Below are 70,511 nucleotides of genomic sequence, written 5' to 3'. Positions count from 1 at the left end.
AAGCCTGCTTGCATTCACTCTATCTATACCCATCAAAATCTTATACACCTCTATCAAATCTCCCCTCAATCTTCTACGCTCCAGGGAATAAAGTCCCAACCTATTCAATCTCTCTCTGTAACTCAGCTTCTCAAGTCCCGACAACATCCTTGTGAACCGTCTCTGCACTCTTTCAACCTTATTTACATCCTTCCTGTAACTAGGTGACCAAAACTGTTCACAATACTCCAAATTTGGCCTCACCAACGCCTTATATAACCTTACCATAACACTCCAACTTTTATACTCGATACTCCGATTTATAAAGGCCAATGTACCAAAGGCACTCTTTACGACCCTATCCACCTGTGACGTCACTTTTAGGGAATTCTGTACCTGTATTCCCAGATCCCTCTGTTCAACTGCACTCTTCAGAGTCCTACCATTTACCCTGTACGTTCTACTTTGGTTTGTCCTTCCAAAGTGCTATATCTCACACTTGTCTGCGTTAAATTCCATTTGCCATTTTACAGCCCATTTCCCTCTGCAAGCTTTGAAAACCTTCCTCACTGTCCACTACACCTCCAATCTTTGTATCATCAGCAAATTTGCTGATCCAATTTACCATATTATCATCCAGATCATTGATATAGATGACAAACAACAATGGACCCAACACCGATCCCTGCGGCACACCACTAGTCACAGGCCTCCACTCAGAGAAGCAATCCTCCACAACCACTCTCTGGCTTCTTCCATTGAGCCAGTGTCTAATCCAATTTACTACCTCCCCATGTATACCTAGCGACTGAACCTTCCTAACTAACCTCCCATGAGGGACCTTGTCAAAGGCCTTGCTGAAATCCAGGTAGACAACATCTACCGCCTTCCCTTCATCCACTTTCCTGGTAACCTCCTCGAAAAACTCTAATAGATTGGTCAAACATGACCTACCACGCACAAAGCCATGTTGACTCTCCCTAATAAGTCCCTGTCTATCCAAATATTTGTAGATCCTATCCCTTATCACACCTTCCAATAACTTGCCCACCACTGACGTCAAACATACTGGCCGATAATTTCCCGGATTTCTTTTGGAACCTTTTTTAAACAACGGAACAACACGAGCCACCCTCCAATCATCCGGCACCTCCCCCGTGAATACTGACATTTTAAATATGTCTGCCAGGGCCCCTGCAAGTTCAACACTAGCTTCCCTCAAGGTCCGTGAGAATACCCTGTCCGGTCCTGGGGATTTATGCACTCTGATTTTACCTTTGATATTATACTCCTTCATCCCATTTGACCTGCCAAAATGTACCACTACACATTTATCCGGGTTGAAGTCCATCTGCCACTTCTCCGCCCAGTCTTGCATCCTATCTATGTCACGCTGCAGCTTCTGACATCCCTCCAAACTATCCACAACACCACCAAATTTCGTGTCATCGGTAAACTTACCAACCCATCCCTCCACTTCCTCAAAGAACAAAGAACAAAGAACAGTACAGCACAGGAAACAGGCCCTTCGGCCCTCCAAGCCTGTGCCGCTCCTTGGTCCAACTAGACCAATCGTTTGTATCCCTCCATTCCTCATCCAGGTCATTTATGAAAATGACAAACAGCAAGGGTCCCAGAACAGATCCCTGGCGCACTCCACTGGTGACCGACCTCCATTCAGAAAAAGACCCATCTACAACCACTCTCTGCCTTCTGCAGGGAAGCCAGTTCTGGATCCACAAGGCAACAGCCCCTTGGATCACATGCCTTCTCACTTTCTCGAGAAGCCTTGCATGGGGGACCTTATCGAATGCCTTGCTGAAGTCCACGTAAACCACATCTACCGCTTTTCCTTCGTCAATGTGTTTAGTCACATTTTCAAAGAACTCCACCAGGCTCGTAAGGCATGATTTGCCGTTGACAAAGCCGTGCTGACTACTTTTGAGCATACTAAACTTCTCTAAATGTTCATAAATCCTGTCCCTCAGGATCTTCTCCATCAACTTACCAACCACTCTGGTATGTAAACTCCTTTATTGTTTCTCTATCCCCCCAGACTGACATTGCCTTTGACCTCCTGACTGGACTCGAACAGTTACTCTATCAAACCTCTTATCTCCATTTTCCTTCCTAAACATTTGGAGCCAGGGATATTAAATTCCCAACTCTCCCCGGGGATACAAGTCTTTATTACAATTTATCATAGTGCACTGAAGTGTGACAATTTGCTCACTAACCCTGTTCACTCTGCTCAGTGTATTTACAACATGCAATCCAATCCCATTTGCACTCTTGCATTTCCCCCAATTCTTGTGTGATCCCTCTTGTTTCAAACCATGTTTGTTTCTCATACTCCTCTGTGCACCTCTCTTCTCCAATGCTTCATAGTGCCTCCCCATCCCAAGTTAGTCCCATGGGATTAGTTAACCTCCATGTGAGCACCTGTCTCTCTCCAACAACATCCTCCTTCAGAAGCTGTCCCAATGCCTGCCCTCTCTCACTTTCTCTGCAACCACACATTTACCTCTTATTTTACCAACCCTAAGATCCTGAGAGGTTTGACATTCAAAATCTTCTATTTCCTGGTTGTTATTCAATAATTTCTCAACATCTCTCTGTGACGCCTAGCAACCAGATAATCAAGCTCATGAGTCACTGTTCATGTTGCAAAGGTCATCAGCAGTGCCTTGCTTTGCAAAACACTCTCAGACACACGCCCGTCAAAGAACAAAGGACAGTACAGCACAGGAAACAGGCCCTTCGGCCCTCCAAGCCTGCGCCAATCACATTTACCTATCTAAACCAACCGCTTATATCCCTCTATACCCCGCCTGTTCATATGCTTATCAAGATAAGTCTTAAATGTGGCTAACGTAACTGCCTCGACCACCTCACTCATTGTAAGCTTTTCCAGTAATTAGCTCCCAGTGGAGGGAGGTCACTTGTAACTAATAATCTCCTCGGACCTGATAGAAATACTGTAGGGAGTGAGATTATACAGCAGGATCCACCTAAAAGACATGGAATGAAGAACATTTTGCTCATCTGGTTTCACACTAGCCAGTCTGTCTTTATCACCAAAGCACTCAGTAACATCTTTTCTCAATGACATTTACAACCTGTGATTTAATGACAGGGTTTATGAGATATTATATTTTATGTAAAGAAATCAGTCCATTGAGATAAGATACAATTGTTTCAACACCTGCTAAAAAACAACTTTTGGAGCAAATTTTCCAATGGAGTGCCCTTGTCCAGGGAGTTCCTGTTCACTTTCACATGATCTCAGTATCTACCCTTCAAAGGTTCGCGTTCTTCTAACTTCCACAGAACTTAGATCCATTCTACTCAACCTCTCTCCATACGACAACATTCTTATCCAGGAATCGAGACTTATGACCTTCAATGCACTTCCTCAAAAGCAAATATATTCTTATTTCAGTCCAGAGATCAAAACAGAGCACAATGTACTAGCTGTGCTTCCACCAAATCCTGGTATAATTGTAACAAAACTTCCTTACTCTCGTATCCTATTACCTTGCAATAAAGACTGACCAAAGTGTCATTTGACTTGCTTTATCTACATATCCCTTCTGCATCTACATGCTAACAAACCGAGTGTTGTGTGTAAAGACATCCAGAGCCCTTTGCACACCAACATTTAATAGTTTCTCACCAATGAAAAACCATTCTCTTTTTCTATTCTCCGTATCAAAATGAATAACCTCACATTATCCTTCATCACTTCCTTGCCCATATCATTTTGCAGACTCTGCATCCTCCTCACTACTTACACAGGAACTCAAGAAATAAGAGCAGGACTGGGCCATTCGGCCCATCAAGCCTTCTCCGCCATTCAATGCAATCATTGGGTTTTATCTTCACTTACCCATCTCTTCTCAATATGCCTTTAATTTTTTAAGACCAAAAATCTTTCTCTTCCAGCTTTAAATATATTCAACGATGGAGCATCCACAACCCTCTGGGGTAAAGAATTTCAAAGATTCACAACCCATTGAGTGAAGTAATTTCATCTCAGTCCTAAATGATTGGCCCCTTATCCTGAGACTGTGCCCCCGCTTAATGTTGACCCTTCAGAATCTTAGGTTTCAATGAAGTTGCCTCTCATTCTTCGGATCTCCAGGGAACTTAGACCCAATTTGATCAGCTTTACTTTCTCACCTGACTGTATTGTCACCAAATTTAGGTACATTTCCCTTGGCCCTTTTATCTCAGTCACTGATATAAATTGTAAAGAGTTGAGGCCCTCAGACAGATTTTTGTGGAATGGCACAAAGTCTATCGGCCGTACAGTCTTAAAATGACCCCTTTATTCCTGTTTTTTTTTAACCTTTTACCAATCCCCTAACTGTAAAAACAAAATACTTCAGATATGGAAATCTGAAATAAAACAGAAAATGCTGGAGATACTCAGCAGGTCAGGCAGCATCAGTGGAGAGAGGAACTTACCTTTTGTAACAGGGTTTTGAGTGACCCCTTACCAAATGTCTTCTGAAAATCCTCAAACACATCGACGGAATTCCATTTATCTACAGTTAGTTACATTCTCAAAAACCACACATTTGTAAATACAATTTTCCTGTTATAAAACCATCCTGATTAATTAAGGGCGGCACGGTAGCACAGTGGTTAGCACTGCTGCTTCACAGCTCCAGGGGCCTGGGTTTGAATCCCGGCTCGGGTCACTGTCTGTGTGGAATTTGCACATTCTCCCTGTGTCTGCGTGGGTTTCCTCCGGGTGCTCCGGTTTCCTCCCACAGTCTAAAGATGTGCGGGCTAGGTTGATTGGCCATTCTAAATTGCCCCTTAGTGTCCCGGGATGCGTAGGTTAGAGGGGTTAGTGGGTAAATATGTAGGGATATGTGGATAGGGCGTGGGTGGGATTGTGGTTGGTGCAGACTCGATGGGCCGAATGGCTTCTTTCTGCACTGTAGGATTCTATGATTCTATGAATCATGTTTTGATTTTCTAACTGTCTTGTTACCACGTCCTTAATAATAAAATGCAGCATTATTGCAGTGACTGATGTCAGGTTTCCTCTCTTCTTCCTTTGGCACCAATCTTAAAGCTAGGGAATTTTAGGAGATTACATCCAGGGCAGTCACTACCAGTCACTCGTCCTGTTCTCTGGCTACAGGGAGGTGCCAGAAAACTGGAGAACAACTAATGTGATTCTGCTATTTAAGAAGGGTTGCAGAGATAAACCAGGGAACGACAGACCAGTGAGTCTCGCGTCAGTGATAGGGAAAATATTGGAGAAATTTCTGAAGGAGAGCATCTATCTCCACTTGAAGAGGCAAAGCTTGATCAGGGATAGTCAGCACGGCTTCATCAGAGGGAGGTCATACCTAACAAATTAGATTGAATTTTTTGAGGAGGTGACCAGGTGTGTAGATGAGGGTAGTGCAGTCGATGTAGTTTATATGGATTTCAGCAAAGCCTTTGACAAGGTTCCACATGGGAGACTTATAAAGAAGGTAAATTCACATGGGATACAGGGTAATTTGATAAAGTGGATTCAAAATTGGCTCAGTTGTAGGAGACAGAGGGTGATTGATGACAGAAGGCTGCTTTAGTGACTGGAAGCCAGTGTCCAGTGGTGCACCATAGGGATCTGTGCCTATTATTTGTCATTTATATAAATGACATAGATGACTATGTGGGCGATAGGATTAGTAAGTTTGCAGATGACACAAAGACTGGCCGGGTGGTTAACAGTGAGGCGGAGTGGCTTGGGCTACAAGAAGATATAGATGGAATGGTCAAATGGGCGGATAAGTGGCAGATAGAATTTAAACATGAAAAGTGTGAGGTGATACACTTTGGAAGGAGTAATTTGACAAGAAAGTGCTCAATGAATGATGGGACACTAGGAAGTTCTGTGGGACAAAGGGACCTTGGCCTGTTTGTCCACAGATCTCTGAAGGCGGAAGGGCATGTTAGTAGAATGGTGAAAAAGACATATGGGACACTTGCCTTTATCAATCAAGGCATAGATTACAAAAGCAGGGAAGTCATGATGGAGTTGTACAGAACTTTGGTGAGGCCACAGCTGGAGCACTGTGTGCAGTTCTGGTCATCACATTATAGGAAGGATGTGATTGCACTGGAGGGGGTGCAGAGGAGATTCACCAGGATGCTGCCTGGGATGGAGCATTTAAATTATGAAGACAGGTTGGATAGGCTTGGGTTGTTTTCTCTGGAGCAGAGGGGCGACCTGATCGAGGTGTACAAGATTATGAGGGGCATGGACAGCGTGGATAGGGAGCAGCTGTCCCCCTTAGTTGAAGAGTCAGTCACGAGGGGACACAAGTTGAAAGTGAGGGGCAGGAGGTTTAGGGGGGATTTGAGGAAAAACGTTTTTACCCAGAGGGTGGTGATGGTCTGGAATGCGCTGCCCGGGAGGGTGGTGGAGGCGGGATGCCTCACATCCTTTAAAAAGTACCTGGCACATCATAACATTCAGGGCTATGGGCCAAGTGCTGGCAGCTGGGACGAGGTGGGAGGTCAGGTGTTTCTCATGTCGGTGCAGACTCGATGGGCTGAATGGCCTCTTCTGCGCTATGTGATTCTATGAAAATATTTGATTATAATTTCTTTTCTCTCTCTTTTCCTATTCAGATTCTTGTAAAAACTCAATCTGGTTTTAGATTCATTTCCAGTTTGCTCACATTGTATTCTCTGCCTTTATTAAATTTTAAGAAATAAAATAACTTATAAAAAGCGAGAGAGACATCTCATAAACTAATGTTGCAATTTCCAGGAGCAGCGGAGCTTTTGCAGGAATGGGGGAACTGCAGCTCGAAAAATGAAACCATTGTTTGTGGTTTGAGATATTTTCTGGACTGATTTCCTCTTCTCAGAAATGCAGAGTTGGTGTGAGTCAGCAGAAACTCTCTGTTCACGTGACAATGAGGTGAACAGGAGTAAGACAGGAGAGAGAAATTCGCAGCTTCTGAATAAAGTCACCTCTTGTTAACGTGTAGATTTGGAGTGAGATTTGAATTAGTTCTTGTCTTAATCTGGCATCACAGTTTAACACAGTAAGAAGTTTAACAACACCAGGTTAAAGTCCAACAGGTTTATTTGGTAGCAAAAGCCACACAAGCTTTCGGAGCTGCAAGCCCCTTCTTCAGGTGAGTGGGAATTCTGTTCACAAACAGAGCATATAAAGACACAAACTCAATTTACATGAATAATGGTTGGAATGCGAATACTTACAACTAATCAAGTCTTTAAGAAACAAAACAACGTGAGTGGAGAGAGCTCTCTAAATTGAGTTTGTGTCTTTATATGCTCTGTTTGTGAACAGAATTCCCACTCACCTGAAGAAGGGGCTTGCAGCTCCGAAAGCTTGTGTGGCTTTTGCTACCAAATAAACCTGTTGGACTTTAACCTGGTGTTGTTAAACTTCTTACTGTGTTTACCCCAGTCCAACGCCGGCATCTCCACATCATCACAGTTTAAAACAAAGATACATTAAAACATTTTTTTATTCATTCCTGGGACATGGGTGTCACTGGCCGGCCAGCGTTTATTGCCCATCCCGAGAGGGATTGGCCATCCACCAGAGGATGGAGGGCAGCTGAGAGTCAACCACATTGCTGTGGCTCTGGAGTCACATGTAGGCCAGACCGGGTAAGGACGGCAGATTTCCTTCCCGAAAGGACATTAGTGAACCAGATGGGTTTTTCCAACAATCGACAATGGATTCATGGTCATCAGTAAATTCTTAATTCCAGATATTTTTATTGAATTCAAGTCCACCATCTGCTGTGGTGGGATTCGAACCCGGGTCCCTAGGACATTAGTTGAGTTTCTGGATTAATAATCTAGCGATAATACCACGAGGCTATTGCCTCCCAGTGAATGAAAATACATTCACTCAAAGTTATTGCTGAGTAACTTCATCCAAACTGAGTTTCTCGGGTAGTTCTACATAACTCAGCAATAAAGATTAACCCGTGGAACTACTTTGCATCTTGTCATAAACCATTGATTTGAGAGTAAATACTTTTGTAGATAAGCCAATTTGTACATAGCAAGATTCCACAAGCAGCAAATGAGAAAATCCGATTCATAGAAATCATAGAAACCCTACAGTACAGAAAGAGGCCATTCGGCCCATCGAGTCTGCACCGACCACAATCCCACCCAGGCCCTACCCCCATATCCCTACATATTTTACCCGCTAATCCACGCATCCCAGGACACTAAGGGGCAATTTTAGCACGGCCAGTCAACCTAACCCGCACATCTTTGGACTGTGGGAGGAAACGGGAGCACCCGGAGGAAACCCACACCGACATGAGGAGAATGTGCAAACTCCACACAGACAGTGACCCAAGCCGGGAATCGAACACAGGTCCCTGGAGCTGTGAAGCTGCAGTGCTAACCACTGTGCTACCGTGCCGATTGATCTGTTTGTGTGGGATTAGGTGTGCAAATGATAATAATTCGGCAAATTGGGGAGAACATCCCAGATCCCAAGAAATTTCTGTGGGATCATTAACATCCACCTGAGAGAGGGTTTCAGTTTAACGCCTCATCTAAAACACGGCAACTCCGACGGCACAGCACTCCCTCAGCACTGACCCTCTGACAGTGCGGCACTCCCTCAGCACTGACCCTCTGACAGTGCGGCACTCCCTCAGCACTGACCCTCTGACAGTGCGGCACTCCCTCAGCACTGACCCTCTGACAGTGCGGCACTCCCTCAGTACTGACCCTCTGACAGTGCGGCACTCCCTCAGCACTGACCCTCTGACAGTGCGGCACTCCCTCAGCACTGACCCTCTGACAGTGCGGCACTCCCTCAGTACTGACCCTCTGACAGTGCGGCACTCCCTCAGCACTGACCCTCTGACAGTGCGGCACTCCCTCAGTACTGACTCTCTGACAGAGCGGCACTCCCTCAGTACTGACCCTCTGACAGCGCGGCACTCCCTCAGTACTGACTCTCTGACAGAGCGGCACTCCCTCAGTACTGACCCTCTGACAGCGCGGCACTCCCTCAGTACTGACCCTCTGACAGTGCGGCACTCCCTCAGTACTGACTCTCTGACAGAGCGGCACTCCCTCAGTACTGACCCTCTGACAGCGCGGCACTCCCTCAGTACTGACCCTCTGACAGTGCGGCACTCCCTCAGTACTGACCCTCTGACAGTGCAGCACTCCCTCAGTACTGACCCTCTGGCAGTGCGGCACTCTGTGGGGGACAGTAAGAAGTCTCACAATACCAGGTTAAAGTCCAACAGGTTTATTTGGTAGCACGAGCTTTCGGAGCGCTGCCCCTTCATCAGGTGAGTGAAAAGTTGGGTTCACAAACAGGGCAAATATAGATACAGATTTAATTACAAGACAGTGGTTGGAATGCGAGTCTTTACAGGTCATCAAGTCTTTACAGGTACAGACAATATGAGCGGAGAGAGGGTTAAGCACAGGTTAAAGAGATGTGAATTGTCTCCAGCCAGGACAGTTAGTGAGATTTTGCAAGCCCAGGCAAGTCATGGGATTTACAGATAGTGTGACATGAACCCAAGATCCCGGTTGAGGCCATCCTCATGTGTGCAGAACTTGGCTATCAGTTTCTGCTCAGTGATTTGCGTTGTTGTGTGTTGTGAAGGACGCTTTGGAGAACGCTTACCCGAAGATTAGAGGCGGAATGCCCGTGAGTGCTGAAGTATTCCCCGTAAGAAGTCTCACAACACCAGGTTATAGTCCAACAGGTTTATTTGGTAGCACAAGCTTTCGGAGTCTCGCTCCTTCTTCAGGTGAGTGAAAAAGGAGTGACACTCCGAAAGCTATCAAATAAACCTGTTGGACTTTAACCCGGTGTTGTGAGACTTCTTACTGTGCTTACCCCAGTCCAACGCCGGCATCTCCACATCATGAAGTGTTCCCCGACAGGAAGGGAACACTCCTGCCTGGTGATTGTCGAGCGGTGTCTATTCATCCGTTGTCGTTGCGTCTGCGTGGTCTCGCCGATGTACCACCCCTCAGGACATCCTTTCCTGCAGCGTATCAGGTAGACAAGAGTCACAAGAGTATGTACCGTGTACCTGGTGGATGGTGTTCTCACGTGAGACGATGTGGGGAGATACAGACACAATGAGATTCTGGCCGGTTTATGGCTAGAAATCTGCAGCTCAGATCATTAACTGCATGAAATGTTCTGTAAAATACAAAATACTTTGTATCAAACAAATAACCCGCGGTTTATCGATGCAGTTTGCACAGGGGACTGAGCAAATGACACATTCCACACAATGTCCCAGAGGGGAATGAAAGCAAGGCAGCAAAAGATAAAAATAATTTCCAATCTGGAATAGAACTGTGATCTTAAAATCTAATTCGCACTTAATTACAAACTCTGATCCTTCACTTCTACATTGTTTATTTACAATAATGTGATTGGTTATATATTATACTTGTTCCTCTCCAACCCAGCAGAGATTCACCCTAGAGATTGAGGGAGAGAGACAGGAGGGGCAGTGAGTGATGGAGTCAGAGGGAGGGGCAGAGAGAGGGGGGGAGACAGAGGGAAGGGCAGTGACTGAGGGAGAGAGACAGAGAGAGGGGGTGAGTGACAGGGAGAGGCAGGAGGAGGGGGTGAGTGATGGGGAGAGACAGAGGGAGGGGCAGTGAGTGATGGAGACAGAGGGAGGGGCAGTCAGAGAGGGAGGGAGACAGAGGGAGGGGCAGTGACTGAGGGAGACAGAGGGAGAGGGTGAGTGAGGGAGAGAGACAGAGGGAGGGGCAGTGAGTGAGGGAGGAAGACAGAGGGAAGGGCAGTGACTGAGGGAGAGAGACAGAGAGAGGGGGTGAGTGAGGGGGAGAGGCAGGGGAGGGGTGAGTGAGGGGGAGAGGCAGGGGGAGGGGGTGAGTGAGGGAGAGAGGCAGGGGAGGAGGTGAGTGAGGGGGAGAGGCAGGGGAGGAGGTGAGTGAGGGGGAGAGGCAGGGGGAGGGGCAGTGAGTGAGGGGGAGTGGCAGGGTGAGGGGGTGAGTGATGGGGAGAGGCAGGGGGAGGGGGTGAGTGATGGGGAGAGGCAGGAGGGGGTGAGTGATGGGGAGAGACAGGGGGAGGGGCAGTGAGTGAGGGGGAGTGGCAGGGGGAGTGGCAGGGGGAGGGGTGAGTGAGGGGGAGAGGCAGGGGGAGGGGGTGAGTGAGGGAGAGAGGGAGGGGAGGAGGTGAGTGAGGGGGAGAGGCAGGGGGAGGGGCAGTGAGTGATGGAGAGAGACAGGGGAGGGGTGAGTGAGGGGGAGAGGCAGGGGAGGAGGTGAGTGAGGGGGAGAGGCAGGGGGAGGGGGTGAGTGAGGGGGAGAGGCAGGGGGAGGGGGTGAGTGAGGGAGAGAGGGAGGGGAGGAGGTGAGTGAGGGGGAGAGGCAGGGGGAGGGGCAGTGAGTGAGGGGGAGAGGCAGGGGGAGGGGGTGAGTGAGGGGGAGAGGCAGGGGGAGGGGGTGAGTGAGGGGGAGAGGCAGGGGGAGGGGGTGAGTGAGGGAGAGAGGGAGGGGAGGAGGTGAGTGAGGGGGAGAGGCAGGGGGAGGGGCAGTGAGTGAGGGGGAGAGGCAGGGGGAGGGGCAGTGAGTGAGGGGGAGAGGCAGGGGGAGGGGGTGAGTGATGGGGAGAGGCAGGAGGAGGGGGTGAGTGATGGAGAGAGACAGGGGAGGGATGAGTGAGGGGGAGAGGCAGGGGGAGGGGCAGTGAGTGAGGGGGAGAGGCAGGGGGAGGGGCAGTGAGTGAGGGGGAGAGGCAGGGGGAGGGGCAGTGAGTGAGGGGGAGAGGCAGGGGGAGGGGGTGAGTGAGGGGGAGAGGCAGGGGGAGGGGGTGAGTGAGGGGGAGAGGCAGGGGGAGGGGGTGAGTGAGGGGGAGAGGCAGGGGGAGGGGGTGAGTGAGGGGGAGAGGCAGGGGAGGAGGTGAGTGAGGGGGAGAGGCAGGGGGAGGGGCAGTGAGTGAGGGGGAGAGGCAGGGGAGGAGGTGAGTGAGGGGAGAGGCAGGGGGCGGGGGTGTTGGAACATTGACAATTTATGATGAAATCCTAAATCAGTATTTTCTCTGAAGGGTCCGGGCAGGATGTCTCTGGAACTAAACCAGTGAAATGCTCCGTGCGAATATCAGCAAAAATCCACTGCCTCATTTGGTGAATCGTTTCAGGAGCTGCAGTTCCTCCACTGGTTCCCATTTCTGGGTGACGGTCATTAACTGCAGGAAGGGACAGAGATAAGCAAAGGGTTTTAATTCCTGTAACTCTCAGGTATGTTTACAAAACAAATGACATCAGCTTTAGGAAGACTGACTATTCTCGATTGCCTCAAACAGCCTTTCATTCCATTTCTGATATGTTAATAAAAGAAACTGGAAAAATACAAAATTATTTTAATGTTCTGGTGAAGTTTTCCAGTGGAATTATTCTCAGGAAGGGTTAATAAACATTGAACTAAAGATGAAATATATTGTTAGTGCTGAGTGAGTGAAATGAGGAGACTCCGGGGGAGGTGGTTAAGGGGGAAAGAGTCTTTGTGACTCTCATTTACTCCCAGTCTGGTGGTCTGAGCCGAGTTTGATGCAGGAACGGAGAGGGGAGCGGGAGCCCTTCACAGAGACCGGAATCTGCAGCATCAGGTCTGCAGTCCTGACTCACCAGCTTTCCACAATTCATCATTGTGATTTGCAACTCTTTCGGGGCCAGTTTGTTACGGGACATTCTCCTTATTCGCTTATTGCCTAATGTTGGATTTTACCTCGAATCACAGACTTTGCTGTTGGACTGAGTCAGTCCCAGAAACAAGAACATAAAAATACCAAAAATTCATCAAGTACCTTCTGGGGTTTCTTGGGGTCTATATTCTCCCAGGGAGTCGGATTCCCCCTCCTGTTGACGCTACAACAGTGAAAACAAGAGAGAAATCGCTTAAAACCAGCTTCCCATTCATTCTAAAATCTCTGGCTGTCACGGTCAAATTTTAAACTCGATTTAATTTCTGATAACTCTCCGCACAGACACAGCCTCACCCAATCCTAGCAACGCATCAATTTGTCCAACCCCCCCCCCCCAACCAACACCGACACCCCCCACCCCACCCCCACCCACCGACACCCCCCACCCCACCCCTAGCCACCCCACCCCCCCCACCACACAGTGATTCACCCACCCTCTCACGCATCCATCCACAAACCCAACACACAAACACGCAATGTCTATTATAAACACTGACACATTCCCACACAAATACAGTGTAACCATTGCTCAGAACTCCAAGACTTTCCAGTTCACTATTTGCAACAAGCTCAGTCTAATTAGTTTTTAAAATTATATTTAAACATTTTCCCTCTTCTATAAAATTCAGGTACAAATTTTAAGGAAATCAGAGCTTTAAATGAACTAAGAAATAATAAATGGTTGAGGTCAGGGGGAGCCGGAGTAAAGGTAATGATGCCTCTTACATGACATCGCTTTTCGTTGTGAGGAAATACAGGGAGGTCGCAGTCGCTGCTGAAGCAGCAACAGCCATTAACCCGACAATAGGAATGAGCTGAGTAAAGAGTGAGAGAGAAAATTAGACAACAAGAAATAATATAAAATCACAGAATATATTCAACCAATTTGCGTCTGTTCATAGAATCCCTACAGTGCAGAAGGCCATTTGGCCCATCGAGTCAGACACTTTAGGAACATTTAAGCGGTTATTGGATAGGCACATGGAGCACACCAGGATGATAGGGAGTGGGATAGCTTGATCTTGGTTTCAGATAAAGCTCGGCACAACATCGTGGGCCGAAGGGCCTGTACTGTGCTGTACTGTTCTATGTTCTATGAGTCTGCACCGACCACAATCCCACCCAGGCCCTACCCCCACAACCCCATGCATTTACCTCTGCTCGTCCCCCTGACACTAAGGGGCAATTTAGCACGGCCAATCCACCTAACCCGCACATCTTCGGGTTGTGGGAGGAAACCAGAGCACCCGGAGGAAACCCACGCAGACACGGGGAGAACGTGCAGATTCCACACAGACCCGAGGCTGGAATTGAACCCGGGTCCCTGGCGCTGTGAGGCAGCAGCGTGAACCACTGAGCCGCTGTTCTGAGAAATTCAACAAAAATGAAAAATTGGGGTTTGGGTGATTGTGACTGGTGTCAGGGAATCATTAATGTATCACAGCACAGGAGGCCATTTGACCCACCGAGTCCATGCTAGCCCTCTGCAGAGTAACCCTGTCAATCCCATTCCCCCCGGACATTTATTATCCCCCAAAAACGGATCCAAGTTCCTTCTGAAATCACTCAGAGGGTGAGGAGATTATGAATAATTCACAATATCAACAGGAAGCTGTGAAGTAACAGGAGCTTTGGAAACAATGCCGCAATATCTCACTGGCTCAGTGTTCCCGGACTTTCCCGGTTTCATAATCGGGAAAGCTGGAAAAGAAATTCACCAGTTTGGAATTTTATTTCAAATTAACGAATCTAATTTTATTTCCCATTCAAATTAAATTCATTTCTAAAACTTTCAGCGTCTAAATTGAAATGAAATGAAAGAGATTAAGAATTAATCGAGGTTTTTGTAACGATGATAATTTGGAGAAAACTTTAGTTAAAGAAAGGGAAAGAATTGGAAAATCTCACCTCTTTCCGTTTTCGGAGGAGGCTGAAGAATCCGAACATTTTTATTGGGTAAAGTTTCCTGGTTACTAAAATATAAAACAGAAGAAAGTTTTTACATTTTCAATTTTCATCAATATTATCTTCAAATTATTGTCATCTTGACTTTAATTATTTTAAACAAGAGAAACGTTGCTCTAACTTACACTGTTCTCAGCTCTGCTGCAGTCGGTGCGAATCTGGGTTCAGTTCCTGCTTCTGACGGGTTTTGAGTTCAGGTGGAGACCCTCCCAATCCGGAGAGGGATGGAGTTACCGTCTCAGCGCCGCGATCTGCCGGCAACAACTGGAATAGCACAAAGCCAGTAACACCCAGAGACAGAGAGAGAACAGAGACAGGAGAGGGAGACAGAGGCAGAGAGACCAAAAGAGAAAATGCTGGAAAATCTCAGCAGGTCTAAAAAGCAGGAACACAGAGCGGTGACAGTTTAAAAAGCTGGAACACAGAGTGGTGACAGTTTAAAAAGCTGGAACACAGAGCGGTGACAGTTGGGAGTTTGGGTGGAGAGGAAGACAGTAAGGGCAGTTCAATGCTCCTCCTGCAGGATGTGGGAGATGAGGGTCACCATTAGTGACCCCGCTGACTTCACCTGTGGGAGGCGCACCCAGCTCCAGCTCCTCACAGACCGCCTTAGGGAATTGGAGCTGGAACTGGATGAACTTCAGATCATTCGGGAGACAGAGGGGGTGATAGGTAGCAGTTATCGGGAAGTGATAACACCTAAAAACGAAGCTAGCTGGGTGACAGTCAGGAGAGGGGAGGGGAGGAAGCAGTCAGTGCAGGGATCCCCTGTGGTTGTTCCCCAACAAAATAAGTATACCGTCTTGGATACTGTGGGGGGTGGGATGACCTTCCAGGGGTAAGCCACGGTGACCAGGTCTCTGGCACGGAGTCGGGCTCTGTGGCTCAGAAGGAAAAGGGGGAGAATAGGAGAGCAATAGTAGTGGGGGACTCAATAGTTAGAGGCACAGACAGGCAGTTCTGTGGGCGCAAACAAGACTCCAGGATGGTAGTCTGCCTCCCTGGTGCCGGGGTCCTGGATGTCTCTGAGCGGGTAGAAAGCATCCTAAAAGGGGAGGGTAATCAGACAGACGTCATTGTCCACATTGGTACAAATGACGTGGGCAGAAAGAGCAGGGAGGTCCTGAGAGAGCAATTTAGGGAGTTGGGTAGAAGGATAAAAAGCAGGACCTCTAGGGTAGCGATCTCTGGACTACTCCCAGTGCCACGTGCTCGTGAGGCTCGGAACAGGGAGATTGTGCAGCTGAACACGTGGTTAAAGAACTGGTGCAGGAGGGAGGGTTTTCAGATTCGTGGATCACTGGGAAGTCTTCAAGAGAGGATGGAACCTGTACAAGAAGGATGGGTTACATCTGAACTGGAGGGGCACCAATATCCTGACTGGGAGGTTTGCTAGTGTGGTTCGGGTGGGTTTAAACTAATGTGGCAGGGGGGTGGGGATCAGAACAATAGGTCAGCAAGCGTAGAGACTGGGGACGAGGTTGGGGCCAAGACAAGGCTATCTAAGAGGAAGAGCAAACTGGGGGAGGATGAACTCAGTGGGCCTGGAGGTCTGGAGTGCATCTGCTTCAATGCAAGGAGCGTAATGGGCAAGACAGATGAGCTTAGAGCCTTAATGCTTGCGCAGAACTTGGATGTGGTTGCAGTGACAGAGACTTGGTTAAAAGAAGGACAGGACTGGCAGCTGAATATTCTGGGGTATAAGTGTTTTAGGCGAGACAGAGGAGGGACTAGAAGAGGTGGGGGAGTAGCAATACTGATTAGGGAGCATTACAGTGGGTGGACAATTTGGAAGGATCATGTAAGGAGACACTGTGGGTAGAGCTCAGAAACAGGAAGGGTGCAGTCACTATGCTGGGGGTGTACTACAGGCCTCCCAACAACCCACAGGAAGTTGAGGAATGGAGATGCAAGGAGATTCTGGACAGGTGTAGAAAAAATAGGGTTGTTGTAGCGGGAGACTTTAATTTCCCTCATATAGACTGGAAACCCCTTACGGCTGGGGGTCCGGACGGGGAGGAATTTGTAAAATGTGTCCAGGAAGGTTCTTTGGAACAATATGTTGATCGTCCAACTAGAGAGGGGGCTATACTGGACCTAGCACTGGGAAATGAGTCTGGTCAGGTCTTCAAAGTTTCAGTGGGGGAACATGTGGCGAACAGTGACCACAATTCTGTAAACTATCGGATAGTCATGATGTGGAGATGCCGGCGTTGGACTGGGGTAAACACAATAAGAGTTTTAACAACACCAGATTAAAGTCCAACAGGTTTATTTGGTAGCAAATGCCATTCGCTTTCGGAGCGCTGCTCCTTTGTCAGATGGAGTGGATATCTGCTCACAAACAAGGCACAGAGACACAAAATCAAGTTACAGAATACTGATTAGAATGCGAATCTTTACAGCTAATCAAGTCTTAAAGATACAGACAATATGAGTGGAGGGAACATTAGGCACAGGTTAAAGAGATGTGTATTGTCTCCAGACAGGACAGCCAGTGAGATTCTGCAAGTCCAGGAGGCAAGCTGTGGGGGTTACTGATAGTGTGACATGAGCCCAAGATCCGGGTTGAGGCCGTCCTCATGTGTGCGGAACTTGGCTATCAGTTTCTGCTCAGCGACTCTGCGTTGTCGTGTGTCGTGAAGGCCGCCTTGGAGAACGCTTACATGAAGATCAGAGGCTGAATGCCCGTGACCGCTGAAGTGCGCCCCCACAGGAAGAGAACAGTCTTGCCTGGTGATTGTCGAGCGGTGTTCATTCATCCGTTGTCATAGCATCTGCATGGTTTCCCCAATGTACCATGCCTCGGGACATCCTTTCCTGCAGCGTATCAGGTAGACAACGTTGGCCGAGTTGCAAGAGTATGTACCGTGTACCTGGTGGATGGTGTTCTCACCTGAGATGATGGCATCCGTGTCGATGATCCGGCACGTCTTGCAGAGGTTGCTGTGGCAGGGTTGTGTGGTGTCATGGTCACTGTTCTCCTGAAGGCTGGGTAGTTTGCTGCGGACAATGGTCTGTTTGAGGTCGTGCGGTTGTTTGAAGGCAAGAAGTGGGGGTGTGGGGATGGCCTTGGCGAGATGTTCGTCTTCATCAATGACATGTTGAAGGCTCCGGAGGAGATGCCGTAGCTTCTCCGCTCCGGGGAAGTACTGGACGACGAAGGGTACTCTGTCCACCGTGTCCCGTGTTTGTCTTCTGAGGAGGTTGGTGCGGTTTTTTGCTGTGGCGCGTCGGAACTGTTGATCAATGAGTCGAGCGCCATATCCTGTTCTTATGAGGGCATCTTTCAGCGTCTGGAGGTGTCTGTTGCAATCCTCCTCATCCGAAAAGATCCTGTGTATTCGGAGGGCTTGTCCGTAGGGGATGGCTTCTTTAACGTGTTTAGGGTGGAAGCTGGAGAAGTGGAGCATCGTGAGGTTATCCGTGGGCTTGCGGTACAGTGAGGTGCTGAGGTGACCGTCCTTAATGGAGATGCGTGTGTCCAAGAATGCAACCGATTCCGGAGAGTAGTCCATGGTGAGTCTGATGGTGGGATGGAACTTGCTGATGTCATCATATAGTTGTTTGAGTGATTGCTCACCATGAGTCCAAAGGAAGAAAATGTCATCGATGTATCTAGTGTATAGCATCGGTTGAAGGTCCTGTGCGGTGAAGAAGTCTTGTTCGAACCTGTGCATGAAGATGTTGGCATATTGAGGTGCGAATTTGGTCCCCCATGGCTGTTCCGTGTGTCTGGATGAAGAACTGGTTGTTGAAGGTGAAGACATTGTGGTCCAGGATGAAGTGGATGAGTTGTAAAATTGCATCAGGAAACTGGCAGTTGTCGGTGTTGAGTACTGAGGCCGTCGCAGCAATGCCATCATCGTGGGGGATGCTGGTGTAGAGTGCCGAGACATCCATTGTGACGAGGAGTGCTCCTGGTTCAACTGTTCCATGTGTGCTGAGTTTCTGTAGGAAGTCCGTAGTGTCGCGACAAAAGCTGGGGGTTCTTTGTACAATGGGTTTCAGGATGCCCTCGACATAGCTGGAGAGGTTCTCGCACAGGGTCCCATTGCCCGATACGATGGGACGGCCGGGTGTGTTTGCCTTGTGTATCTTCGGGAGGCAGTAGAGATCTCCAACGCGGGGAGTACGTGGGATGAGAGCACGGAGGGTGCTCTGAAGGTCTGCATCAAAGGTCTTGATGTGGAGATGCCGGCGTTGGACTGGGGTAAACACAGTAAGAAGTTTAACAACACCAGGTTAAAGTCCAACAGGTTTATTTGGTAGCAAAAGCCACACAAGCTTTCGAGGCTCTGAGCCCCTTCTTCAGGTGAGTGGGAATTCTGTTCACAAACAGAACTTATAAGACACAGACTCAATTTACATGAATAATGGTTGGAATGCGAATACTTACAACTAATCCAGTCTTTAAGAAACAAAACAATGGGAGTGGAGAGAGCATCAAGACAGGCTAAAAAGATGTGTATTGTCTCCAGACAAGACAGCCAGTGAAACTCTGCAGGTCCACGCAACTGTGGGAGTTACAAATAGTGTGACATAAATTCTGATTCTAGGATCGCATGATAAAGACTCAGGAGGAAAAAAGCAGAAATATTTATGTGAAATAGTGTGACATAAACCCAATATCCCGGTTGAGGCCGTCCTTGTGTGTGCGGAACCTGGCTATCAGTTTCTGCTCCGCGACTCTGCGCTGTCGTGTGTCGCGAAGGCCGCCTTGGAGAACGCTTACCCGAATATCAGAGGCCGAATGCCCGTGACCGCTGAAGTGCTCCCCAACAGGAAGAGAACAGTCTTGCCTGGTGATTGTCGAGCGGTGTTCATTCATCCGTTGTCGCAGCGTCAGAATCAGAATTTATGTCACACTATTTGTCAGAATCAGAATTTATGTCACACTATTTGTAACTCCCACAGTTGCGTGGACCTGCAGAGTTTCACTGGCTGTCTTGTCTGGAGACAATACACATCTTTTTAGCCTGTCTTGATGCTCTCTCCACTCCCATTGTTTTGTTTCTTAAAGACTGGATTAGTTGTAAGTATTCGCATTCCAACCATTATTCATGTAAATTGAGTCTGTGTCTTATAAGTTCTGTTTGTGAACAGAATTCCCACTCACCTGAAGAAGGGGCTCAGAGCCTCGAAAGCTTGTGTGGCTTTTGCTACCAAATAAACCTGTTGGACTTTAACCTGGTGTTGTTAAACTTCAAAGGTCTTGATCAGAGTGTTGAGTTGACAGGTGTGTTCTTTAGTCGGTTCTGCGGGTAACTGTCTGTAGTGTTCCTCGTTGTTCAGTTGTCGGTACACTTCTTTGCAGTAATCTGTTCTGTTCAGTATGACGATGGCCCCTCCTTTGTCTGCTGGTTTGATGACAATGTTGATGATGGGCGGCACGGTAGCACAGTGGTTAGCACTGCTGCTTCACAGCTCCAGGGTCCCAGGTTCGATTCCCGGCTCGGGTCACTGTCTGTGTGGAGTTTGCACATTCTCCTCGTGTCTGCGTGCGTTTTCTCCGGGTGCTCCGGTTTCCTCCCACAGCCCAAAGATGTGCGGGTTATGTTGATTGGCCAGGTTAAAAATTGCCCCTTAGAGTCCTGGGATGCGTAGGTTAGAGGGATTAGTGGGTAAATATGTGGGGGTAGGGCCTCGGTTTAAAAGTCAGTTACCTGGGTGGTTCCCCCTCAGTAGTAGTTTTTTTTTTCTCTCGGGCCCCTAGCCCTATAAATTGGTGCAGAGGAGATACCCGATCCTCTACACTGGTAGAGGATCCCACCCTTCCATCCTCCTCTAACCTAATTATAAGTGTGGGGAAGTTTTTTGTTTTCTTTTTTTCTTGCTGGTAATGGCTTCAGGGATGGCAGTTCAGGCAGTATGCTGCATCTCCTGTGGGATGTATGTGGTGAGGAAATCCAGTAGTGTTTCAGGAGATTTTAGTTGTAAGAAGTGCATTAGATTGCAGCTTCTGGAGGAGCGTGTAAAGGAGCTGGAGGGGGAGGTAGAGGAACTCCGCATAATTCGGGAGGCGGAGGTGGAAGTTGATAGGAGTTATAGAGAAATAGTAACTCCTAGAAATGAGGCTTGGGTCAATGCCAGGAGGAGGGGTAAGAAGCAATCGGGAAGACAATCCCCTGGGGCGGTTCCCCTCCATAATAGGTTTTCGGTGCTGGAGGCTACAGTTGAGGAGGAATCAACTGAGCATAGAGAGCAGATCTCTGGGGGTGAGCCGAGTGAGAAAGCTCAGGTGGTTAGGGGCTGTAAAAGACTGGGCCTTGTGATTGGGGACTCCACAATTAAGGGGACAGATAGGAGGGTCGGAACTAAAGGTAGGGACTCAGGGTTGGTGTGTTGCCTACCAGGGGCTGGGGTCCGGGATGTGTCTGACAGGGTATTCAGGACTCTTAGGGGGGAGGGAGATAAACCACAAGTTATTGTACATGTGGGGACACACGACATAGGGAGGATAGGGGAAGGGGATATTAGGCAGGGATTTATGGAGTTGGGGTGGAAACTAAAGGCCAAGACTGACAGAGTGGTTATCTCTGGACTCTTGCCTGTACCACGGGATAGTTTAGAGAGGAATAGGGAGAGGGAAGGTTTGAATTCATGGCTGAGGGGATGGTGCAGGAGGGAGGGGTTCAGGTACTTAAGCAATTGGGGCTCGTACTGGGGAAGGTGTGACCTCTATGAGAAGGATGGTCTACACCTTAATCAGAAGGGGACCAATATCCTGGGGGGTAAATTTGCTAAGGCCATGCAGGGAGGTTTAAACTGATTCGGGGGGGGGGAGGGATCCTGAGTAGTGGGGCTGAAAGTGAGGGATGCATGGATGGGGACTGCAATGCACGGCATTGCAGAGGTGGGGTGGAGCAGGGTTTGAAATGTGTATACTTCAATGCCAGGAGTATTCGCAATAAAGTGGGTGAACTTGCAGCGTGGATCAGTACCTGGGACTTCGATGTTGTGGCTATTTCAGAGACATGGATAGAGCAGGGGCAGGAATGGATGCTGCAGGTCCCGGGGTTCAAATGTTTTAGTCGAAGTAGGGAAGGAGGTAGAAGAGGGGGAGGGGTAGCATTATTGGTCAGAGATTGTATCACAGTGTCAGAGAGGAGGTTTGATGAGGACTTATCTGTTGAGGTAGTATGGGCGGAGATTAGAAATAGGAGAGGAGAGGTCACCCTGTTGGGAGTCTTTTATAGACCTCCTAAAAGTTCTAGAGAGGTTGAGGAAAGGATTGCGGAGTCAATCCTGCTTAGGAGTGAAAGTAATAGGGCAATTGTTATGGGGGATTTTAACTTGACTAATATTGACTGGAATTGTTATAGCTCTAGCTCGTTAGAGGGGTCAGTTTTTGTTCAAAGCGTGCAGGAAGGTTTTTTGACTCAGTATGTAGACAGGCCAACTAGAGGTGAGGCTATATTGGATCTGGTGCTGGGAAATGAGCCAGACCAGGTGCTAGACTTGGAAGTTGGTGTGCATTTTGGTGATAGTGACCACAATTCGGTTACGTTCACCTTAGTGATGGAAAGGGATAGGCATGAACCTCGGGCCAGTGGTTTTAGCTGGGGGAAGGGTAATTATGAGGCTATTAGGAGAGAATTAGGAAACATAGGTTGGACTAGGAGATTACAGGGACTGGGAACGTCCGACATGTGGAGTTTTTTCAAGGAGCAGCTACTGCGAGTCTGTGATAGGTATGTCCCTGTCAGGCAAGGAGGAATTGGTAGGGCTAGGGAACCGTGGTGCACCAAAAAAGTTTCTTTGTTGGTTAAAAAGAAAAAGGAGGCTTATGTTCGGATGAGACGTGAGCACTCGGGTAGTGCACTAGAAAGCTTTAGATTGGCTAAGAGGGAGTTGAAGAGCGAGCTTAGAAGGGCTAAAAGGGGACATGAGAAGACTTTGGCGGATAGGGTTAAAGAGAATCCTAAGGCGTTCTATAGGTATGTCAAGAACAGAAGGTTGGTTAGGGCAAGTTTAGGGCCAGTTATAGATGGCAGAGGGAAGTTATGTGTGGAACCGGAGGAGATTGGTGAAGCATTGAACCAATATTTCTCTTCGGTGTTCACGCAAGGGGACATGAATATAGCTGAGGAGGACACTGGGTTGCAGGGGAGTAGAATAGACAGTATTACAGTTGATAAGGAGGATGTGCAGGATATTCTGGAGGGTCTGAAAATAGATAAATCCCCTGGTCCGGATGGGATTTATCCAAGGATTCTCTGGGAGGCAAGAGAAGTGATTGCAGAGCCTCTGGCTCTGATCTTCAGGTCGTCGTTGGCCTCTGGTATAGTACCAGAAGATTGGAGGTTAGCGAATGTTGTCCCATTGTTTAAGAAGGGGAACAGAGACTTCCCCGGGAATTATAGACCGGTGAGTCTCACTTCTGTTGTCGGCAAGATGTTGGAAAAAATTATAAGGGATAGGATTTATAGTTATTTGGAGAGTAATGAATTGATAGGTGATAGTCAGCATGGTTTTGTGGCAGGTAGGTCGTGCCTTACTAACCTTATTGAGTTTTTTGAGAAAGTGACCAAGGAGGTGGATGGGGGCAAGGCAGTGGACGTGGTATATATGGATTTTAGTAAGGCGTTTGACAAGGTTCACCATGGTAGGCTTCTGCAGAAAATGCAGATGTATGGGATTGGGGGTGATCTAGGAAATTGGATCAGGAATTGGCTAGCGGATAGGAAACAGAGGGTGGTGGCTGATAGTAAATATTCATCATGGAGTGCGGTTACAAGTGGTGTACCTCAGGGATCTGTTTTGGGGCCACTGCTGTTTGTAATATTTATTAATGATCTGGATGAGGGTATAGTTGGGTGGATTAGCAAATTTGCTGATGACACCAAAGTCGGTGGTGTGGTAGACAGTGAGGAAGGGTGTCGTAGTTTGCAGGAAGACTTAGACAGGTTGCAAAGTTGGGCCGAGAGGTGGCGGATGGAGTTTAATGCGGAGAAGTGTGAGGTAATTCACTTTGGTAGGAATAACAGATGTGTTGAGTATAGGGCTAACGGGAGGACTTTGAATAGTGTGGAGGAGCAGAGGGATCTAGGTGTATGTGTGCATAGATCCCTGAAAGTTGGGAATCAAGTAGATAAGGTTGTTAAGAAGGCATATGGTGTCTTGGCGTTTATTGGTAGGGGGATTGAATTTAGGAGTCGTAGCGTTATGTTGCAACTGTACACAACTCTGGTGCGGCCGCACTTGGAGTACTGTGTGCAGTTCTGGTCCCCACATTACAGGAAGGATGTGGAGGCTTTGGAGAGGGTGCAGAGGAGGTTTACCAGGATGTTGCCTGGTATGGAGGGGAGATCCTATGAGGAGAGGCTGAGGGATTTGGGATTGTTTTCGCTGGAAAGGCGGCGGCTAAGAGGGGATCTTATTGAAACATATAAGATGATTAGAGGTTTAGATAGGGTGGATAGTGATAGCCTTTTTCCTCTGATGGAGAAATCCAGCACGAGGGGGCATGGCTTTAAATTGAGGGGGGGTAGTTATAGAACCGATGTCAGGGGTAGGTTCTTTACCCAGAGGGTGGTGAGGGATTGGAATGCCCTGCCAGCATCAGTAGTAAATGCGCCTAGTTTGGGGGCGTTTAAGAGATCCGTAGATAGGTTCATGGACGAAAAGAAATTGGTTTAGGTTGGAGGGTCACAGTTTTTTTTTTAACTGGTCGGTGCAACATCGTGGGCCGAAGGGCCTGTTCTGCGCTGTAATGTTCTATGTTCTATGTTCTATGTTCGGTGGGATTGTGGTCGGTGCAGACTCGATGGGCCGAATGGCCTCCTTCTGCACTGTAGGGTTTCTATGATTTCTATGATTTCTATGACAATGTTGATGACAATGTTGTAGCTATGACATCTTCTTCGGAGCCTTCAACATGTCATTGATGAAGACGAACATCTCGCCAAGGCCATCCCCACACCCCTAATTAAATATTTGTAATCCCCACAGCCTGCCTGGACCTGCAGAGTTTCACTGGCTACCCTGTCTGGAGACAACACACATCTTTTTAGCCTGTCTTGATGCTCTCTCCACTCACATTGTTTGTATCTTAAAGACTTGATTAGTTGTAAGTATTCGCATTCCAACCATTATTCATGTAAATTGAGTCTGTGTGGATTACAGGGTCAAAGGTAGGGTTCTGAAGACTGTGGAGGAACAGAGAGATCTTGGGGTCCATATCCACAGATCTCTAAAGGTTGCCACTCAAGTGGATAGAGCTGTGAAGAAGGCCTATAGTGTGTTAGCTTTTATTAACAGGGGGTTGGAGTTTAAGAGCCGTGGGGTTATGCTGCAACTGTACAGGACCTTGGTGAGACCACATTTGGAGTATTGTGTGCAGTTCTGGTCACCTCACTATAAGAAGGATGTGGAAGCGCTGGAAAGAGTGCAGAGGAGATTTACCAGGATGCTGCCTGGTTTGGAGGGTAGGTCTTATGAGGAAAGGTTGCGGGAGCTAGGGCTGTTCTCTCTGGAGCGGAGGAGGCTGAGGGGAGACTTAATAGAGGTTTATAAAATGATGAAGGGGATAGATAGAGTGAATGTTCAAAGACTATTTCCTTGGGTGGATGGAGCTATTACAAGGGGGCATAACTATAGGGTTCGTGGTGGGAGGTACAGGAAGGATATCAGAGGTAGGTTCTTTACGCAGAGAGTGGTTGGGGTGTGGAATGGACTGCCTGCAGTGATAGTGGAGTCAGACACTTTAGGAACATTTAAGCGGTTATTGGATAGGCACATGGAGCACACCAGGATGATAGGGAGTGGGATAGCTTGATCTTGGTTTCAGATAAAGCTCGGCACAACATTGTGGGCCGAAGGGCCTGTTCTGTGCTGTACTGTTCTATGTTCTATGTTCTGTGTCTTTATATGCCCTGTTTGTGAACAGAATTCCCACTCACCTGAAGAAGGAGCTTGGGGCTCTGAAAGCTTGTGTGTCTTTTGCTACCAAATGAACCTGTTGGACTTTAACCTGGTGTTGTTAAACTTCTTACTGTGTTTACCCCAGTCCAATGCCGGCATCTCCACATCATGACTAGTGGTGTTCCGCAGGGCTCTGTACTGGGACCTCTGCTGTTTGTGATATATATAAATGATTTGGAAGAAGATGTAGCTGGTCTGATTAGTAAGTTTGCGGACGACACAAAGATTGCTGGAGTTGCGGATAGTGATGAACATTGTCAGAGAATACAGCAGGATATAGATAGGCTGGAAAATTGGGCGGAGAAATGGCAGATGGAATTTAATCCAGATCAATGCGAAGTGATGCATTTTGGTAGATCTAATGTAAGGGGGAGCTATACAATAAATGGCAGAATCATCAGGAGTATAGACATACAGAGGGACCTGGGTGTACAAGTCCACAGATCCTTAAAGGTGGCAGCACAGGTAGAGAGGGTGGTGAAGAAGGCATATGGCATGCTTGCCTTTATTGGACGGGGCATAGAATATAAAAGTTGGCATATGATGTTGCAGCTGTATAGAACGTTGGTTAGGCCACATTTGGAATACTGCGTCCAGTTCTGGTCGCCGCACTACCAGAAGGACGTGGAGGCTTTGAAGAGAGTACAGAAAAGGTTTACCAGGATGTTGCCTGGTATGGAGGGTATTAGCTATGAGGTGAGATTGAGTAAATTAGGGTTGTTCTCCCTGGAAAGGCGGAGGTTGAGGGGCGACCTAATAGAAGTTTATAAAATTATGAAGGGCATAGATAGGGTGAACAGTTGGAAGCTTTTTCCCAGGTCAGAAATGACAAACACAAGGGGTCACAAGTTCAAGGTGAGGGGGGCAAGGTTCAATACAGATATGCGGGGGACGTATTTTACACAGAGGGTGGTGGGGGCCTGGAATGCGCTGCCAGGCAAGGTGGTTGAGGCAGACACGCTAGGATCATTTAAGACTTATCTAGATAGCCACATGAACAGACTGGGAATAGAGGGATACAAACGGATGGTCTAGTTAGGAACACATGATCGGTACGGGCTTGGAGGGCCGAAGGGCCTGTTCCTGTGCTGTATTGTTCTTTGTTTTTTGTCTGGCAGCATCTGGAAGGAGAGAAAAGGGCTGTGGTTTCGAGTTTAGATGACCCAGCTTTGACAAAAGGTCATCTGGACTTGGAACGTCAGCTCTTTTCTCTCTTTCCAGATGCTGCCAGACCTGCTGAGATTTTCCAGCGTTTTCTTTTTTGGTTTCAGATTCCAGCATCCGCAGTAACTTGCTTTTATCGAGAGACAGACACAGGGAGGAAGAAACGGAGGGAGGGAGGGAGGGACGGAGGGAGGGACGGAGGAAGGGAGGGGTGGAGGGAGGGACAGAGGGAGGGACGGAGGGAGGGACGGAGGGAGGGACGGAGGGAGGGACGGAGGGAGGGACGGAGGGAGGGAGGGAAGGAGGGAGGGAAGGAAGGAGGGAAGGAAGGAGGGAGGGACAGAGGGAGGGACAGAGGGAGGGACAGAGGGAGGGAGGGACGGAGGGAGCGAGGGAGGGAGGGAGGGAGGGAGGAAGGAAGGGAGGGAAGGAGGGAGGGACAGAGGGAGGGAGGGAGGGGCAGAGGTAGGGACAGACAGAGGGAGGGAGGGAGGGAGGGACAGAGGGAGGGAGGGACAGAGGGAGGGAGGGAAGGAGGGAGGGAAGGAAGGAGGGAAGGAAGGAGGGAGGGATGGAGGGAGGGACAGAGGGAGGGATGGATGGAGGGAGCGAGGGAGGGAGGGAGGGAGGGAGGAAGGGAGGGAGGAAGGGAGGGAAGGAGGGAGGGACAGAGGGAGGGAGGGAGGGAGGGGCAGAGGTAGGGACAGACAGAGGGAGGGAGGGAGGGACAGAGGGAGGGAGGGACAGAGGGAGGGAGGAAGGGACAGAGGGAGGGAGGGAGGGCGGGATGGAGGGACAGAGGGAGGGAGGGAGGGATGGAGGGACAGAGGGAGGTAGGGAAGGAGGGAGGGACAGAGGGAGGGAGGGAGGGAGGGACAGAGGGAGGGAGGGAGGGAGGGACAGAGGAAGGGAGGGAAGGAGAGAGGGAGGGAGGGAGGAGCAGAGGTAGGGACAGACAGAGGGAGGGAGGGAGGGACACAGGGAGGGAGGGACAGAGGGGGGGAGGCAGGGAGGGAGGGTCCAAGGGAAGGAGGGACAGAGGGAGGGAGGGTCAGAGGGAGGGAGCGACGGAGGGAGGGACAGAAGGAGGGGGGGAGAGAGGGAGGGAGGGACGTAGGGAGGAGGGAGGGATGGAGGGAGGGAGGCAGGGAGGGAGGGACAGAGGGAGGGACAGAGGGAGGGAGAGAGTGAGGGAGTGACAGAGGATGGAAGGGATGGAGGGAGGGAGGGAGAGAGTGACTGAGGGAGGGAGTGAGGTACAGAGGGAGGGAGTGAGGGACAGAGGGAGGGACAGAGGGAGGGAGTGACAGAGGATGGAAGGGATGGAGGGAGGGAAGGACAGAGGGAGGGACAGATGGGGGGAGGGACAGAAGGAGGGACAGAAGGAGGGAGAGAGGGAGGGAGAGAGGGAGGGAGAGAGGGAGGGAGAGAGGGACAGAGGGAGGGACAGATCGAGGGACAGATCGAGGGAGAGAGGGAGGGAGGGACAGAGGGAGGGAGTGAGGGACAGAGTGAGGGAGTGACAGAGGATGGAAGGGATGGAGGGAGGGAGGGAGAGAGCGACAGAGGGAGGGAGTGAGGGACAGAGGGAGGGAGGGAGGGACAGAGGGAGGGAGTGACAGAGGATGGAAGGGATGGAGGGAGGGAGGGAGAAAGGGACAGAGGGAGGAAGGGAGGGAGGCAAAGAGGGATGGAGGGAGGGAAGGACAGAGGGAGGGAGGGACAGATGGGGGAGGGACAGAAGGAGGGACAGAAGGAGGGAGAGAGGCAGGGAGAGAGGGAGGGAGAGAGGGAGGGAGAGAGGGACAGAGGGAAGGAGGGAGGGACAGAGGATGGGAGGGATAGAGGGAGGGACAGAGGGAGGGCGGGAGGGACAGAGGGAGGGCGGGAGAGACAGAGGGAGGGCGGGAGAGACAGAGGGAGGGCGGGAGGGAGGGAGAGACAGAGAGAGGGAGGGGCAGAGGGAGGGAGAGAGGGAGGGACAGGGACGGAGGGAGGGACGGAGAGAGGGAGGGGAGGGAGGGACAGAGAGGGAGGGACAGAGGGAGGGAGGGAGGGAGGGACAGGGGTTGGAGGAAGGGACAGAGAGAGTGAGGGAGGAACAGAGAGAGGGAGGGAAGGACAGAGAGAGGGAGGGAGGGACAGAGAGAGGGAGGGAGGGACAGAGAGAGGGACAGAGAGGGAGGGAGGGAGAGAGGGAGGGAGGGAGGGAGGGACAGAGGGAGGGAGGGACAGACGAAGGGATGGACAGAGGGAGGGAGGGACAGGGAGAGGGAGGAAGGGACAGGGAGAGGGAGGGAGGGACAGGAAGAGGGAGGGAGGGACAGAGAGAGGGAAGGAGGGACAGAGGGAGGCACAGAGGGAGGGAGGGACAGAGGGAGGGAGGGGGAGGGACAAGGGAGGGAGAGAGGGAGGGAGGGACAGAGGGAGGGAGAGAGAGAGGGAGGGAGAGAGGGAGGGCGGGAGGGACAGAGGGTGGGAGGGAGGGACAGAGGTGCGGAATTCATTTTCGGAAGTCGGGTCAAAAACTGATGAGACACAGGTTTACAAAACAGTTTCAGTTATACACGATGGTGATACATCCACATACTTCTGTTAGCCAATAAGGGCATAGCTGTATTGTTACCTTTTGATTAGATTACTTTCAAGAACAAAAGGCCAATCAATAAGTCCCTGATCTCCGAAGCCAGAACCACAATTACCTATTAGCAGTTTCTTTAACGTGATCATTAGTTTCGCTGGGCCCTGTCGCCCTCGCCTCAGGCCCTTTCCAAAACCAGTTTATTCCTCAACTGATTCCTAGTTACATATCCCAATTTTAACCCTTTCCTCTTCTCAATCTACCTTATACACATTCTCAGAGGGAGGGAGGGACAGAGGGAGGGACAGAGGGAGTGAGGGACAGAGGGACAGAGGGAGGGTGGGACAGAGGGAGGGTGGGACAGAGGGAGGGATGGAGGTAGGGAGGGACAAAGGGAGGGCGGGAGGGACGGAGGGAGGGTGGGAGGAACAGAGGGAGGGCAGGAGGGAGGATGTGAGGGATGGAGGGAGGGACAGAGGGAGGGAGGGGCAGAGGGACGGAGGGACAAAGGACAGTGGGAGGGAGGGATGAGCGACAGACTGAGGGCTGGAGGGAGGGGTGAGGGACAGAGGGAGGGATGGACGAGCGACAGGGAGAGGAGGTAGAGACAGAGAGGGGGGTAGAGACAGAGGGGGGGCAGAGAGAGAGAGAGGGGGGCAGAGAGAGGGGCATAGAGAGAGGGGCGTAGAGAGAGAGAGAGGCGTAGAGAGAGGGGCGTAGAGAGAGAGAGGGGCGTAGAGACAGAGAAGGGGGAGAGACAGAGAGGGGGGAGAGACAGAGAAGGGGGAGAGACAGAGAAGGGGGAGAGACAGAGAAGGGGGAGAGACAGAGAAGGGGGAGAGACAGAGAAGGGGGAGAGACAGAGAGGGGTAGAGACAAGGGAGAGGGAGAGACTGAGTGAGGAGAGACAAACTGACAGAGTGGGTCAGAGGGAGAGACAAGTGAGAATGAGACTGAGAGAGAAACATGGAGAGTGACAAACACTGTGAAACAGTGGGAGAGTGCGATGGACACGGGGAAGAGCGAGACATTGAGAGAGGAGAATGAAACACAGCCCTTAGAACAGAATTCCAGTGCAGAAAGAGGCCATCCGGCCCATCCAGTCTGCACTGATTCTCCGAAAGAGCATCCCACCCAGGCCCTCATCTCTGTCCTATCCCCATAACCCCCACAAATTTACCATGACCAATTCTCCTAATCTGCACATCTTTGGAATGTGGGAGGAAACCCATGAAGACACGGGGAGAACGTGCAAACTCTGCACAGTCACCCAAGGTTGGATTCAAGAGACACAGAGAGAGGGAAAGTGAGGCAGACACAAGGAGTGAGACAGAGAAACAAACACAAAGGGAAGAAGAGTGAAATAAATGCAGAAAGGCAGGAAAAGTGGGAGGCATTCACAGAGAAAGACAAGACACACGGAGACAGATATAGACAAACACAGAGATGGAGAGAAACAGAACCAAGATAGATACAGGGAGAGTGAGATGGACACAGAGTTTGAGATAGGGAGAGCAAGAGAGACAGAAAGGGTGAGGGGAGAAACTGACACAGACATGACACACGGAGACAGATATAGACAGACAGCTTGCCATGAACACTGTGAGATATAAACTCCCACTGTGGACTAGAAAGAGGTAGTCATAATGTGGAGATGCCGGCGTTGGACTGGGGTAAACACAGTAAGACTTTTAACAACACCAGGTTAAAGTCCAACAGGTTTATTTGGTAGCAAATACCATAAGCTTTCGGAGCGCTGCTCCTTCGTCTTTGGAGTCCACTCCACTCCATCTGACGAAGGAGCAGCGCTCCGAAAGCTAATGGCATTTGCTACCAAATAAACCTGTTGGACTTTAACCTGGTGTTGTTAAAACTGTTACTGACTAGAAAGAGGGTCAGAGACAGGTTTTATTTTCTGCTTTTGTTGGAGGACCCTGTCCTCTCACATTGACGATTCTGCTCAGAACTTAACGTTTGCCGGTTGTGGCTTTTATTTATACAAATGTCAGTATTTTACACTCATGCAGCAGCAATCACAGAAATTGGCAGTTACAGATGGACAGATGATTTCTGATAAATCACCAATTAATTAACTTCCAGTTACCTTGTCACTGGGAAAATATTGCCACAAAACTCAACCTGAATTTGAATGAGTGCGTTTCCCAGCGCAGTACTCGATAGTTTTGTGAATGAGACTTTGATGACATTTGATGTGTTTTATTGATAATTATTTACCTGTGAAGGAGTCAGAGCTTTCTGCAAACAGCTTCTGACTACACGCTGGGAAGAATCAGCACCTTTCATCTCCTGGGAGGAAGGAGGTCAGGAAGTCAGTCTTCCTTCTGTTAAGACTAAACACTAACACTTGGCTGGATCACAGCACGGTGAAAGGAGGAAACCTACAGTCTGGGGTAACACGGAGGAGGCCTCATTGCAATTCATAAGAAAATATAGCAATATAAAAAAATGTATGACATTGGAGGTCGTTCAGGCCAGTGTGTCTGTACCAGCTGAATAAATTATTGTTCAACCTAATCCCACTTTGCAGCTCTTGGTTCAGAAGTTTTGGTGGCAGCGCTTTGTATCTTTCCAAATATTTTGAGATTTCAGGCAGTTAAATTCCAAATCTCCCAGCATCCTGAGTAAAATCATTTAACTCCCCTTTAATCCATTCTATCAAATACTTTAAATCAAAACCCCTAATTGGCTTATCGAAAATACATCTTTCTATTCACTTTTTCTCAATTCTTCACAATTTAATACACCGTAATTGAATATCTCCTCAATTCCAAAGGAAAAACACAACCTATCCAATCTCAAAACTGAAATTCTTCATTCCTGGCAAAATCCTCATTAATTCTTTGTCTCTTTTCTAGTTCGTTTCTTATCCATCATTTGCTCACTTGCTAATTTTCTGCTATTTCCAGCATTGCTCCTCTCCCTGTTTCAATGTTCAGGTTTCCATTCTCCTCCTGATCTGGGTGTTTACCGCCTGCTCTTCTATACAGAGCATCTGCCAATGTGTAACTCAGGCCCAAATGACAGGATATTTCCGAGCTATAGTGTTACTACCAAGCCACTGCCAGATCCAACGAAAAAGAGAGGCAAGGGTTATAGAACATAGAACAGTACAGCACAGAACAGGCCCTTCGGCCCACGATGTTGTGCCGAGCTTTATCTGAAACCAAGATCAAGCTATCCCACTCCCTATCATCCTGGTGTGCTCCATGTGCCTATCCAATAACCGCTTAAATGTTTCTAAAGTGTCTGACTCCGCTATCACTGCAGGCAGTCCATTCCACACCCCAACCACTCTCTGCGTAAAGAACCTACCTCTGATATCCGTCCTGTATCTCCCACCACGAACCCTATAGTTATGCCCCCTTGTAATAGCTCCATCCACCCGAGGAAATAGTCTTTGAACGTTCACTCTATCTATCCCCTTCATCATTTTATACACCTCTATTAAGTCTCCCCTCAGCCTCCTCCGCTCCAGAGAGAACAGCCCTAGCTCCCTCAACCTTTCCTCATAAGACCTACCCTCCAAACCAGGCAGCATCCTGGTAAATCTCCTCTGCACTCTTTCCAGCGCTTCCACATCCTTCTTATAGTGAGGTGACCAGAACTGCACACAATATTCCAAATGTGGTCTCACCAAGGTCCTGTACAGTTGCAGCATTATATTATATAACTTGAATGGCAAAACATGTGAGGTTTGTCTCCATGAACCAGGGTAAAAGGTGAGTTGAATGGAGTCTGGTCACATCAGCCATAATCTAACCGAATGGTGAAATGTGCTGAATGGCCTCCCCCTGTTCCACATAGACCGGTCTGGTTTGTGGCTGGAATCAGCACTCACTGCACTGAGGCTCCAACTTCCTCCATGTTTTTCATAGAACATAGAACATAGAAAGTCACAGCACAAACAGGCCCTTCGGCCCACAAGTTGCGCCGATCACATCCCCACCTCTAGGCCTATCTATAGCCCTCAATCCCATTAAATCCCATGTACTCATCCAGAAGTCTCTTAAAAGACCCCAACGAGTTTGCCTCCACCACCACCGACGTCAGCCGATTCCACTCACCCACCACCCTCTGAGTGAAAAACTTACCCCTGACATCCCCCCTGTACCTACCCCCCAGCACCTTAAACCTGTGTCCTCTCGTAGCAACCATTTCAGCCCTTGGAAATAGCCTCTGAGAGTCCACCCTATCCAGACCCCTCAACATCTTGTAAACCTCTATCAGGTCACCTCTCATCCTTCGTCTCTCCAGGGAGAAGAGACCAAGCTCCCTCAACCTATCCTCATAAGGCATGCCCCCCAATCCAGGCAACATCCTTGTAAATCTCCTCTGCACCCTTTCAATGGCTTCAACATCTTTCCTGTAATGAGGTGACCAGAACTGCGCGCAGTACTCCAAGTGGGGTCTAACCAGGGTCCTATAAAGCTGCAGCATTATCTCCCGACTCCTAAACTCAATCCCTCGATTAATGAAGGCTAGTACGCCATACGCCTTCTTGACCGCATCCTCCACCTGCGAGGCCGATTTAAGAGTCCTATGGACCCGGACCCCAAGGTCCTTCTGATCCTCTACACTGCTAAGAATGGTACCCTTCATTTTATACTGCTGCTCCATCCCATTGGATCTGCCAAAATGGATCACTACACACTTATCCGGGTTGAAGTCCATCTGCCACTTCTCCGCCCAGTCTTGCATTCTATCTATGTCTCGCTGCAACTTCTGACATCCCTCCAAACTATCCACAACACCACCTACCTTGGTGTCGTCAGCAAACTTACCAACCCATCCCTCCACTTCCTCATCCAGGTCATTTTCCTGGCAACTTCAGCAGAATATCTTCAAAAGGGAAGAGGTTGGAGTCTGGAAGGGTCTGAGACTTTTGCAAGTAAAGTTAAGATGCTATTTTCTTATTTTATTAAGATGCAGCTGGAATACTGTGTGCAGTATTGGTCCCCTTATTTGCGGAAGGATATATTGGCCTTGGAGGGTGCAGAGGTTCACCAGGTTGATACCGGAGTTGAGGGGTGTTGATTATGAGGAGAGACTGAGCAGATTGGGTTTGTACTCATTGGAATTTAGAAGGCTGAGGGGGGATCTTATAGAGACCTATAAGATAATGAAGGGGCTGGATAGGGTAGAGGTGGAGAGATTCTTTCCACTTAGAAAGGAAGCTAGAACTAGAGGGCACAGCCTCAAAATAAAGGGGGGTCAGTTTAGGACAGAGTTGAGGAGGAATGGGTGGTGAATCTCTGGAATTCTCTGCCCACTGAAGTGGTGGAGGCTACCTCGTTGAATATGTTTAAATCACGGATAGATGGATTCCTGATCGGTAAGGGAATTAGGGGTTATGGGGATCAGGCAGGTAAGTGGAACTGATCCACTTCAGATCAGCCATGATCTTATTGAATGGTGGGGCAGGCTCGATGGGCTAGATGGCCTACTCCTGCTCCTATTTCTTATGTTCTATATCATTGATATTAGTGAAAACAACTTCTGCATATTCTTATGCATCATCCTGTGCAGTAAGCTTTGAGCTGTTACAGTGATGTGTGGGGGTCGGATCTGGACTCTGAGTAAGGGCTGCACCCACTTGTTTGTGACAATACTGGAATATCCGAGGAGATGAAAGTTCAAAACGACCCAAATGGGTGAAACAAGATTTCCAACCTGGGCATAGCTGGTGTTGGAGCTTGTTGCTCAAGTTCTTCCAAACTGACCCATCAGCCTTATCTGCTGATTGTCATTAATTTCTTTCCTGAACAAAACGACTGTAATCCCTGCCCTAATCTTAAACTCTCCCGCCTGTTTCTTCACTCTGCTGGCCTGGGCTACACATTCTCCGCCCCCTTTGCCGAGTGACTGCCGACTCCTCTCTCCCTTAAACCCTGTTGGATCTCTTTCCTTCAAAAGCTTCCTTCCAACCCATTTCATAGAATCATAGAAATCCTACAGTACAGAAAGAGGCCATTCGGCCTATCGAGTTGTACCGACCACAATCCCACCCAGGCCCTACCCCCATATCCCTACGTAATTACCCACTAATCCCTCTAAGATGCACATCTCAGGACATTAAGGGGCCTCAAGCTTTAGCATGGCATTTCCTCAAACATTCAGCCACTTTCCCCCGCCCCTCACTGCACATTGCGACACACTGTGATATTTTGCTGCCATATAAACGGCTGCATGTGGCAGAACCCAGTTATACAGAACACCAAGCAATTGAACTGGACAGAAAAGGGGAAACTCATGAAACTACATCTCTGGTAATCTCCATTCTCCCATCACTATCTCTGGAACTCTGCAAGTCACAATCTCCACTCGTAACATGGTCAGGACATATTATCAGGCGACAGAAAGACACAATGAAGCCGTCACAGGAACACTGATATTCACACCTTCAGACTCTGTCCAGAGTGATTGCTGCATTCCATCAAACATCCTATACATTAAATAATCACATCTCCGTTATAATGCAGATCAGATTTGTGCCGCAGATATTTTTCATCACACTTAGTGATTTTTAATTGCGTGTCTGGTCAGACTTTGAATTGAAAGGATCAAGACTGTTTATACAAAATAGAAGTTTATTAGAAATTTCTACTTAGTTTTGACTCTTTCATTTGGAGCCAGGTTGTTAGTTGCTGTCCATGGGAATGCTCAGGCTATCCTCTACCTTGCTGCCGAGAACAGATTGTGGTAGAAATCCAGCTGCTGGCCGGTCAAAGAGGGCTTTAAATTCTGAAGAGATTTGAGAAAATGACTGTGTTCCACAGCGTCAGCATCAAGTCCATTTTCCTGCAGAGCCAGTAAGGCAGCCTGTGAGGAACAAAATAGCCACAAGGTGTTACACCTCCCCTGTCCCGTAGGTGCGGAGTAGAGTTTAAGGTTAATTGCCCCTTGATATTCAATGGCATCACCATTACTGAATCCCCCCACTAACATCCTGGGGTTTAGCATTGACTAGAGACTGATCTGGACTAACCATATAAATACTGTGGCAACAAGAACAGATCAAAGGCTAAGAATCCTGCAGCGAGTAACTCACCTCCTGACTCCCCAAAGCCTGTGCACCATCAACGAGGCATAAGTCAGGAGAGTGATGGAATACTCCCCACTTGTCTGGATGGGTGCAATTCCAACAACATTCAAGAAGCTTGACACCATCCAGGACAAAGATGCCCCTTGATTGCTACCCCTTCCACAAACATTCGATCCTTCCATCACCGATGAACAGTGGCAGCCGTGTGTATCATCTAAAACATACACTGCAGGAACTCACTAAGGCTCCTTAGACAGCACCTTCCAAACCCAGTACCATCTAGAAGGACAAGAGCAGCAGATACCTGGGAAGAGATGTGCGGGTTAGGTTGATTGGCCAGGTTAAAAATTGCCCCTTGGAGTCCTGAGATCCGTAGGTTGGTGGGATTAGTGGGTAAATGTGTGGGGGTGGGGCCTGGGTGGGATTGTGGTCGGTGCAGACTCGATGGGCCGGATGGCCTCCTTCTGCACTGTAGGGTTTCTATGATTTCTATGAATACCACCACCTGGAGGTTCCCGTCCAAGTCACTCACTATTCTGACTTGGAAATATATCACTGTTCCTTCAGAGTCTTTGGGTCAAAATTCTGGAATTCTCTTCCTAACACTGTGGTGTACCTATACCACAGGGACTACAAGGGTTCAAGAAGGCAGCTCACCACCACTTTCCCTAAGGGTAATTAGGAATGGGCAATAAATGGTGGCCTTGTCAGCAATGCCCACATCACATAAATGATTAATCAAGTTGACAATGTCAATATATTCACAATGGACACAGAGGATGGGATAGAGGAACCCTTTGGAGGAACACTGGGGCAATGTGAGGGTGAAGTTGAGATTGGGGGTGAGGTGAGTGGGTCGGGGTGCAAAGATGGTGTTGTGGATGAGTGTGGGATTTGGGGGAAGGTCAGGGGGTCCTGTGCGCAGGTGAGGTCACTGGGACAGCTGGGTGGGGAGCTACCTACAGACAAGTTAGAACTTGGGACCAATATTACTGATGACACAAACTTGGGAAATGTTACACAAGAACAGAGTGGACCATTCAGTCCATCAAGACTGCTCCGCCATTTAATAGATCGTGGCATTTCAATGCTTTTTCCACCCACTATCCCCGTAACCCTTTCTGTTATTGTTAATCAGAAATCCAAGAATCTCCGCTTCAAACACACTCAGTGACTGAGCTGCCACAGCCCTCTGGGTGGAGAATTCCAAAGATTCACAACCCTCGATGTAAAGAAATTTCTCCTCATCTCGGTCCTAAGCGGCATCTCCCTTATTCTGAAGTGTGCCTTGGTTCTAGATGTTGCAACCAAGGGAAACAGCTTCCTGCCACCTACTCTGTGTATTTTGTAGGTTTCAATGAGGTCACCTCTCATTCTTCAAAATTCTAGACAATACAAGCCCAGTTTTCCCAATCCCTCTTCATTAGACAGTCCCACTATCCCTGGAACAAGTCTGGTGGACCTTTATGCACTCCGTCTCTGGCAATAATATCCTTTCTGCGCCAAGGGGACCATAACTGTACAGACTACTCCAGGTGTGGTCTAACCAAGTTTCCAAACAATTGAAGCAAGACCTCACTACTCCTGCACTCAATTCCTCTTGCAATAAAGGCCAACATTCCATTAGCTTTTCTAAAAGCTTGCTGTACCTGCATGTTATGCTGTGCCAATGTGTGCTTAACCACTCTAAAACCAATTTCCCGGAGACACTGGATAAAATAGTAAAAAAGGAAATGTGGAGAATGTCACTATATAAGGCTGGATTTTATACAAATAAACCAACAGAAAATGCTGGAAATATTCAACAGCTCATGCAATATCTGGGGAGAGAAAATGAGTTAATATTTCAGCAAAAGATATCTTCACCTCTCACAGATGTTGCCAGAACTGATGAGTATTTCTAACATCTGCTTTTATTTTAGATTCATTATTTCGTCAAACTCCAAAACTCTTGCTTTCCTGTGTTCCCAAACCACGTTCCTTTCTCAGTCTGATCCTGTGACAGAGACACATTCAAAGCTATGATACTTGGAATGTATCTGCCGTTAACTGCTAGCAGGGCAGAGAGTGAACCAGCTCAGACCTGTGCCTGAGTGCAGGAATGCCAACGCCACGCACACTTCACTCACCTCTTTGCACAAGTTCTGTATATCTGCTCCAGTAAAACCTCTGGTTGCAGCAACCAGTTCCTCCAATGACACATCATCCAGTGGAGTTTTGGATGTGCAAATTCTCAGAATGGAAAGTCTTGCCTAGACGGAATAAAGGCCCCGAGTAAGAACATGTACAGCAGTACCTCTCCAGATAACACAGACGGAATATTGTGCAAGCCACATTACCAAACACAGACTACCCAGCGATGATCACATTGCTGTTTCGGGGAACTCGCTGTGGGTGCAAACTGGCTGCTGTGATACAGTGATTAACACCGCAATGGCTTAACAGTGATTTTGGATGTCTGAGATGCTGAAGGCGCTATATAAATCAACTTTTTCTTTAAGTATCTTTATGTAGAATTCCTCAAGGGAGTGTCCTAGGCCCAATCATCTTCAGCTGCTTCATCAACGACCTTCCCTCCATCATAAGGTCAGAAGTGGGGATGTTCGCTGATGATTGCACAATGTTCAGCACCATTTGCAGCAAGACCTGGACAATATCCAGGCTTGGCTGATAAGTGCCAAGTAACATCTGCACCACACAAGTGCCAGGCAATGACCATCTACAATGAGAGAGGATCTAACCATTGGACCTTGACATTCAATGGCATTACCATCACTGTCAACATCCTCGCAGTTACCATTGGCCATAACCTGAACTGGACTAGCCATATAAATATTATGGCTACCAGAGAAGGTCAGAAGCTAGGAATCCTGTGGCAAGTAACTCATCTCCTGATTCTCCAAAGCCTGCCCACAATCTGCAAGGCACAAGTCAGGAGTGTGATGGAATACCTTCCACTTGCCGGGATGGGTGCAGTTCCAACAACACTCAAGAAGCTCGACACCATCCAGGACAAAGCAGCCCACTTGATTGCTATCCCTTCCACAAACATTCAATCCTTCCATCACCGAAGTACATTGGCAGCCGTGTCTACCGTCTCAAAGATACACTGCAGAAACTCACTAAGGTTCCTTAGGCAGCACCTTCCAAACCCATAATCACTACCATCTAGAAGGACAAGGGCAGCAGATACCTGGGAATGCCATCACCTGGAGGCTGCCCTCCAAGTCACTCGCCATCTTGACTCAGATATATACATCACTGTTCCTTCACTGGTGCTGGGTCAAAATCCTGGAACTTCCTCCTTAACAGCACTGTGGATGTACCTACACCTCAGGGACTGCAGTGATTCAAGAGGGCAGCTCAATATCACCTTCTGAAGGGCAATAAATTCTGGTCCAGCCAGCAACGCCCACATTCACTTATAAATAATAAAAAATAATTGTGATAAAGGCCTGAATACAACTGGAAGCAACATCAAAGCACAGACCTCAGTGAAGCTTTGGGTCACCAGTTGCTCGCTGGGAAGCTGGCAGCACAGCTCACAGCACCAAGATGCACCGTATTGGATGTGTGCCACCTGCTTCATGAGCCCAAACTTACTTCTTCATCTGGAGATGGAACAAAGATTATTTGGTCAAATCTCCCAGGTCGCAGTAAAGCATCATCCAAGAGGTCTGGTCGATTTGTCGCAGCCACCACGATCACATCTTTGTTACGAACCTCCTGAAACTCCAACTAAACAAAAAGACAATGTTTCATTAGCCTCACAGCGAGTTAGTGAGAATCTCCTGCTGAAATGTTAATGATTTATATTCAAGATTAGAAACTAGGGACAGGAACAAAATTCAATATCTCAAAAGGCTGAAATTTAGTTTATGTAAGGTGTCGATACATCCAGTTTGAAAGGGTGAATTTTACATCCAGTTTAAAAGGGAGAAGAGTGGATCTATGACTAGTATCGTAAACTTAAACAAGGTCAACTATGTGGGCACGAAAGCAGAATTAAGCAAAGTCAACTGAGGATAACAAGGCTAGGACAGATCAATAGAGAAGCAGTGATAGACATTTAAGGAGATATTTCAGAATACTGAGATTTTATTCCTTCTGTAAAGAAAAATTCTAAAGGGAAGAGCTACCATTCAAGCCACTAAAGAAGTCACGCCCTGTAGGAATTTTGCTCTCTTTAATGAGATCACCTATTATTCTTCTAAACTCTAGAGATTACAAGTCTGGTCTCTTCAATACCTCCACATCCCAAGAATCAGTGTGATGAACTTTTGTTATACCCTCTCTATGGCAAGCCTATCTTTCCTTTGGTAAGGAGACTCTAGGTGATGTCTCACTAAGGCTCTAGACAGTTGAAGTAAGACTTCTTTACTCCCGTAATCGAATCCTCTTACAATAAAGGTCAAGAAAACATTTTTCTTCCTAATTGCTTGCTAAACTCTCACCATTCAAAAAAATATCTGCATTTGTTTTTTTCTAGCAAAGCGGATAACTTCACATTTTTCCACAGTACATTCCATCTGCCATGTTCTTGACCTGTCTAAATCCCCATGAAACTCTGCATCCTCCTTGCAACTTACATTCCCACCTAGTTTTGTGACATCAACGAATTTGGAAATGTTACCTTTGGTCTCCCAAATCCAAATTGACAGATTGTGAACAGCCGGGGCCCAAACACTGATCCTTGAAGTACCCCACTTCCTACAGCCTACCAACCTGAGAATGACCTGCCAGTTAACCAATTCTGAATCCATGCCAGTAAATTACCCCAAACTCACATGTGCTCCAGTTCTGTTTAACAACCTCCTGTGAGGGACCTTATCAAAAATCTTCTGAAAACCCAAATACACCATATCTACTGGTTCTCCCATATCTATTCTGCTGGTTAGATCCACAAAAAACTCCAACAGCTTTGTTAAACATGATTTCCCTTTCATAAGGTGTTGACTCTGTTCATTCCTACCATTATTTTTTTTTAAACTGTCCAGTTATCAGACCCTTTATAATAGATTCTAGCATTTTCTCTACTGCTGCTGTCAGCCTAACAAGTCTGCAGCTCCCTGCTTTCTCTCTAACTCCCTTCTTAAAGAGTGAGGTTATATTAACTTCCAATCTGCAGGAACCACTCGAGTCTATAGAATTTTGGAAGATGATCACCAAAGCATCTGCTATCTCCACAGCCTCTCTTTCAACACCAAGGGATGTAAATCAGGAGGTCTGGGGATTTACCAACTTTCTGTCTCAGTCATTTCTCCAGTGCTGCATTTTTACTAATACTAATTTATTTCAGTTCCTTGTTCTCACTAGACCCTTGGGGGTGCGGGGGAGGGGGGGGGGAGGTGTTGCATGGTATTGAATCTTCCTCTGTGAAAACAGGGACAAATCATTTTAGTTTTCCTGCCATTTCCTTAGTTCATTATAAATTCTTGTGATGCTGCCTGCAATAGGGCAACATTCGCCTTTGCTAATAGAATCCCTACAATGCAGAAGGAGGCCATTAAGCCTGCACCAACAACAATCCCACCCAGACCCTACCCTGTAACCCCATGTATTTACCCTGCTAATCCCCCTGAAACTAAGGCAATTTAGCTTGGCCAATCCACCTAACCCGCACATCTTTGGACTGCGGGAGGAAACTGGAGCATCTGGAGGAAACCCAGACACGGGCAGAACATGCAAACTCCACACAGTCACCCGAGACCAGAATTGAACCCGGGTCCCTGGCACTGCGAGGCAGCAGTGCTAACCCACTGTGCCACCGTGCCGCCCCAATCTTTTTCTGTTTCCTAATTGGATAGCTCCACTAGAGCCAGGACAGGCACAATGGGCAGAATGGCATTGTCCTGTGCAGCATCATTCTACAATTCCAATTCCTCTGTTCACTCTCTCAGTTCAGTTGAAACTATTTTCTGAACTGCCCTTTGCCAAGTTATTTTTCTATCTTGTCCACGTTCACATAGATTGTGTGTGAGCTGAGGGAAAATTTTACTTTGTCACACAGCCGAAGAACTTCCCAAGAAAGACCGTCCTAGTGTCACTGGGATATTTCCAAGACCTGTTCATGAATTTGCAATTAGCCAGAGTTCTGTGTAACAGCGGCAAACAGCTTATTTATTTGATCAAAACCCTTTAGGAATCAGCACTTTCTACATTCAGGTTTCAGCAATTAAAAGTTTCACCTTTTTTGTCAGTTCCGATTGTTCTCCCTCAGGCAGGAATGTTTTCCTCTCAGTGCCTCTGCTTTTGGCCAGTGGGTGACCAATTCCATCCATTTCATTGAGAAGAACAGAGAGCACGCGTTCTTTAACACTACGGTCCTTTGTTCCACCGAGCGAGCGGGATCCAAGCATGGAATCAATTTCGTCAAGGAACAGGATTGATGGAGCTGCAACTCGAGCTTGGTGAAAAACCTGTACATTGAACAGAACGGGAGTGTACAAGGGCAAAGGCGTTAGGGGGAGACAACAATGTGGTTGCAGCGCCAATCCTATCAACTGTCACCAAGACTTTATCCTTAATAAAAATGGAAATGCTGGGAAACCTCAGGTCTTGTGGAGAAACAGAATGAACATTCAGCTGAAGATGAGTCAATCAGACTCGAAACATTACGCCCATTTCTTCAGAGGCTGCCAGACCTGCTGAGTTTTTCCAACAGTTTTTATTTCAGATCTCCAGCATCCAACAATGCTTTTATCTTATTCGATTACTTGATAAATTACTTATGCTAATCATTAGAGAATTAAAGCAATTATAACATTGATTACTGAGCTCACACAGGCCACACAGGTTTGAAATAAAGCCTAACCAAAGAAAATGTGGAATTTAACGTGAAGTTCTTGTTGCATTACAGAAATGTACATATAAATACAAGTTGCTCAGAATGAGTGAAGAGTGATTAGATATAATGCATTTCCTTCAGCAGCACTCAGCTTTAGCTGGTTCTTATCTCTATGTGATATGATCATTAACTTGCTGTTGAGGACCCAGAGGGAAGCTGATTGAAATACACACCTGTGCCAGGGCCTTTTCAGAATCACCTACAAACGGTGAGAAGAGATCAGCCCCACTGAGCGAAAGGAAAGAAAATCGGCAGCTGGAGGCTGCAGCCTTCACCAGTGTGGTCTTTGCACAGCCTGGCGGGCCGTACAGGAGAATTCCACAGATTGGGGTCACACCCATCCTCACAAATGCTTCTGGATACATCAGTGGCCATTCGAGACTCTGTGGAGAGAATGCTAACAATTATAACCTACATGCTAGATCTGTGTCACACTCCTACAAGCCTTCGGAGCTGGGAGGAGGCAGAGAGGTTGCAGACTAGAAAAGGGCAGGGAGAAGAGAACAATTTACATCTTTGAGTCACTGCTGCACTCTACCTGTCTGAGTTTCAATTTGACTTGACTCAGGCCTCCAATCTGGTCCCAGTGGACGGGTCTGAAGTCGGTCAGTCCAATGCTGCTTCTGAGACAGGAAGGCTGCACACTCCTTAGGGCTTCACGGAAATCCGCAAAGGTAATTTCCTTGTCCAGTGGCTCCTTCCACAAAGAAACCAAATATTATATTTACACACAGGAATTTTAAACAGGAAAACTGTTCTGTAAGTGTATTTAAAGTTAAAGTTTATTTATTAGCCACAAGTGGGCTTACTTTAACACTGCAATGAAGTTACTGTGAAATTCTCCTAGTTGCCACACTCTGGCGCCTGTTCGGGTCAATGCACCTAACCAGCACGTCTTTCAGACTGTGGGAGGAAACCGGAGCACCCGGAGGAAACCCACGCAGACACGGAGTGAACGTGCAAACTCCACACAGACAGTGACCCAAGCCGGGAATTGAACCCAGGTCCCTGGCACTGCAAGGCAGCAATGCTAACCACTGTGCCACCGTATCTGGAAGCAAAACAATAACAGCCCAACGAGATGGGGAGTGAGGAGAGCATAGGGACCCGGGGTAGGGAGTGTGGGGACTGTAGGGAGCCGGGGTAGGGACTGTAGGGACCCGGGGCAGGGAGAGTGGAGACTGTAGGGACCCGGGGCAGGGAGTGTGGAGACTGTAGGGACCCGGGGCAGGGAGTGTGGAGACTGTAGGGAGCTGGGGTAGGGAGTGTGGAGACTGTAGGGAGCCGGGGTAGGGACTGTAGGGACCCGGGGCAGGGAGTGTGGAGACTGTAGGGAGCCGGGGTAGGGAGTGTGGAGACTGTAGGGACCCGGGGTAGGGAGTGTGGAGACTGTAGGGACCCGGGGCAGGGAGAGTGGAGACTGTAGGGAGCCGGGGTAGGGAGTGTGGAGACTGTAGGGACCCGGGGCAGGGAGTGTGGAGACTGTAGGGAGCCGGGGTAGGGAGTGTGGGGACTGTAGGGAGCCGGGGTAGGGACTGTAGGGACCCGGGGCAGGGAGTGTGGAGACTGTAGGGACCCGGGGCAGGGAGAGTGGAGACTGTAGGGAGCCGGGGCAGGGTGTGTGGGGACTGTAGGGACCCAGGGCAGGGAGTGTGGGGACTGTAGGGAGCCGGGGCAGGGAGTGTGGGGACTGTAGGGAGCCGGGGTAGGGAGTGTGGGGACTGTAGGGCCCCAGGTATCTCCCTATTCTGAGCTCAGCTGACAGGAGAGCTACTATCAGCCAAGGTATTCACAGGGGTTTGAAACATCAACCAGGATTCCTGCGCTGACTCTGCAGGGATGCGTGAAGTTTGGTCAGATCTAGCCCTGGCGTCTCTTGGTGCAGGTGCAGAGTGTTACATATTTAACTGGTTGCATTATTGATTTAAGAGCCGGTCACTTAATTTGAGGAAGTCATTGGGGTGTTTCGCAGACTCGTGTCTTACTTTCATTTTCTGCTCAGTACAGAGAACATCTCTTTCAATAAATCTACATGCATTAGTTTGAATCTGTGTGTGCAAAACCCAAAACCCCTTTAAAGTTTTAAAAATTTATTTTTAGTATCACAAGTAGGTTTACATTAACACTGCAATGAAATTACTGTGAAAATCCCCTAGTCGCCACACTCCAGCGCCTGTTCGGGTACATTGAGGGAGAATTTAGCATGGCCAATGCACCTAACATTCGTCTTTCAGTATGTGGGTGGAAACCGGAGCATCCGGAGGAAATCCATGCAGACATGGAGAATGTGCAGACTCCACATAGACAGTGACCCAAGCCGGGAATCGAACCCTGGTCCCTGGCGCTGTGAGGCTGCAGTGCCAACCACTGTGCCACCCTAACATAAAAAGAAAATTGGTGAAAAGTCGGGATTTTGCTTTGTCGAAAGCGTCGGGAAAAGATCCCAAGTAAAAATACATTGTGGGTCCTTGTGCTTTGTGTATTAGAGGGCTGGGAAAAATCAACAACAGGATTAAAATTGAAGTGCCAGAGAAAAGAGACCAAGTAAGGAAAAAAAATGCATTTATTATTGAGAAAAATAATCGGGTGGACTCCTCAGTTGCAGGGTCTGTGCACGTGTTCCAGTGCACAGGTGGCCACATGGGAGGCTCACTGAGAGGGATGCTCTGCTGTATGGGTGGGACTGTTTAAAAAATCCAAAGTCTACGGTTTGGAGGGTAAAAGGGGAGTACCGGGAGGACATTACAAAATATACTGAACGGTCACGAGTCTCTAGTGCCTGCAAGAGAAATGGCGGGTCATGAAGAAACTGAACCGTGGAGCATTTCAGTACTTCGTACAAGTGTATAAAATTACAAACGAGTTGCTTGTCCCAGCTTTTCTCAGTACAATGGGAAGTAAAACCTTTAATTTGCTCCAGAGGTTGGTTCATCCAGCAAAGCTAGGATCCAAAATTTATGGCACCTTGACAAAGATCTCTGAAGAGCATTCATCCCCAAAACCACTGAGCATCGCAAACGACTCAGGTTTCACTGAAGGAATCATGTGGAAGGAGAAAACATTGCTCAGTTTGTGACAACCTTAAAACGGCTGATACAATATTGAGAGTTTGGTGAGTCATTAGAAGATATACAAGGACACCTCAGAGGGCTCAATACAGCGAGGCAATGTGGGTAGAGCTCAGGAACAGGAAGGGTGCAGTCACAATGTTGGGGGTTTACTATAGGCCTCCCAACAGCCAGGAACAGTTGTGTAGGCAGATTTTGGTAAGGTGTAAAAGTAACAGGGTTATTGTGGTGGGTGATTTTAAGTTCCCCTATATTGACTGGGACTCAGTGCTAGGGGCGTGGATGGGGCAGAGTTTGTAAGGAGCATCCAGGAGGGCTTCTTGAAACAGTATGTAGATAGTCCAACTAGGGAAGGGGCCATACTGGACCTGGTATTGGGGAATGAGCGCAGCCAGGTGGTCGATGTTTCAATAGGGGAGTAGTTCGGGAACAGTTACCACAATTCAGTAAGTTTTAAGATACTGATGGATGAAAACAAGTGTAGTCCACAAGTGAAGGTGCTAAATTGGGGGAAGGCTAAATACAACAATATTAGGCAGGAACTGAAGAATGTAGATTGGGGGCAGATGTTTGAGGGCAAATCAACATCTGGCATGTGGGAGGCTTTCAAGTGTAAGTTGATATGAATTCAGGACCGGCACATTCCTGTGAGGATGAAGGATAAGTATGGCAAGTTTCAGGAACCTTGGATAACGAGAGATATTGAGAGCCTAGTCAAAAGGAAAATGGAAACATTTGTCAAAGCGAGGAGGCTGGGAACACATGAAGCAAGTGTGGAATACAAGGAAAGTAGAAAGAAACTTAAAGGGACCACGAAAAGTCATTGGTCAGCAGAAGTAAGGAAAATCCCAAGGCTTTTTATACATATATAAAGAGCAAGAGGGTAGCCAGGGAGAGGGTTGGTCCACTCAAGGACAAGGGAGGGAATCTCTGCGTGGAGCCGGAGGAAATGGGCGAGGTATTAAATGAGTACTTTGCATCAGTATTCACCAAAGAGAAGGACTTGGTGGATGATGAGTCTGGGGAAGGGTGTGTAGATAGTTTGGGTCATGTTGAGATCAAAAAGGAGGTGGTATTGGGGTTCTTGAGAAACATTAAGGTAGACAAGTCCCCAGGGCCTGATGGGATATACCCCAGAATACTGAGAGAGGCAAGGGAGGAAATTGCTGGGGCCTTGAGAGAAATCTTTATATCCTCACTGGCTACAGGGGAGGTCCCAGAGGATTGGAGAATAGCCAATGTTGTTCCTTTGTTTAAGAAGGGCAGCAAGAATAATCCAGGTAATTACAGGCCGGTGAGCCTTACATCAGTGGTAGGGAAATTATTGGAGAGGATTCTTCGAGACAGGATTTACTCCCACTTGGAAATAAGTGAACGTATTAGCGAGAGGCAATATGGTTTAGTGAAGGCAAGGATGTGTCTCACTAACTTGATCAGGGTGTTTGAGGAAGTGATGAAGATGATTGATGAGGGTAGGGCAGTGGATGTTGTCTACATGGACTTTGGTATGGCCTTTGACAAGGTCCCTCATGGCAGACTGGTGCAGAAGGTGAAGTTGCATGGGATCAGAGGTGAGCTGGCAAGGTGGATACAGAACTGGCTCAGTCATAGAAGACAGAGGGTAGCAGTGGAAGGGTACGTTTCTGAACGGAGGCCTGTGACAAGTGGCGTTCCTCAGGGATCAGTGCTGGGACCTTTGCTGTTTGTAATATATTTAAATGATTTGGAGGAAAATGTAACTGGTTTGATTAGCAAGTTTGTGGACGATACAAAGGTTGGTGGATTTGCAGATAGCGATGAGGACCATCAGAGGATACAGCAGGATATAGATCAGTTGGAGACTTGGGCGGAGAGATGGCAGATGGAGTTTAATCTGGACAAATGTGAGGTAATACATTGTGGAAGATCTAATACAGATAGGAAATATACAGTAAATGGCAGAACCCTTCAGAGTATTGATAGGCAGAGGGATCTGGGTGTACAGGTACACAGGTCACTGAAAGTGGCAATGCAGGTGGAGAAGGTAGTCAAGAAGGCATACGGCATGCTTGCCTTCATTGGCTGGGGCATAGAGTTTAAAAATTGGCAAGTCATGTTGCAGCTTTATAGAACCTTAGTTAGGCCACACTTGGAATATAGTTAGTGTTCAATTCTGGTCGCCACACTACCAGAAGGATGTGGAGGCTTTGGAGAGGGTACAGAAAAGATTTACCAGGATGTTGCCTGGTATGGTGGGCATTAGCTATGAGGAGAGGTTGGAGAAACTTAGTTTGTTCTCACTGGAGCGACGAAGATTGAGGGGCGACCTGATAGAAGTCTACAAGATTATGAGGGGCATGGACAGAGTGGATAGTCAGAAGCTTTTTCCCAGGGTGAAAGAGTCAATTACTAGGAGGCATAGGTTTAAGGTGCGAGGGGCAAGGTTTAAAGGAGATGTATGAGGCAAGTTTTTTTTTCCCCCACAGAGAGGGTGATGGGTGCCTGGAACTCGCTGCCGGAGGAGGTAGTGGAAGCAGATATGATAGTGACTTTTAAGGGGCATCTTGACCAATACATGAATAGGATGGAAATAGAGGGATACGGTCCCCGGAAGAGGAGGGAGTTTTAGTTCAGTCGGGCAGCATGGTCGGTGCAGGCTTAGAGGGCTGAAGAGCCTGTTCCTGTGCTGTAATTTTCTTTGTTTGTTCTAACCAATGGATTCACTGAAAGATTTGTACAATCATTGAAACATTCTTTAAAGCTTTAAAGCAAGGTTTATCATGTCAGGTGAATAGTTTTTTGGCACTTTATAGAAACATTACTCATGCGACTACACAATCTTCGCCTGCATTACTGTCTTAAAGGGAAAGTTGAGAACCAGGTTTGATTTGTTACCTCCAGAAACTCCAGAGATATTAGAGCATCAACAACAATCTCAAGTTACGAGACGAGAAGTGAGGGTAAAACAATGTTCGTTCCAACAAGGAGATCGAGTGTTAGCGTGTAATTATCCCGAAAGAGAGAAATGGGGACCAGCCAGAGTTTTTCAGCAAAAACAGATCCAATTTCTTACACGGTTCAAACTGAAGATTAACTAATTGGGGGACACCGTGCTGACCAATCGTTAGGATCTCAAAATGATTTCTCAGAATCATCTCCAGAAGTAGCAAATTCTTTACTCCCTCGTGTTGTGAATACTGCTACAGAAGACTTGGTTGAATCTGAGTTGCCTGATGATTACATCTGTGCTACAAAATTAGTTCCACAAGACAAAGTGTCTCCAGAGGTTCCAAATCCCAGGGTCAAGGACAGTCAAATTCTGAACATAATATACAACAAAAGAGGAATAGACGTCCTCCTGATCGACTTTCTTATTGACTGTGTTCAATGATTAATGATACATAGTACTGTGTCTAGAGAATTATCGATCCTGTGTAAGGTGGCACAGTGGTTAGCACTGCTGCCTCACAGCACCAGGGACTGGGATTCGATTCCCAGCTTGGGTCACTATCTGTGTGGAGTCTGCACATTCTCACTTCCCACAGTCCAAAGATGTGCAGCTTAGGTGGATTGGTTATGCTAAATTCTCTCTCCATGTACCCAAACAGGCACCGGAATATGGCAACCAGGGGATTTTCACAGTAACTTCATTGCAGTGTTAATGTAAGCCTACTTGTGACTAATAAATAAAACTTTAACATCGTAGTAATTTGTCGTCAAATAAAGGTGGAGGGATGTTACATATTTAATTGGTTGCATGATTGCTTTAAGAGCTGGTCACATAGAATCTACAGTGCAGGAGGCCATTTGGTCCATCGAGCCTGCACCGACAACAATCCAACCCATGTCCTATCCCCGTAATCCCACATATTTAGCCTCTTAGTCTCCCTGACACTAAGGGGTAATTTATCACGGCCAATCAACCTAACCTGCGCATCTTTGGACTGTGGGAGGAAACTGGAGCACCCGGAGGAAACCCACGCAGACATGGGGAAAATGTGCAACAACACACAGTGACCCGAGGTCAGAAGTGAACCCGGGTCCCTGGCACTGTGAGGCAGCAGTGTTAACCACTGTGTCACCGTGTCACTGTGAGGCAGCAGTGTTAACCCACTGTGTCGCTGTGAGGCAGCAGTGTTAACCCACTGTGTCGCTGTGAGGCAGCAGTGTTAACCCACTGTGCCACCGTGTCGCTGTGAGGCAGCAGTGTTAACCCACTGTGCCACCGTGTCGCTGTGAGGCAGCAGTGTTAACCCACTGTGTCACCGTGTCACTGTGAGGCAGCAGTGTTAACCCACTGTGTCACCGTGTCACTGTGAGACAGCAGTGTTAACCCACTGTGTCACCGTGTCACTGTGAGGCAGCAGTGTTAACCCACTGTGTCACCGTGTCGCTGTGAGGCAGCAGTGTTAACCCACTGTGTCACCGTGTCGCTGTGAGGCAGCAGTGTTAACCCACTGTGTCACCCAGGATTTGAAGGCAATGTCATGGGGTGTTTGACAGGTTTCGCTGTGTGGAGAGAGCATCTCTTTCCATAAACCTGTTGTGTTGCTTTGAGTTTGGGCGCGCAAAACACATCCTTTTCCTTTTGTGTGAAACCCACAAACTCAACATAGTTATGTGGTTAGAGCACTTGGGAGTGGGCACTTATTAAAACAAGTTGTCTCTCATTTTCCTTCATCAGAATGGATAGCCTGGTGAATCAGCTTGCTGGGCTCTGAAGCTGGCCTCTGGTTAATATGGATGGTCCCTGAATTCAGGGGTTGAGTTGTTTACTCTTATGGGCTCTTTGCTGATCATTTCTCGTACCTTGGAGCTGCGTCTTACAAGCCGCAGAGCAGCCTCGCGACACAGAGCTGTCAGGTCAGCGCCAACATAACCACTTGTAGCTTCTGCCAGCCAAGACAAGTCAACGTCAGCCCTCAAAGGCATTGCAGAGGTGACCACTTCCAGAATGGACTGACGCTGCAACATTGTTGGGATGTTGATTGTGATCTGGAGAGAAAATCAAACTCAGTGACTTAGATTCACAATTAATCTGTATAAAAGACGAGGGTGGAGGTTATAAAACAAGGGGAAGCAATAGTTACAGTGCTATAGCCAGGGGAAAGTTAAATGTACCGTCCAGGAAATGTCACATACACAGGGTGAATATGGGAATAGGTCACTGTGACAGTGTGTTGGGCAGGGGATGTGATTGTTAAATGGGATGTCTAATTTCTCCTGTGGCGTCACCATTAATAGGACAGCAGAGAAACAACAACCATTTCAATTAATATTGTGCAAAATGGGACAAAATAAATCTGTGCTCAAAGTCTTCAAAACTATTCCTGTGCTCAAACCAATAATCAGTGAAATTTCCTGCATGCAGTAGGCTCATAGTCACTGTTTATCTGTTATTGAGAAAGTCCAGAATTCTGAATCTCACTCATCTCTAACTGGTGACACAGTGGTTAGCACTGCTCCCTCACAGCGCCAGGGACCCGGGTTCGATTCCCGGCTCGGGTCACTGTCCGTGTGGAGTTTACACGTTCTCCCTGTGGGTTTCCTCCGGATGCTCCGGTTTCCTCCCACAGTCTGAAAGACGTGCTGGTTAGGGTGCATTGGCCATGCTGAATTCTCCCTCAGTGTTACCCGAACAGGCACCGGAGTGTGGCGACTCAGGGATTTTCACAGTAACTTCATTGCAGTGTTAATGTAAGCCGACTTGTGACTAATAAATAAACTTCAACTTTTCAATTCCAGCTGTTTGTCCCCGGGCACCCAGCAGCGGGACAGCCGAATCTCAGCGCTCGGTGCCCGGGCACAGCCACACTCAGGGGGTGGGTGATGGGGGTTAAGGCCGGAGCTGATGCTAAATGCCGGGCACCTCTCGGTCGAAGCGGCCGGGCCTCCTGAGGGCGGGCTCCAAGGCGTCGGGCCGGCTGCTCGCCGCCACCACCAGCAGCTGTGTCCGGGGCTCCAGGCTGTCCATCAGGGTGAGCAACTGACCCACCAGCCGCTCCTCCGGGCCGCTCCCGGCCGCCGCTCTCCGCGGGAAAAGCGTCTCCATGTCGTCGATGAAGAGCAGACAGGGCCCGGCCCGGGCCTGGGCCTGGGCCTGGCCAAACAGCCGCCTCAGCCTCTGCTCGCTCTGCCCGGGCCGGGAGCCCAGCAGAGCGGCGGGAGAGGCCTCGAGAAGCGGGAGGCCGAGTTCCCGGGCCAGGGCCCGGAGCAGCGCGCTCTTCCCCACACCCGGGGGCCCGAGCAGCAGCACTCCCCGCGGGCAGGGCAGCCCCAGGCGGCCCAGGGCCTTGGGGAAGCGGAGCGGGAGGCTCAGCATCTCCCGGAGCGGGGAGGCCGCCTGCTCCAGGCCGCCCAGGCCCAGGCCCCGGGCTCGGAGCTGCTCCGGCCGCAGCACCGCCTCCACCTCCAGCCGGGCCCCGGGGCCCAGGAGACCGGCGCTGCCCGGGCCCAGCTCAGGCTCCACCGCCCGCACCTCCAGGCGGAGCAGCCCGGGCCAGGCCGCAGGCTCCGGCTCCACAACCACAAAGCCCGGCCGGAGATAAACCCCCCGCAGCGGCTCCCGCAGCAACTCCCAGGCCCCGGCTCCGGCCTCTCCCCGCGGAGCCCCGGCCTCCAGCACCACCCGGACGCGGACTCGCCTCAGTCTAACGGAGGAGAGCGGCTGCAGCTGCCCGAGGCCCAGGCTCAGGCCCCGGCAGGGCCTCCCCAGCAGCCCCGGGCTCACGCACTTGGTGTCCAGCTGCAGGAGGCCCTCGGCCCGGTCTCCCCGCGGCCAGGCGGCGCACAGAGCGGCTCCGCCCGGTAAACACACCCGCAGCGGGGAGCCGGGCCGCAGGCCCAGAGCCGCCAGAGCCCGGGGCCCCAGGCGGCAGCGCTGCGAACCCCGGTCCCCGGCTCCGGGAGGCAGCAAGTGGAGAGCAGGCCCGGCCATGACCTCTGACCCGGGGCCATGACCTCTGACCCGGCGGCCCCGCCCCCTTACCCTCGGGCCCCGCCCCCTAACGTCCCGGACCCGCCATGAGCCGCCTGTATGATGATCAGACTCTCCAGAACATTCCGTGGATCCTGGAGCCGCTCCCGGGCCGCTGGGAGCCGGAGGCGCTGCAGGGGTGAGTGCGGGGCTGCGGGCCGGGGTCCGCGGGCCGGGGTCCGCGGGCCGGGGGCCGCCCGAGGCGGAGCCGCTAACCGGATGTTTTGTTCGCAGGGGCCGCGGGGCGGTGTTGGAGGGGAAGCTGCGCGCAGTGAGCCGCCACCAGATCCCCACCAGGGGGCGCCAACCGGTAAGGGGGCGTGGCTGGGTGCTTTGGGGGCGGGGCTGGGGAGATTTGGGGGCGGGGCTTTGGGGGTTGGGGGCGGGGCGGTGTTCGGGGGCGGGACTCGTCCGTTCGGGGCGGGTCTGTGGGTTTGGGGGCGGGGCTAGGGGGTTGGGGCGGGGCTGTGTTCTTTGGGGCGGGGCTTTGGGGGTTGGGGGCGGGGCGGTGTTCGGGGGCGGGACTCGTCCGTTCGGGGCGGGTCTGTGGGTTTGGGGGCGGGGCTAGGGGATTGGGGGCGGGGCTGTGGGTTTGGGGGCGGGGTGGTGCTCGGGGGCGGGACTCGTGGGTTCGGGGCGGGGCTGTGGGGGGCGGGGCTAGGGTGTTGGGGCTGTGGGTTCGGGGCGGGGCTGTGGGGTTCAGGGCGGGGCTAGGGTGTTGGGGCTGTGGGTTTGGGGGCGGGGCTGTGTTCTTTGGGGGCGGGGCTGTGTTCTTTGGGGGCGGGGCTGTGTTTTGGAGTTCTGCAAAGTGAAATCTGAAGATAATTTTTTCATTTAAAAAAATGTTGGTATAATTTTATATTTTTAATTCTTGAGCTTTCCAGGAACGTTACTTTATTCTTTATGTTCAACCAACAAGAATTCACAAAAGGAAGTTTGATTCAGCTGGGGTTGAGATGGAACCAAATTTCGGTGAAACCAAAAAGGTCAACACTGGCTATTTGATGTCTTCCTTCAGTGAGTATCGTGCCATTCAGCGTAGCCGTTCGAAAGAATTCCACCGCCTCCTCCTGTCCCTGTGTACCAGGTTTGAGGGGCCGAATGGCCTCTTCCTGTCCCTGTCTAGCAGGCTTGAGGGGCTGAATGGCCTCCTCTTGAAGGGACAGTGCTCCGAAAGCTTGTGCTACCAAATAAACCTGTTGGGAGTTTAACCTGGTGTTGTGAGACTACTTACTGTGCCTATCCCAGTCCAACGTTGGCAACTCCATATCATGTTCTTGTGTGACAGGTTTGTGTGGCTGAATGGCCGCCTCCTGTCCCTGTGTAACAGGCTCGTGGGGCTGAATGGTCACCTCCTGTCCCTGTGTAACAGGCTCAAGAGGCTGAATGGCCTCCTCCTGTTCCCATGTAACAGGCTTGTGGGGCTGAATGGCCTCCTCCTGTTCTTGTGTAACAGGCTCGAGGAGGGACTGAATGGCCTACTCCTGTTCTTGTGTAACAGGCTCGAGAGGCTGAATGGCCTCCTCCTGTTCCTGTGTTAGAGGCTCGAGGAGGGGCTGAATGGGAAGTTTCCAGTTGACATGGGTGTGGGTGGGATAGGGTGATGAAAGAACAGTTTGCACTGCTCTTCTTTAAGAAACATTCTGTACCCTCGCCTTTCCTTCTCCCCTATGTTCTCTATGAACAGTATGCTTTGTATAGCACACAAGAAACAATCCTTTTCACTGTATACTAATATACAGTATATTAATAAATCAAATAAAAAAAGATAATTACACTTGTTCAAGGCCATTCAGCCCATCTTGCTTGATCCATGCATGGGGATTGTTGGCAGGTGGATGTCAGCCTTTGTGGGAGGCAGGGGGAGTGCGGAACAATGGTGTTGTTCCTCTTCAAGAGTTGGGTTCGGCCAAAACGAAAGAACCGAAAATGGAAACGGTAAAACCCTAGTGAGCAGCAAGTGATGAGAGAAAACTCTCAAAATCAGAAGAATTGATAAAAGTTCCAACGTCGAGCAGCTGAAGCTCTTGGGCCTGATTATAGAATCCCTGCAGTGCAGAAGGAGGCCATTTGGTCCATCAAGCCTGCACTGATTCTCCAATGGAGCATCCTACCCAGGCTCGATCCCTTTAACCCCATGTATCTACCCCATTAATCCCCCAACCCACACATCTTTGCACACTTAGGGACAATTTATCATGGCCAATTCACCTAACCAGCACATCTTTTGACTGTGGGAGGAAACCGGAGCACCCGGAAGAAACCCACGCAGACACGGGGAGAACGTGCAGACTCCACACAGACAGTGGTCCAAGCCGGGAATTGAACGCAGGTCCCTGGCGTTGTGAGGCAGCAGTGCTAACCACTGTGCTACCGTGCCGCTCTTGTTGCTCAATCTTTTCTTGTTTTCCATTGTGTGCTAGAAGTGGAAGCAAAGGGACAAACAGATAAGATTTCTGTGGAGGAGCTGAAGAGTTTGGTGAATAAAGCAGAGTTGGTGAGAATCTCGGAGAAGCACACACCTGATCAAAGCTTGGCATTCTGGATCTCAGAGAAAGAGATGGAAAATATTGAGCTGGAGGTTGGAGATGGATTACGTTTGAAAACTAAAGGGGATAGTCCTTTTATCTGTAAGTTGTGTTCTGTTTGTTAAATGTAATGTGAATTCTCTTGGAATAATTGGCTTTGCTGAGAATCACCATTCTTGTCGGTGTAAACCATTTGCTAGCTGTCTTACAAAAGAACAAGCCAGAATTTCTATAGCGCCTTTCACATTCTCAGGATGTACCAAAGTGCTTGACAGTCAATGAACGGCATCAGAAAGTAGGAAACAAGGCAGAGAAGTTGTGCACAGCAGGATCCCACATTCTCATTCACTCTCACACACCCACTCCACTGAAAATCTTTAAGACCTTTAAAAACACAGCAGGTGATGTTGTGAAAAGCTGTTGTATCCTCTGTGCTTCTCATCTTTGTCATTGCTCCATGGGTGGTTGCATTGCAGCATCGCTGATACAGTCCGGACAGGAAGACCCGGGCGTAAGGACACAGAGCGATCTGTGTGTGCAATTATCTTCACGATCAGCATCAATGTCCTCAGCATCACTGCCGACTGGATAATTTGAGCCAATGTCTATTTATGTGATGAAATGTGAGGCTGAACTTGCTTTGTACTGATTCTATTACTCTGCAGGAAAGTCTCTGTTCAACATAGAACATAGAACAGTACAGTACAGAACAGGCCCTTCGGCCCACGATGTTGTGCCGAGCTTTATCTGAAACCAAGATCAAGCTATCCCACTCCCTATCATCCTGGTGTGCTCCATGTGCCCATCCAATAACCGCTTAAATGTTTCTAAAGTGTCTGACTCCACTATCACTGCAGGCAGTCCATTCCACACCCCAACCACTCTCTGCGTAAAGAACCTACCTCTGATATCCGTCCTGTATCTCCCACCACGAACCCTATAGTTATGCCCCCTTGTAATAGCTCCATCCACCCGAGGAAATAGTCTTTGAATCAGGTATTGCTTCTGGAGATTGGTTTAGCAGCTGGTTGGACGGCTAGTTAGTGATGCAGAGCGACACCAACAGCGTGGGTTCAATTTCCGTACCGCCTGAGGTTATTCATGAAGGTCCCACCTTCTCAACCTCGTCCCTTACCTGAGTTTCGGTGACCCTCAGGTTAAATCACCACACATCCATTGGAGAGCATCCTATGGTCATCTGGGCCTATGGCAACTTTACTGTTACCTCTACCATACCTTGTTGCAACTTACCTTGAGGCAAATCTTTTACTCAGAGGATGGTGGGTACCTGGAACTCACTGCCGGGGAAGGCAGCGGAAGTGGATACGATAGTGACTTTTAAGGGGCATCTGGACAGATACATGAATAGGATGGGAATAGAGGGATATGGTAGGGGGTTTTAGTTCAGTCGGGGCAGCATGGTCGGTGCAGGCTTGGAGGGCTGAAGGGCCTTTTCCTGTGCTGTAATTTTTGTTGTTCTTTGTTCTGTTCTCAGTTTAATGAACACACTGGTGTTCTCATTGTTGTTACAAATCTATTGGAATTTTTTGAGGATGTAACTAGTAGAGTTGACCAAGGAGAACCAGTGGATGTGGTTTATTTAGACTTTCAGAAGGCTTTCGACAAGGTCTCACATAACAGACTACTATGTAAAGTTAAAACACATGGGATTGCAGGTAATGTCTTGAGATGGATAGAAAGCTGGTTAGCAGATAGGAAGCAAAGAGTTGGCATAAATGGGTCTTTTTCTGATTGGCAGTCAGTGACTAGTGGGATTCCGCCTGGGTCTATTTGAGGACCCCAACTGTTCACATTATATATTAATGATTTGGAAGATGGAACTGAATGCATTATCTCCAAATTTGCAGATGATACAAAGTTGGGTGGGAGGGTGAGCTATGAAGAGGATGCAGAGATGCTTCAGCGTGATTTGGACAGGCTGAGTGTGTGGGCATCTGCATGGCAGATGTAGTATAATGTGGATAAATGTGAGGTTATAATTGGTAGCAATAATAGGAAGACAGATTATTACTTGAATGGATGTAAATTGAGAGAGGTGGATACTCAGCAAGACCTATGAGTCCTTGTGCATCAGATTTAGCTGGCATAGGTTGGGGAAGGAAACTGCAGGGGATGGGCACAATTGTAATGTGGAACTTGTTCAAGGAACAGCTACTACGCGTCCTTGATAAATATGTACCTGTCAGGCAGGGAGGAAGCAGACGTGTGAGGGAACCGTGGTTTACTAAGGAGGTTGAATCTCTTGTGAAGAGGAAGAAGGAGACTTATGTTAAGATGAGACGTGAAGGCTCAGTTAGGGCACTTGAGAGTTACAAGTTAGCTAGGAAGGACCTAATGAAAGAGTTAAGAAGAGCCAGGAGGAGACATGAGAAGTCTTTGGCAGGTAGGATCAAGGAAAACCCTAAAGCTTTCTATAGGTATGTCAGGAGTAAAAGAATGACGAGGGTAAGATTAGGGCCAGTCAAGGACAGTAGTGGGAAGTTGTGCGTGGAGTCTGAAGAGATAGGAGAGGCACTAAATGAATATTTTTCATCGGTATTCACACTGGAGAGGGACAGTGTTGTCGAGGGGAGTACTGAGATGCAGGCTGTTGGACTGGACGGGATTGAGGTTAATAAGGAGGAGGTGTTAGCAATTCTGGAAAGGGTAAAAATAGATAAGTCCCCTGGGCCGGATGGGATTTATCCTAGGACTCTCTGGGAGGCTAGAGAGGAGATTGCAGAGCCTTTGGTTTTGATCTTTGTGTTGTCATTGTCTACAGGAACAGTGCCAGAAGACTGGAGGATAGCAAATGTTGTCCCCTTGTTCAAGAAGGGGAGTAGGGACAACCCTGGTAATTATAGACCGGTGAGCGTTACTTCTGTTGTGGGCAAAGTATTGGAAAGGATTATAAGAGATAGGATTTATAATCACCGAGAAAGGAATAATTTGATTAGGGATAGTCAGCACGGTTTTGTGAAGGGTAGGTCATGCCTCACAAACCTTATTGAGTTCTTTGAGAAGGTGACCAAAGAGGTGGATGAGGGTAAAGCGGTTGATGTGGTGTATATGGATTTCAGTAAAGCGTTTGATAAGGTTCCCCATGGTAAGCGTTTGCAGAAAATACGGACACATGGGATTGAGGGTGATTTAGTGGTTTGGATCAGGAATTGGCTAGCTGTAAGAAAACAGAGGGTGGTGGTTGATGGGAAATATTCATCCTGGAGTTCAGTTACTAGTGGTGTACCGCAAGGATCTGTTTTGGGGCCACTGCTGTTTGTCATTTTTATTAATGACCAGCTGAGGGGGTGGAAGAGTGGATTAGTAAATTTGCGGATGACACTAAAGTCGGTGGAGTTGTAGACAGTGCGGAGGGAAGTGGCAGGTTACAGAGGGACATAGATAAGCTGCAGAGCTGGGCTGAGAGGTGGCAAATGGAGTTTAATGTGGAAAAGTGTGAGGTGATTCACTTTGGAAGGAGTAACAGGAATACAGAGTACTGGGCTAATGGTAAGATACTTGGTCGTGTGGATGAACAGAGAGATCTGGGTGTCCATGTGCATAGATCCCTGAAAGTTGGCACCCAGGTTGATAGGGTTGTTAAGAAGGCGTACGGTGTGTTAGCTTTTATTGGTAGAGGGATTGAGTTTCGGAGCCAGGAGGTCATGGTGCAACTGTACAAAACTCTGGTGCGGCCGCACTTGGAGTATTGCGCACAGTTCTGGTCGCCGCATTATAGGAAGGATGTGGAAGTGTTGGAAAGGGTGCAGAGGAGATTTACCAGGATGTTGCCTGGTATGGTGGGAAAATCGTATGAAGAAAGGCTGAGGGGCTTGAGGTTGTTTTCGTTGGAGAGAAGAAGGTTAAGAGGTGACTTAATAGAGGCATACAAGGTGATCAGAGGATTAGATAGGGTGGATAGTGAGAGCCTTTTTCCTCGGATGGTGATGGCTAGCATGAGGGGACATAGCTTTAAATTGAGGGGTGAGAGATATAGGACAGATGTTAGAGGTAGGTTCTTTACTCAGAGAGTAGTAAGGGCGTGGAATGCCCTACCTGCAGCAGTAGTGGACTCGTCAATGTTAAGAGCATTCAAATGGTTATTGGATAAACATATGGATGATATTGGAATAGTGTAGATTAGAGGGGCTTTAGATTGGTTCCACTGGTCGGTGCAACATCGAGGGCCGAAGGGCCTGTACTGCGCTGTAATGTTCTATGTTCTATGTAAGTGCGCAGGTACAGCAGGCAGTAAAGAAGGCAAATGGTCTGTTGTCCTTCATAGCGAGAGGATTTGAGTATAGAGATAGGGATGTTTTGCTGCAATTGTACAGGGCGTTGGTGAGGCCACACCTGGAGTATTCTGTGTAGTTTTGGTGTCCTTATCTGAGGAAGGATGTCCTTGCTATAGAGGGAGTACAGCGAAGGTTTACCAGGCTGATTCCTGGGATGGCAGGTCTGTCATATGAGGAGAGACTAAGTCGGTGAGGATTATATTCACTGGAGTTTAGAAGAGTGAGAGGGGATCTCATAGAAACTTATAAAATTCTAACAGGGTTAGACAGGGTAGATTCAGAAAGAATGTTCCCAATGGTGGAGGAGTCTAGAACTAGGAATCATAGTTTGAGGATGAGGGGTAAACCTTTTAGAACTGAGGTGAGGAGAAATTTCTTCACCCAGAGGGTGGTGAATGTGTGTGGAATTCACTCCCACAGAATGTAGTTGAGACCAAAATGTTGTCTGATTTCAAGGAGAAATTAGATATAGCTCTTGGGTCTAAAGGGATCGAGGGATATGGGAGGAAGGGGAACCAGGATATTGAATCGATGATCAGCCATGATCAAAATGAATGGTGGAGCAGGTTCGAAGGGCAGAATGGCCTCCTCCTGCTTCTAGTTTCTATGTTTCTATTTAGGCTTCCTTCTAATTTCTAATTTAAGCAGAAGAGATCTCATTGATTGTCTTGTGACCTGCTGAGAGAGAATAGTTTGACATGGGGGGAAACTAAAACTAGATTAAAAATAAGCGATCTTCCCATTGAGACAGAGATGAGGAGACTTTTTCTCCTAAAGTGTCATGAACTGTGTGGAATTCCCTTTCCCAGTAAGTAGTAGAGGTCGGGTTTTTGAACTTATTTAAGGCTGGGAGGGAGGGTTATGGGGGGCAGACAAGAAAGTGGAGTTGAAACCACACCCAGATCAGCCAATGACTGTACTGAATGGTGGGGTAGGCTGGAAGGGCCGAATGGCCTATTCCTGCTCCTATGACACTGGAGTAAATCCCCTTCTCTTCAAAATAGTGCCATGAGATTGTTTACATCAACTCAAACTGCCAGATGGGGTCTCGGGCAGAAAGACTGCATCTTAGAGAATGCCGCGCTCCCCTTGTGCCGCGCTCCCCCAGTGCCGCGCTCCCCCTGTGCCGTGCTCCCCAGTGCCGCGCTCCCCCAGTGCCGCGCTCCCCCAGTGCCGCGCTCCCCCAGTACCCCGCTCCCCCAGTGCCGCGTTCCCCCAGTGCCGCGCTCCCCCAGTGCCGCGCTCCCCCAGTGCCGCGCTCCCCCAGTGCCGCGCTCCCCCCAGTGCCGCGCTCCCCCCAGTGCCGCGCTCCCCCAGTGCCGCGCTCCCCCAGTGCCGCGCTCCCCCAGTGCCGCGCTCCCCCAGTGCCGCGCTCCCCCAGTGCCGCGCTCCCCCAGTGCCGCGCTCCCCCCAGTGCCGCGCTCCCCCAGTGCCGTGCTCCCCCAGTGCCGCGCTCCCCCAGTGCCCCGCTCCCCCAGTGCCCCGCTCCCCCAGTGCCGCGCTCCCCCAGTGCCACGCTCCCCCAGTGCCGCGCTCCCCCAGTGCCGTGCTCCCCCCAGTGCCGCGCTCCCCCAGTGCCGTGCTCCCCCCAGTGCCCCGCTCCCCCAGTGCCGCGCTCCCCCAGTGCCGCGCTCCCCCAGTGCCGCGCTCCCCCAGTGCCGCGCTCCCCCAGTGCCGCGCTCCCCCAGTGCCGCGCTCCCCCAGTGCCGCGCTCCCCCAGTGCTGCGCTGTGATATCAGCCTTGATTTTTATTCATTAGTCCCAGTGAGCTTCCTATCGACTGAGCCAAAGCTGACACTTGATGGAATATAGCAAATAATGAGCAATTATCCAGATAAAGCAGTAATGCTGTGTCCTCGTGTCCGTTAACTGGGGAACCTGTGAAGGTCAGTGAGTGATTTTTGCATAAATTAGATTGACTCTTTGTCTTCTGACAGATTTAGAGAGCAGCCAGCTCTTGCTGAAGTGACACAAACTCTTGTTTTATCAGATTCGCTGGCCAAAATGGATGCTGGAACTGTGACTAAATGCAACTTTGCAGGAAGTGAAAAGACGGGAACTTCTTGGACTGACAACATATTTGCTGCAAAGTGTAAAAATGAGCAAGAGGCCAAAGCTCGCAGCCAGGGAGAAGCAGCTGATGAGGATGAGTGGGTGAGATATGGATGGAGAGAGTTCCCTTCACTCATTCCTTTTACAGGGAAATTTAACAGATAGTTAAAGTTGTGTAACTTAATCATATTCATTGTCCAGGAACTGATTGGATTGAAGCAACAAATGTACCAAGGGTGCATGAGAAGGTCAACAGATTACATCCAGTATGAACCAGGAACTCTTTTTACAAAGTAAGGAAAGGATAGACGTTGCCCTGGTAACTCATTGAAGTAACAAAATGCAAATTGTTTGTGGCAATTTGTAAAATTATTTTAAAAACGTTTTGAACCCATTGAAGGAAACTTTATTAGAAGGTCACAATTATAAAAATGATTTAGTTTTTGTTTGAACACTTTAGGAATAGCCGGGTGTTGTGGGGGTAAATCCCACTGCAGCAGTGGATCAGTGGCCTGGCTCCTGAGAATCAGTCGAATGGAATGAAATATTGGGAGCTGTGTGTAATGGCAGCTGATCTGAAACCGTTTGGTGTCAGTGTGCAGGACGATGTTTTAAGCTGATTTCTTTTCCTGATCAATGAAAATATTTGAAACCGTTCCAAGAGATTTTGAATCAAAGCCACAGGAAGTGAATCTTTGATCAGAAACAGGTTTATCCACCCCCCCTCCCCCCTCCCCCCACACTATTCAGTTCCGTAAAGCAGTTCATTGATTTTCTGCTTCTGATGAAGACTGGATCCTAAAAATGGGACTGGTTGATTTGACTGACCTCTGTATGTCTGGTATTTTCCATTTTCACATGTAGAGCCATAGAGGTTTACAGCATGGAAACAGGCCCTTTGGCCCAACTTGTCCATGCCGCCCCTTTTTTTAACCACTAAGCCAGTCCCAATTGCCCGAGTTTAGCCTAATCCCTCTAGACCCATCTTACCCATGTAACTATCTAAACGCTTTTTAAAAGACAAAATTGTACCCGCCTCTACTACTACTTCTGGCAGCTTGTTCCAGACACTCACCACCTTCTGTGTGAAAAAATAGCCCCTCTGGACACTTTTGTATCTCTCCCCTCTCACCTTAAACCAAGCCCTCTAGTTTTAGACTCCCCAACCTTTGGGAAAAGATATTGACTATCTACCTTGTCTATGCCCCTCATTATTTTATAGACCTCTATAAGATCACCCCTCAGCCTCCTACGCTCCAGAGAAAAAAGTCCCAGTCTGTTCAGCCTCTCCTTATAACTCAAACCATCAAGTCCCGGTAGCATCCTAGTAAATCTTTTCTGCACTGTTTCTAATTTAATAATAGCCTTTCTATAATAGGGTGACCAGAACTGTACACAGTACACAGTGTGGCCTTACCAATGTCTTGTACAACTTCAACAAGACGTCCTAACTCCTGTATTCAATGTTCTGACCGATGAAAGCAAGCATGCCGAATGCCTTCTTCACCACTCTATCCATCTGTGACTCCACTTTCAAGGAGCTATGAACATGTACCCCTCGATCTCTTTGTTCTGTAACTCTCCCCAATGTCCTGCCATTAACTGAGTAAGTCCTGTCCTGGTTCAATTTACCAAAATGCATCACCTCGCATTTATCTAAATTAAACTCCATCTGCCATTCGTCAGCCCACTGGCCCAATTGATCAAGATCCCATTGCAGTCAGAGATAACCTTCTTCACTGTCCACTATGCCACCAATCTTGGTATGATCTGCAAACTTACTAACCATGCCTCCTACATTCTCATCTAAATCATTAATATAAATGACAAATAACAGTGGACCCAGCACTGATCCCTGAGGCACACCGCTGGTCACAGGCCTTCAGTTTGAAAAACAACCCTCTACAACCACCCTCTCTGTCTACTGTCATCAAGTCAATTTTGTATCCATTTAGATACCTCACCCTGGATCCCGTGAGATTTAACCTTATGCAACAACCTACCATGCGGTACCTTGTCAAAGGCCTTGTTAAAGTCCATGTAGACAACATCAACTGCACTGCCCTCATCTACCTTCAAAAAACTCAATCAAATTTGTGAGACATGATTTTCCACTCAAAGCCACACTGACTGTCACTAATCAGTCCTTGCATCTCCAAATGCCTGCAGATCCTGTCTCTCAAAATACCTTCCAACAACTTACCCACCACAGATGTGAGGCTCACCGGCCTGTAGTTCCCAGGCTTTTCTCTGCAGCCCTTTCTAAACAAAGGCACAACATTTGCCACCCTCCAATCTTCAGGCACCTCACCTGTGGCTGTCAATGATTCAAATATCTCTGCTGGGGGACCCAAAATTTCCTCCATAGTCTCCCACAATGTCCTGGGATACACTTCATCAGGTCCCGGGGATTTATCTACCTCGATGCGCTTTAAGACTTCCAGCACCTCCTTCTCTGTAATATGTAAAGTGTGCTTCATTTATTCAACAGTTTCAACTAAAGGGGATTTGGATGGGGAAGAGTTCGTTCGGTGTGTTCAGGAGGGTTTCCTGACACAGCATGTGGACAAGTCTACAAGAGGAGAGGCTGTACTTGATCTGATACTGACCAATGAACCTGGACAGGTGTCAGATCGCTCAGTGGGAGAGCATCTTGGGGATAGCGATCATAACTCTATCTCCTTTAGGCTTGCATTGGAAAAAGAGAGGATCAGGCAAGCTAGGAAAGCGTTTATATGGAGTAAGGGGAAATATGAAGACATAAGGCAGCAAATTAGAGGAGTAAATTGGAAGGAGGTATTCTCGGGGAAATGTACTGAAGAGAGGTGGCAGTTTTTCAAGGAATGTCTGTCTAGAGTTCTACAGGACAACGTTCCGAGCAGACAGGGAGGTGTTGGTCGGTTAAAGGAACCGTGGTGCACGAAAGCTGTGCGGGACCTAGTCGAGAAGAAAAGGAAAGCGTACAAAAGGCTCAGAGAGCTTGGCGAAGATAGGGATTTAGAAGAGTATACGGCTTGTAGGAAGGGACTAAAGAAGGAAATTAGGAGAGCCAGAAGGGGTCACGAGAAGGCCCTGGCAGGTAGGATTAAGGAGAACCCTAAGGCGTTCTATAAATATGTGAAGAGTAAAAGGATGAGACGTGACGGAATAGGGCCTATAAAAGGTGAAGGCGGGAAAGTCTGTACGGAACCAGTAGAAATGGCAGAGGTGCTCAATGAGTATTTTGCCTCGGTTTTCACGGAGGAGAAGGACCTGGGTGGATGTACAGCTGGCGTGCGGTGGACTGAAAGGATTGAGTATGTGGATTTTAAGAAAGAGGTTGTGCTGGAATCTTTGAATGGCATCAAGATAGATAAGTCGCCGGGTCCGGATGGGATGTACCCCAGGTTACTGTGGGAGGCGAGGGAAGAGATTGCAGAGCCTCTGGCGATGATCTTTGCGTCGTCGATGGAGACGGGAGAGGTGCCGGAGGATTGCGGATGTGGTTCCTATTTTCAAGAAGGGGAATAGGGATAGCCCAGGAAATTACCAACCGGTGAGTCTAACCTCAGTGGTTGGTAAACTGATGGAGAAGATCCTGAGGGACAGGATATATGAGCATTTAGAGAGGTTTAGTATGCTCAAGAATACTCAGCATGGCTTTGTCAAGGGCAGATCGTGCCTTACGAGCCTGGTGGAGTTCTTCGAAAATGTGACTAAACACATTGATGAAGGGAAGGCGGTAGATGTGGTTTATATGGATTTTAGCAAGGCGTTCGATAAGGACCCCCATGCAAGGCTTCTGGAAAAAGTGAGAGGGCATGGGATCCAAGGGGCTGCTGCCCTGTGGATCCAGAACTGGCTTGCCCAAAGGAGGCAGAGAGTGTGTATCGATGGGTCTTTTTCTAAATGGAGGTCGGTCACCAGTGGTGTGCCCCAGGGATCTGTTCTGGGACCCTTGCTGTTTGTCATTTTCATAAATGACCTGGATGAGGAAGCGGAGGGATGGGTTGGTAAGTTTGCCGACGACACGAAGGTTGATGGGGTTGTGGATAGTCTGGGGGGATGTCAGAAGTTACAGAGGGACAGAGATAGGATGCAAGACTGGGCGGAGAAGTGGCAGATGGACTTCAACCCAGATAAATGCGTCGTGGGCCATTTTGGAAGGTCAAATAGGATGAAGGAGTACAACATAAAGGGAAAGACTCTTAGTACTGTCGAGGATCAGAAGGACCTTGGGGTCCATAGGACTCTAAAATTGGCCCCGCAGGTGGAGGAGGTGGTTAGGAAGGTGTACGGTGTGCTGGCCTTTATCAATCGAGGGATTGAGTTTAGGAGTCCGGGGATAATGATGCAGCTATATAAGACCCTCGTCAGAACCCACTTGGAGTACTGTGCTCAGTTCTGGTCGCCTCACTATAGGAAGGATGTGGAAAAGATTGAAAGGGTGCAGAGGAGATTTACAAGGATGTTGCCTGGATCGAGTGGCATGCCTTATGAGGATAGTCTGAGGGAGCTCGGTCTTTTCTACTTGGAGAGACGAAGGATGAGAGGAGATCTAATAGAGGTGTATAAGATGTTGAGAGGCGTAGATCGGGTGGACTCTCAGAGGCTTTTTCCCAGGGTGGAAATGTCTGCTACGAGAGGACACAGGTTTAGGTTGCTGGGGGGTAGGTACAGGGGAGATTTTAGGGGTAAGTTTTTCACACAGAGGGTGGTGGGCGAGTGGGATCGGCTGCCGTCAGTGGTGGTGAAGGCAAACTCAATAGGGTCTTTTAAGAGACTCCTGGATGAGTACATGGAGCGTAATAGGATGGAGGGTTATAGGTAGGTCTAGAAGGTAGGGATGTGTTCGGCACAACTTGTGGGGCTGAAGGGCCTGTTTTGTGCTGTCGTTTTTCTATGTTTCTATGTTTCTAAATGGATATTTTTCTCCTCCAGGATGACTGAGATTCCGGAAAGTCGATGAAACGGAGAAATGCCGGCAGTTTGGGAGATTATTAACAGGATGAGATGCCTGAGAACAAAGTGCTTTTTATTCAACCTCTCTTTTTGACGTTCTCTATTATTAAAATTTTGAACAAAGCTTCACACATAAACCTTTCTAACTGGCTTTAAACTTGAGCCTCTTTAAATTTCCCCAAGTTAACTGAAGAATTGCCGAGGTTTTGAGATAATGGCCTGAATTTTACTGGTACTCCCGCCCTGGAATCGGGGCGGGCGCGGCTCACAGAGCGGAATTCTCCGTTGGCCTTGGGCGGGACGTTACGAGCCTTGTCCGAGTGAGGTCGGGAAATCCCGGCGTACATCTGCAAAGGTGTTGCTTACTTCACTTTTAAGCTAATCCTCAAAGTAACCTTTTTTGGAACAAAGTCACCTTGTGATTGGCTTGGGGATGTGGTTGTTTGGACCGGTTATATATCTCGACTCCACTCTGCTCCTGTGTCAGTAAGTCTCTCTTTATGTGTGCTCAAGTAACCATCCAATCACTGTCGTCCACCTCCATGTACTTAACCTCAATTGATGCAATTACAAAGAGGGAGGATCAACAATCCAACAGTCGTTCGATAACAGGAGCAAATTTCCCCCTAAGGTAGCGTTTAGCATTAGAAATCTGGATAGTAATTATGGTCCTTACTCTGCGATTCTCTTCATGAACATCTCCCCTTACTCTCTCACGACATCAATTATATTCTTATGTCCTTCCTCCTTATAAACAGACCTGATCCACCACATTTACCTCCTCAAATTAATCTCCCAAATCTTGCTTGTCTACTTCCTCTCATTTGGCTGAGAAAGTGTCTTGTTGTGAAATATATTTGTTAGCAGTATTATGTGAACTGACTGGGGCATCGATTGGGTTTGGTGTTGGTTGGTAATGCCAGGCGTACACGGTGCTGCATCATATTGATATGATTTGACTTTATCCTTGCAATTGTCTGGCAGTCTGTTCATGAATGCTTGAAGGCCTGAATATTTCTATTCTTGTTGAGGATTGGGGAATGGACTGTCTGTCTTTTCTGAGAGTGAGTGGTATTAGCAACTAGAGCCAAGCGGTAAATTACAAAAAGAAACTGCAAAATAACGAGTGGAAAGAAAACAAAATGGAAGTTATTCCACTAAATTCTTAATGTGGGGAGTCAAGTTTCATGTAAGACCATTTGATTTTGGCTAAAGGACAAATGTTTGTTCACCAACTGGAAACTTTCCTGGCTCCTATTGTTCAAGACTGTATAAATTTGACTGCCTGTTCTACCTGTCATTTTATATAAACTGTGTTCAATGGCTGGCAGACAGATTGAGGTGGGAAGGAAGACCGATTACAAGAAAAGTAACAAGTATAATTTTTATGCTTCAATGCTGAGATGTTTCACCAATTTCCAGATGCAACTAAACACAACTTGCTGCCGATTTCCTCCAGCAACCCGGAAATCAGGAGGAGTCTGAACAGCGTAATGTGGGCGGCACGGTAGCACAGTGGTTAGCACTGCTGCTTCACAGCTCCAGGGTCCCGGGTTCGATGCTCGGGTCACTGTCTGTGTGGAGTTTGCACATTCTCCTCGTGTCTGCATGGGTTTCCTCCGGGTGCTCCGGTTTCCTCCCACAGTCCAAAGATGTGCGGGTTTGGTTGATTGGCCAGGTTAAAAAAAATAAAATTGCCCCTTAGAGTCCTGGGATATGTAGATTAGCGGGTAAAATATGTGGGGGTAGGTCCTGGGTGGGATTGTGGTCGGTGCAGACTCGATGGGCCGAATGGCCTCCTTCTGCACTGTAGGGTTTCTATGAGATAGGGAGAAACTTTTCCCATTGGCAGTAAGATTGATGAGTTAAAGTGAATGACAAAAGAATCAAAGTCAACATGAGAGATAAGCTTTTGATGCAGCAAGTGTTTAGGATGTGGAATGTGCTTCCTGTTTGTGTGGCAGAGACAGGTTCAGTTGAGACTTTCGAAGGGGATTGGATTATCTGAACAGGGTTCAGAGCAGTGAACTAGCTGAGATGCTCTGAGAGAACTGGTGTGGACACAATGACCTGAATCCTGTGCTGGAACTCTTTTGTTCTTTGATTCTCTGAATTCTTCCTTTCAAAACAATAGAGCTTCTGTATTTCAAATGTTTATACTTTTATTAATGGAATATTATAGAGCTTCAATCTGATTAGACCAATTTTGATACTGCTAGATTGCTTCGTTTCCACAGAGAGTCGAGTTGGTTGTTTAATTTCAGTGGCTTTATTCAGCACCCAAAGGTGCGGCACATTTACCCTTCTTTAACTGTTCCCCAGGCAAAAGGGAGACAGCTGTTCGTGCACTTAGTTCATATACCCGTGACATCACTGGTCTTAACCTCATTGGTGCGTTTAAATTGTACTGCGAGGCCTTGATTGGTCTTCACTGGGACTGGGGCTGAGGTTGCCCTGATTGGTCGGGCGCGCATCACCAGCAGCGTGATGTTGGTGTCACATGGGCCGCAGGGCCGAAATCTGAGGTGCAGCGCCATTTTGATTGGGCGCTGGAGGAGGGGGTGGCGGCGGCCATTTTACAGGGAGATGTTTCCCGATCGAGAATCGGGTGCCAGTGGAGAAGGTCAGGCTCCACCCCCGCAATCAGCATCACTCCCGGCACAGTCCCATCATCCTAGGAACTCGGCGAGATTAAACGAATTCACCCACGATTCCAGCGTCACAATGCGCCGCCAACAAAGATGGTGGCTGTTAATGCACATGCTCCATCAGTGGGTTTCCTCCCATAGTCCAGAGAGGTGCAGGTTAGGTTAATTTGCCATACTAAATTGTCCATTAGCATCCCAAGATAGGGGAATTAGTGGGGTAAATATGTGGGGTTACGGGGATAGGACCTGGGTAAAATGCACTGTCGGAGAGTCGGTGCACACTCAATGGGCCGAATGGCCTCCTTCTGCACTGTAAGGATTCTGTGGATACCTCGCATTAAGTTGATTTTTCTTTACACTTTAGCTATGACTGTAACACTACATTCTGCACTCTCCTCTATGAACGGTATGCTTTGTATAGCGCGCAAGAAACAATACTTTTCACTGTATACTAATACGTGACAATAATAAATCAAAATAATTCTGTCTTGCAACATTTCATTAAGAGATGGTCGAAATTCACAACATTCAGCCAATTTCCGCAACTTAGCCAAGAACTCAGTATCGGATTCCTGAGGGATTCTTGCATCCGTATTGAAGGAGTATCTCTGAGAATTGCTGGGGGCTTCGGGTCTCGTGATTTTTTACCAAGTCTACTCGCTCAGTAAAATTTTTTGAGTCAGGGGCATCTGGATAGGTCAGATTTCTTATATTTGGGGCCCCGCATGCTGTTAATATTACCTTTTGGTTTTTTGTCTCC

The 70,511-nt window shown here is 48.5% G+C and overlaps 3 protein-coding genes across 4 annotated transcripts; 1 reads left to right on the top strand and 2 right to left on the bottom strand.

Annotated features, from left to right (window-relative positions):
* Positions 1-11,503: 11,503 nt before the first annotated feature.
* Positions 11,504-14,780, bottom strand: coxfal3 (cytochrome c oxidase associated subunit FA4L3). The gene is made up of 4 exons (XM_078241105.1): positions 14,627-14,780; positions 13,445-13,533; positions 12,821-12,881; positions 11,504-12,202 (listed from the first exon to the last, which is right to left on the bottom strand). Exons 1-4 carry the CDS (start codon positions 14,663-14,665, stop codon positions 12,134-12,136), a joined length of 258 nt encoding a protein of 85 aa, XP_078097231.1. The 5' UTR covers positions 14,666-14,780; the 3' UTR covers positions 11,504-12,133.
* Positions 14,781-35,944: 21,164 nt separating this feature from the next.
* On the bottom strand, positions 35,945-53,289 carry afg2b (AAA ATPase AFG2B). Its single transcript, XM_078241139.1, has 8 exons — positions 52,181-53,289; positions 51,121-51,306; positions 43,803-43,961; positions 43,438-43,647; positions 42,606-42,836; positions 40,021-40,155; positions 38,547-38,669; positions 35,945-36,194 (listed from the first exon to the last, which is right to left on the bottom strand). The coding sequence occupies exons 1-8, from the start codon at positions 53,246-53,248 to the stop codon at positions 36,048-36,050; spliced, it is 2,259 nt and encodes a 752-aa protein (XP_078097265.1). The 5' UTR covers positions 53,249-53,289; the 3' UTR covers positions 35,945-36,047.
* Positions 53,287-70,235, top strand: arpin (actin related protein 2/3 complex inhibitor). 2 transcript variants are annotated; one of them, XM_078241142.1, is made up of 6 exons: positions 53,287-53,426; positions 53,522-53,597; positions 54,172-54,304; positions 55,711-55,917; positions 62,101-62,264; positions 67,083-70,235. In XM_078241142.1, exons 1-6 carry the CDS (start codon positions 53,335-53,337, stop codon positions 67,089-67,091), a joined length of 681 nt encoding a protein of 226 aa, XP_078097268.1. In that variant the 5' UTR covers positions 53,287-53,334; the 3' UTR covers positions 67,092-70,235. The 2 variants fall into 2 exon arrangements, with proteins under 2 accessions (XP_078097268.1, XP_078097271.1); XM_078241145.1 differs by lacking the exon at positions 53,522-53,597 and having other exon boundaries at positions 53,309-53,426.
* Positions 70,236-70,511: the final 276 nt, after the last annotated feature.

Source organism: Mustelus asterias, chromosome 24 (genome assembly GCF_964213995.1).
Source record: "Mustelus asterias chromosome 24, sMusAst1.hap1.1, whole genome shotgun sequence".
NCBI lineage: Eukaryota > Metazoa > Chordata > Chondrichthyes > Carcharhiniformes > Triakidae > Mustelus > Mustelus asterias.
The sequence above is the reverse complement of the archived record's forward strand: the minus strand, read 5'-3'. Positions and strand labels throughout refer to the sequence as shown.

Coding starts and splice junctions, on each gene's coding strand:
- coxfal3 (XM_078241105.1), bottom strand. CDS start 14,665: ATGTTCGGATTCTTCAGCCTCCTCCGAAAACGGAAAGAG. Junction 13,534..14,626: donor TCCTCCGAAAACGGAAAGAG/GTGAGATTTTCC, acceptor CTCTTTACTCAG/CTCATTCCTATTGTCGGGTT. Junction 12,203..12,820: donor ACCCCAAGAAACCCCAGAAG/GTACTTGATGAA, acceptor CCCTTCCTGCAG/TTAATGACCGTCACCCAGAA.
- afg2b (XM_078241139.1), bottom strand. CDS start 53,248: ATGGCCGGGCCTGCTCTCCACTTGCTGCCTCCCGGAGCCGGGGACCGG. Junction 43,962..51,120: donor TTGTAAGACGCAGCTCCAAG/GTACGAGAAATG, acceptor TCTTTGTGGAAG/GAGCCACTGGACAAGGAAAT. Junction 40,156..42,605: donor AATCGGAACTGACAAAAAAG/GTGAAACTTTTA, acceptor CTTTTTGTTTAG/TTGGAGTTTCAGGAGGTTCG.
- arpin (XM_078241142.1), top strand. CDS start 53,335: ATGAGCCGCCTGTATGATGATCAGACTCTCCAGAACATTCCGTGGATC. Junction 53,598..54,171: donor CCACCAGGGGGCGCCAACCG/GTAAGGGGGCGT, acceptor TGAGCTTTCCAG/GAACGTTACTTTATTCTTTA. Junction 55,918..62,100: donor AGGGGATAGTCCTTTTATCT/GTAAGTTGTGTT, acceptor TTGTTTTATCAG/ATTCGCTGGCCAAAATGGAT.